Consider the following 72,089-nt stretch of genomic DNA (forward strand, 5'->3'; position numbering starts at 1 on the left):
GAAGCGTACATTCAGGAGGAGAGAACACGGGGTGACACAAACATCATACAATGTCTCCTTAAGGTTGCAGATGGGCATTTCATAGCAGCAGTGAAAGTATTATGTGATGGGTTTTAGCCACAAGAACATCCTATGTGCTCATGCAAACCCTAATGCTTGGATCTAGGTTTCTCTATTGTACATGCAATTCATCCAAGACTTTAAACCCTAGATCTAGCATACAATTAATCGTATTAACTTATGAATGGGGTTTAGATCTTACCTTGATTGTTATGTAGCAATAACAATCTCAAATCCTCCTTGTAATGACTTTAGAAAGCTTAGAGTCACAAATGCCACTCCTCTAATGGTTCACAAACACCAAGAGCAAGAGGATGAAGAATAAGGAGAGGGGAGGCTGCCCAAAACATGTGGAAACCCTAAGGAATAAGTTCACCCCATTTTTGAGTCTCAAGGGTCCTTTAAATAGTGAGGCTATTAGGGTTATCTAACAAGGAAATCCTAATTTGGATGCTTAGGCCCTAAGCAACCCATGGACTCCCTCCTTAGAGGCCTAGGACGATTTCTAATGGGTTTCCCCATAGAATCCGTCCACCCCTCTAATATGGAGTCCATTAGCCCAATATTCAACTATCACACAACTGACAGTTCTAGTCCCTTAAGTTTAATTAATGTCTTTTAGCCACAAACTTAATTCTTATTAATTCTTGACTAATATTAATTAAACAATATGATTTTTCCTTTAATATATTATTCTCATAATATATTAATAAATCATAATTAATCCTCTCTCTCCATAATTCATCCTATCAAGTTGCTTTGGTGAAGGCAACCCAAAAGGACCATGAACCATCGGGTCAAGTACATACCAAAATAGTTATGGACTTAGACACTAATCCAAAAGTCTCCCACTTGGATAAGTCTAATAACTATTATGCGTATGACTTCAGATCCTGATCTGCAATCGTAGCTTTCAAAATCCGCTGTCAACAGACTACAATTGATCACATCAAATTAGTCCCGGCTTGGCCAAGCGCTTAGGTGCCATCACTAAATCATCGAGGGCCCCAAAGATATCGCTTTTATCCCACTTTGGATAAAAGAAACGGATAAACTTTGATTCAATGCTTGCTTGCACTCACTCACCGAATCACACACAACAATATGTTTTATAACACCAAGTTACTGGTGTGTTTACATATTATCAATGTGCAACCGACTCGCAAGATACAACTCACACATCTCGGTTTCAAGAATATAAGATATTATCGTCTCACCAATCATTCGTGATATAATTCATGAAGTGATCCAAGTGATCATGGGTTTAATCCAATGCTCAAATCATATTCATAAGCACTCATGAACGTTGCAGCAAACATTTGCTTATGTCTAATACACTTCAGACAATCCACACACCAATTCATGACAGTCTTCATTCATACCTACTTCCAACATATGAACAACTGTGGCCCGTTCGAATAATTTGACTGTTCTGAACCAATTAAATTATTCAGGAAGTCAAAACATGCAAAGTGAAACACAAGACTAATACTAATCCCATATGGCCTCAAACCTTTGAGTATAAATAAAACACCTTTTATTTATCACCATATTGATTACTCATTATTTGTTGTTTCGGGTAATCAAATTCTTACTTGAATTATTACTACACTTGTCCCATGCTCTCAGCATGCCCACATTGTGTACCTACGGTCCTTACTTTGTGAAATAGATCAAATGAACAGATTTCCAATCTTACTCATTTAACAACTCCCAATCCTTATCATAAGTATAAGAATATCAAATTCTTGCCACTTATAGAATATGCTAGATTCTAACATTTTATGCAATGATCCTTTTGTAATGTCACTGCACTAAAGTCACAATGACTATTGCCGATGAAATTACAAAGTCCTTTATTGGAGATTGTTACAAGACAATTCCATAGACGTGATGTCTCTCACTCAAAGTACATTCCTTTGAACATCCTTTTGCATAGAATTTTCTAATCTAGATATAGATTGTCAATATCCAACTCCTAATATGGAACCATTTCCATATTTTCCATATGACAACTCATTCTTAATAGAACCTTTTATATTCATAATAATGTCAATATGGTCCATCCAATACTATACTTCCAACTACTCACAAGCGACCAATCCACAGCGTGCATTGGATCGTCCTTTGATAGTTGTTTAATTATCTTAGTCAAAACCGATTCTTGTCCTTCTTCCCTCTAAATGCGCTAGACATTTGGAAAATTTTAGAATGGTCAAATATTATAGCATTTGCAATCGATCCTTTACCCAAAGCGTATGGGACACGATGCATAATGTCTTACATAAAGATACGATACTTTATCAACCTTTTGCCATAATATTTTATGTGTCACGTTCTCACAATTCGAACTATGAAGAGGGATGCCATGATCATAATCGAAATTTGAGAATGCACTATGTATCCTTGACTAAATTTATTAACATTCCACAACCTAAGCCTTTAGATTTGAAATGAAGCATAATATTCTCTCCCTTAATTATAGCAAAACAACCTTTCAACCCTTACGACTTTGTAAGGTATAACTCTTGTTTTCTATAATTAATATTGCTAACTTGAAATACTTACCTTAATAATCATACAAGCACAACATTTATGCTCCCACTATCATGATGATTATTATCATATAAGCACAACACTTATGCTCCCACTAGCTTTGACATGTATTCAGAAATTAGCTTAACTTCCAGAAAAACAATACCTATTGAATTTCTTAAGTTCATATTTGTAATACCTAATACTGTGATAATCCTTTATATAAGCTTCTCAAACTTATACACATTTTCCTTAGATAGCTCAAATGTGTGTCTAAACAATTCATACTAATTGCCAAATCTCACAATTCGAATCATGGAAATGGATAGCGTAACCATAATCGAATTCGAGAATCCAATTTACACAATCACTATCTTCTTAAAAATATCTCTTAGTGAAAGCATTTCCTCACAGCCATTTTCATGAAGGAGGGAATCTTATGACACTTAGATTTTAATGGTGTATGTGTTCCTATCCATGTGAATTTGTCAAAACCAAAGTTTGCGACAAATCCAAACTCATATGGACCAAACTTTGTCAATCTTGATTTCTTGCCTTATGGTAACACCAGTGCCCACCATGTCTTCCAAGTAGTTAACCAGCTCACCCTTTCCCATCAATGTACTTTTCATTGATCAAGGTGCTTGCCTTTTATGCGTTCAAATGAGAACTCATAGAACTCATATACATAATTAACTCGATTGGAATGGCACAGAAACAAGATAGTGTCAACACGATAGGTTGTAAACCTCAAGTCGTGTGCTAGTGATGTTCGATAAGGTTTATTTTGATTTGTTATTGAAACCTTTCAAGACCATTAAGACTCCCACTAACTCCTTGACATATAAGATTCTCTTGTCAATAAACATTTCTTGACAAACAAATATTCAAGAGTTAGTGTAGCTTTTATCAAGACGAAACACTTCACAAATTGGTCCTCGTTGGTCTTTGTCTAATCCAAGACATCACAACTTACCAATTTCAAATGTGCAAGAATAAGAAAACTTTTTTTCCAAATTCTACATTTTATGAATGTTATAAACCTTCTTAAAACTTGTCACTCAATGTCACAATCTTAACTCTAAGACTTGTTTTGGAACGAAGTATGATTGACTTCTTGATTTAACCATTTCTCCGATTCTTGATTCCTCTTCTCATACACATAATTGTACTAAGACTTACTTAGAGGATCAATTGTGATATGGTTCTTAATCATTAAGACCTATCATAAAACATAATAAAAGGTACTCTCCCTTCTTCTTAGAATATAGAAACTTCTATCTTTCTGCCTACTTGATTCTTCTTATTCGTTCTGCTATTGATTTAAACTCTTTCAATCAATTCAGAATTACACTTAATCTTATAAGTATAATCATATTTACTAAAACTTTTAGTAAATCATGACGAATATCTTTGTTACTCTTGTGGTGGACTTGATCAACACACAACTTTGTGTACTAGCTCTCTTAGTCCTTCACTTGACACTTTATCAACGAATTAGTCTAATTTCCAAATATGAAATTTCTCCTTCATCGTGCAACCAAGTTGCATGATTCCAAGAAACTCTCCCTATTTGGTAAACTCTCGACATTTCCACAAATAACATAATTAAAAATCAAAAGCATTATTTCTAATAATAGAAACTTTCAAACATTAATTTTTCATGCATGCCATTGTAAGGATAAATAAATAATATAAAACAAAATTTTATTTTATTGCAGAAAATTTGTCCTTACAATGCAACTCATCGAAAAACAATGTTAATACATATTTCTTAGCAATCTTTTCTAACTCTAAGTAGTAGCTCAAGAATCCAATCTTCAAGCAATGCGATCGAAGTCCATTTCTTCACGATTAGATTCCGCTCACTTCTTCCCTTAAGCTTCCTCTCTTTTCTTTGATCCTACAAAACATCAATTGTAATCTTATCACATCATGTGTTAAGGATCTAGAATAGGAACTTAAAAGAGTTAGTTAATGGATTTTACCTAAAGCAGAGCCATACATTTTGACTCTCCCATCTCTTAGATCTCTTAGGTAAATAGTGCAGCTTCGTCTCCAATGCCCCTTCTCTTGGAAATAAAAGCAAATTTGACTCTTTTGGAATAGTACATGGAACTACTTCAGACTTTGCCTTTCTCTTATGATCAAACTTTTCGATCATGGCATGCCTTTCATCGCCATTGCCTATATCCATAGAGGTTTGGAAGGCAGATTCACCAATCAACTTTGCTTTTCCAGTGCGCCAAATCATTGCTGATTCAGCAGCAATAAACATGTAGGTGAGATCTTTAAGGGTCACATCGTGGTTCATCATATAGTACTCTCTTACGAACTCACTATATGAGTTAGGAAGCGACTGAAGAACCCAGTCAACAGCCAGCTCCTCACAGACAACGGATCCCAACATTATTAACCTATCAATGTGTGACTTCATCTCTAGGATGTGTGCACACACCGACTTTTCCTTCTTCATGTTTACTTGCCAAAAGGGCTTGAGTGAGCTTGAACTTTTCAAACCTTTGAACTTGTGGGTTAGGGAGAATAATTAGAGGAGGTGGAGGAAGTGAAGCATGATCTCTTGTTCCTTGATCGAATCGTGGAATATCATCTTCATGTGGAAAGCTTGTTCCACAGGATTTGGGAATACCGTAGTTGTCATAATTTGACATCAACAAAATGGGAGAAAACAAATTCAAGTTAGTTGATTAGAATCCTCGATGTGACACCCAAATGAAACATCGAGGCTAGGATCCAACACAATACACTACAACCTAGAAAAGGGATGTCGTAATCTACTTGCAGAATATTTGAAGGTAGGTAAATGACGATTTACCGATTTCCACCATGAAAAACGAAAAGGACATTTAAGTTTTAAATCTATTGAAAATTCCTAGATCTTTTGAGATTCATTGAACATTTCAATGGCATGTTTAAATCTCGATATGCCCCTCTAGTTTGTGACTGGGATACCGAGGATCACAAAGCGGGTGTGAATAACCATGCAAACTTACATGGTGCCCCCATATGTTACAGTCACCTATTCGATGTGTCGGTTAACCACACAAGCTCCACCGAACTATGACAAACATTGAGTCACCCTTTTGCTACCTTTTCTTAGAACCATTTAGTGTGCCGGTTAACCACACACACTCCACTAATGTCTTCGCAAGGGTACAAAGTGTAATTTCATGGAATTGCATCAATTCACTTTTTCCTAAAGTAACTAAGATTGGGAATTTGTAAAAGCATTTAGTTACTTTTGTACTTCATTATACTTATAATGGAAGGTTTCTGTCCTATCCTACCCGTTCGGCTAACGACCCTCCACTAGTCAAGAGTGCAGTGGGTAAGAGTGGATACTCATTCAATCGCCATTTTATAGGCAATTTCCTTAAACACCCCTTATACACCAGCTTCGTGAATGAGGCCTACTAACGGTAAGACTGACTTTTACTCATACATATATATAATATTAGACTTTTAATGTTTTATATAGTATAGGGTGTATTTTACACTTTTAAAATACTAGGTGGTCAAATTTAATAATTATACTTTTAATTTAATTAAATTGTAAACCAAAACTTTATGGATTTATTAAATCTCTTTTAATTATACACTTTAATTAATTAATAAAACCATAAGGGTGTGATTTGAACTTTTCAAAACAATACTAGGGTTTTAGAATTTAACATTTCTAAATTAACTTTTAATCAACTTTTAACTTCAAAAACTTGAGGGAAAGTTTTGAAACATTTCAAAACATTAGGGTTTCAACTATTTAAATTTCAAAACAAAACCTTTAAGTTCAAATTTAAACCATAAAACTCACATGGGAACAAATGAAACTTTTTCACAACACAAGGATCAAATAAAAAATAATAGAAATTAAACAATTAATTTTTTCATTATCTATATTTGACCTAATTTCGATTTCTTGCAATATAAGTTACCCAATTAATACAAATAATCAATATTTAGTCATATAAGGAAGTTATTATCTAATCAATTGGTAATTATCTTTTGTTTAATCAAGGATATACTCAAATATAAGATAAAATTTGAATATTAAAGACCCAAAACAGTTAAGGCAAGTATCCTCAAGCAAAACAACAAGAAATCCCGAAATATGCTCTAACTGATGCTCGAACTCACCGAGTTCCTCTATGGACTCGCCGAGTTGGAGAAACTCGTCGAGTCCATATTGGAACTCGCTGAGTTCATCAGTCAGGGAGCCAAAAAATCGATTTTGAAGCTTGAACAAATAACCAAGGCATCAATACAATAGAAACCAATCAAGGCTCTGATACCACTGAAGGGTTTTAGCCACAAGAACATCCTATGTGCTCATGCAAACCCTAATGCTTGGATCTAGGTTTCTCTATTGTACATGCAATTCATCCAAGACTTTAAACCATAGATCTAGCATACAATTAATCATATTACCTTGTGAATGGGGTTTAGATCTTACCTTGATTGTTATGTAGCAATAACAATCTCAAATCCTCCTTGTAACGACTTTAGAAAGCTTAGAGTCACAAATGTCACTCCTCTAATGGTTCACAAACACCAAGAGCAAGAGGATGAAGAATAAGGAGAGGGGAGGCTGCCCAAAACGTGTGGAAACTCTAAGGAATAAGTTCACCCTATTTTTTAGTCTTAAGGGTCCTTTATATAGTGAGGCTATTAGGGTTATCTAACAAGGAAACCCTAATTTGGATGCTTAGGCCCTAAGCAACCCATGGACTCCCTCCTTAGAGGCCTAGGACGATTTCTAATAGGTTTGCCCATAGAATTCGTCCACCCCTCAAATATGGAGTCCATTAGCCCAATATTCAACTGTCACACAATTGACAGTTTTAGTCCCTTAAGTTTAATTAATGTCTTTTAGCCACAAACTTAATTCTTATTAATTCTTGACTAATATTAATTAAACAATATGATTTCTCCTTTAATATATTATTCTCATAATATTTTAATAAATCATAATTAATCCTCTCTCTCCATAATTCATCATATCAAGTTGCTTTGGTGAAGGCAACCCAAAAGGACCATGCACCATCGGGTCAAGTACATACCAAAATAGTTATGGACTTAGACACTAATCCAACATTATGTTCCTCAGGGGTTGCTCGATATGATGATCATTCTCTAAAGGAACCTTATGTGGGAGAGATGGGTTGAGAGCTCAACATATTTTAGATGCTATTTATGAAGAAGGTTAAACTATAGCCAAAGACCTCCTACATGATATTATATGTGTGGTTAATCTGTGGATAGGAAGAAGATTCCCTTTGAGTTTGGCAGAATTTGTTGCCTCTACTCCTCTTACAACGCTCTTAAAACCTGACAAGGGAATCTGACATATTGTAGAAGGAACTATACGCAAACATTTGGTTTCCAAGCTGACTATGAAAGGTATTGGTAAGGAAATGGTCAAGTATCTCAATGATTTTCAATTCGGGGTTGGGGTGTTGGTGGTGCTGAAGCCATATTACATAGCGTTAACAGGGTGTTGAATGAGCACCACAATGACGGGTCTCTTTCTATGCTTACCGTGGACTTCTCCAATGACTTTAACCTTGTTGACAGATCTGCATTACTTCATGACGTCAAATTGAGGTGCCCGTCAATATCATTGTGGGTAGAATTCCTATATGGTCAAGCAACAAGGTTGTATCCAGGAGACACGCATACTTGGTCTACTACTGGAGTTCAGCAAGGAGACCCCTCAGGACCACTTCTCTTCGCTCTTGTGTTGCACCCGCTCTTGCATAATATTAGAGACAATTGCAAGCTTCTTTTACAAGCATGGTACCTTGATGATGGCACACTTATTGGAGATTCGGAGGAGGTGGTCAAAGAGTTAGACATCATTAAGGTTATTGGCCCAAAATTGGGCCTTGAGTTAAATATCAAGAAAACCAAGCTCTTTTAACCCTCGTATGATGGTAGGAAGCTGTGTGAGGGGCTATTCCCGATTGGCATCGGGAGGTTGCCATTGGGGGTGAAACTTCTCGGGGGAGGTGTTAGTAGAGATGCTAGTTTCATTAGCATCTTAGACGTAAAGAGAACTAAAAATATTGAGAATTTGATGCACCTTCTACCATAATTGTATGACCCGTAGAGTGAGATCCTTCTACTTTAGTTTTTTATGGGTATTGCTAAAATTTTCTTTGGGCTGGGGATGTTTCAACCCGTTCAAATGGAGTAGGAGGCGTTATTCTTTGACAATGGGTCGTGCGGTGCGATTAAGGACATTGTGGTTTGTGGTGGTCCTTTCTTTGGTGACATACAATGGAGAATTGCTTCCTTACCCATTAGGTTTGGTGGTTTAGGTTTATACTCAGCAGTAGAGGCTACCTCATTTGCTTTTATTCCCTCAAGAGCCCAATCTTGGGCATTGCAAGACCACATCTTACGGGATAGCAACATATATGGTATGGATTCTGATTATGCTTGTGCCTTAGCTTTTCTTCGTAACAAGCTTTCAAACATTGACCTTAGCACTTTTACTACTAAGGACACCCCCCCCCCTAAACCCCAGAATACACGGGCGAGTCCCCTTTTTAGTATAATTGTACAAGATATGGAAGTGCATTTCAACATGACGTCTCGACAGAAAGTAGTTTTCCATTGTTTACGTGCACCACATGCTCAAGATTTTCTTTTAGCTATCCCTATAGATAGGCCAGACCAACATATATCTCCTGTGGAGTATCGTACCATCCTCAAATATCGACTCATGATTCCATTATTCCCAGCTGACGAGATATGTCCGGTGTGGGGCAAGACATGTTTGGACTTTTTTGGAGAGCATGCATTTCATTTCAAAGAACTCTCGGGTTTCAAATACAGGCATAATATGGTTAGATATGTTTTGGTCGACATATTTAAGCATGCCGGGGTTATTTCCAAGAAAGAGGCTCCTATGAATTTCTTGACTGACCCGACAGAAGGAAGGTCAACCCGTAGACCAACTTATGTTTTGATTTTTGTATGGGTTGGAGGGAAATACGCATGTGTAGACCTTACAAGGGTATCCCCTCTCATAGGCTTGAGGTTCGAGGATTTCACGGTGGGACATGCTACATTAAAAGCTGCTACATGCAAGGTCACCAAACATGAGAAATCTTGTATGGAAAATCAACACATGTTCATACAATTTGCATTTGATACTGTGACAATCGTCAATTTCTGGTCAAGTCAAAGTCAAATAAAGTCAACAAGTCAAACCGATCAACTCCGTTAACCCTTGTATATTAGGGTTTTCTTTATGTTTACAGTTGTACAACCCGCTATTTTAATAAGAAGTTATCACTTGGAAAGTTCTTACGTTCGGAAATTCAAAACCCTAATCGGGGTAAGTGATGTAGCAAAACGATAAAACACTATTGCATACCCGGGGTGTGTAAGATCCTTAAACATGGCTTAATGAGGTTTAAAAACCTTGCATTTCGAAGTTAAACACTCACAAAGGTCACAAACTAAGTCTCTCTCGATCTCTCACGCTCTATCCCTCTATATCTTAAATTTCTCCCAAATCTCTTCAAGTATGTGAAATCTCTCTCAAATCTCTCTATGCATGTGAAATCTCTCCAAGTATGTGAAATCTCTCCCAAATCTCTCTTAACTTTTTATAGTCATCCGGGTCATCCCGACCCTTAACTTGGTCAAGAATCACTCAAAACGGGAAGAAATCACGAAAAACAGCCTCTTAGAGCCGAACCCTCTTAGGAGCCGAACTCCCCTGAACTAAGGCTACCTCCTGAGCAGAAGCCGAACATGTCAAAGCTGAACATGTCAGAGCCGAACATGTCAGAGCCGAACATGTCAGAGCCGAGCCTCGCTCTCGCTTCCTTCCTACTCTCGGTCTATTTTGCATGCGAGCCTCGCCTAGTCCGAGCTTCGCCTTCGCCTCCCTTCTCGCCTGCAAGATTTTCCGGATCAAAGCTCCTCTCGGTTCTCATCAGCACCCGAAGCTCCCTCTCAGTTCTAATCATGTTGGGACCGAACTTCGGTCCTGAGTATCAGAACATCGCATATTTCGCCCTTTTTCCCGGTTTGCATCCTTTTAGCGTTTTAAGCCCGTTTTTTGTGATTTTAACGTGGGATTTTCACCAAAAATCATATTTTAACATTTAAGACCCTAAATATTCATAATTTAAACAGAATTTGAGGGAGATCATTATCTAGGAATGAAATCTAGTGGGTGAGATATTTGAGGTGGAGTGTTGACTTTACCTTAGCGTGCAACACAAGCAACCTCCCATACCCACTCCATGACCATCCCCAGTCACTATTCCACCATACCTGGTCATTTCATCGTCCTTTTCCCACCGTTTTTCCAGCCATACTCTTGATCAAAATCTGGAAATCTTTACCTCTTCTTCCACTTCACTCACCCTCCACCAAGAAGCAAAAACTCATTTTCTCTCACTATCCCTCTCTAATCTCGAGATTCAAGGGCCAATTTCAAAGTTCTTCATCTAATTTTGGTAAGTAATATTATCCTTCAAATTTTTATTCCACATCTTTCTACTCAAATCATAGGTTTCTTACACAAACATCATCATATTTATGTTAGATCTTCAAATCTTCAAGCAATCTTCTAAGTGTTCTTGTGTTGAACACTTCTTTTCTTCGACATCCATCCACTGATGTCACACAAGGTGAGTTCATACCCCTATCTTTTCATTTTTTTTCTTAAGTTTTAAGGGGGGGGGAATACAAGTTAAAACACCAAGAACACAACTAAACTCATCCAACCGCTTTCATCAGAAAAGTTTAACTCCATTCACGGACTGTTTTGGTCAACCTAAACATTTTAGTTTTCAAAAGTGTATTAGGTGAAAATATTTCAGTTTCATACCTTTAAAATGATTACTTGCACATCCCCATACGAATTTTCTACAATTTATGGTGATTTTTACAAAACTGCCTATCACTGTAGCTACAAATTCGGACCAGTCTGTGAATATGGACATTTTTACACAAGTTAGAGACTTCTAAAAATCATAATAAAATTTATGAACAAACTAGACATATTTTATAAACTCTCAGAGTTTATGGATCTAGTTTTCGATGTCGTATAAATTTTCTGTGATTTTTCTAAAACAGTGCAGAAATGTTAAAAACAAGTTAACAACTTACAACTTTCATCACACTTTGTAACATGTTGAGTAAAGTGTTAATCTTTAATGATTTCATATTTTACCTATGTTTTCCGTTGTAGTATAATTATATAATAGGAAATACTCACTGTTTTGTAAGAGTCCTTTGACATTACAAATAATACAAGATAAGGCATGATAAACATAATTATGTTTTTGCTATACATTCGACTCACAAAAATGGGGTTCATTTGCATTACAAACGTATTGGTTAAACTATAATAGGTATAGTTTATGTCTCAATTACATTATAACCTCATTACCAAAGGTTTTCAGTTCATATAAACGGGGTGCGAATACAAAGTACCGGGTTATACAAAAAGAGGCTTTCAGTTCAATTCACATAAATCTGTTAATGAATAAATTTGTGAGACATTCGTTTCACGTTACTTCCAAAGTAACAAAGTCAAAAGTCCTGTAAATTGTAACTAGAGTCTCTTGTAGGGAGAATGTGATAGTTGTGTATAGATCTATATTGGGTCTAACAAACCCACACCTGAGCTGCATGCAATAGCTAGACTGGCAGGTCTGAGGTGACAAGTGTCATTTAACTTGCGACACCTGAAGAACGTCATATTACGAGGTCGTATGAGTCATAGTATGGTTATAATAACTCACATGGGGTATTAAAAAAACATAAGATTTACGGGTTTTACTTCTAAATTTAACGAGTTTATGTTGATTTAAACTTGTATAAATTTCTTTAAGTATGGTCAAATACATATACATTTCGGTCTTGACTTTTAAGGCTACAACACATTTCATAAGGAAAATATTGGATTTTTCTCGAACAAACGTCACTTTTACAAGAAAAGGATTTTAGCATCACTTTCAAAAGCTTATGAAGTCACCAACTTTAGTTATTGACATTTTTTTTAAAATTACTTGTATTCTCAGGAAATCAATAAACAGGTAATCAGCCGCTTTTGAGGATGGAACGCTAAGGCGTCAAATATTTCATTTTTGTCAACATAATGTAATTGATTCAGAAACATGTAAACATATACTATGATGTAACTTTTTCAATTATATTTATGTTGGTTGTCTATACTTTGAGCACTATTATATTTGTTGTTATGATACTATACATGAAGTCCTCCACCCCCGGACGTTTCCGCCATCCTTGGTTTGGGGGTGTGACAAATACGTTTGATTTCCTTGTGCCGGATGCGGATGAGCTTCTTTATAGAGTACAACGGATCACACATAGCAATGTTATATCCTATTGATCTATGAATATAGTTTTCAAAAGAATTGACTTTACTATACAAAAAGGCTTAACGACGCAACTTGTTGCCCGTTTGTCTTCTCATTATTTGTACGTTGATAACTAAGTTTTAATAATATATACAGTGAAAAAGAATATTTTTTTTGAGATTGTGTTCTTTCTTCTTGAAGTTGCATGTGATAGAGAACCAAATTAAAGTGAGGTGCCACGTTACATTGGTATTGGAAATGTTTCCGCACTCAAAACTTATACACACCTCATAATTGTATGTTAGTCGAAGTTATTCTTGAAAAACTTACAAACCTAGATGTAGATATCAAAGAATTATTTATGAAGTTGCTTTATCATGCATTGACTATCATAGGTATTATAACATCCCAAAATTTAAGATCAAAATTTTCATTTTTAATTTAATAATTCATAAAACAGATTACTGAAAACATCATAAAGTTATCTCATATCATAAAACTCATACGTCATATGTCTCGAAACATGTCATGATATAATAATGTCAAAGTACAAAATCCCAAGAACATCATAGTGTGGAAAATCGTGGTATGATGCGTTGCTATCGTGTCGGCTCCTTTCCCTTCGAAGAAGAAGGACTTAAAACAAAAATTGAAAACCGTAAGCACAAAGTTTAGTTGTCACACCTCCGAACCAGACGGCGGAAACGTCCGGGGGCTTGCGCGTGACTTCATCTTGAAATATCATTACAGTGAATATAATTGAAACATAACATCATCATCACACATGTAATATAACAACATTCATTGTTTACATCGAGTATTGTATTTGAATATTACATGCCAAATAGTAAGAGTATGATGAAACAAAATATAACACAATATCCATTAGTTTGTTTCGTTCACCCTGCTTCCACGGTTTCCTGAGAATACAAGTTATTTTGAAAACGGTCAACATAAAAATGTTGGTGAGTTCATAAGCATGTTTGTGAAAATGATTTGTATAACTTTTAAAACCACCAAAAAATCCGATATTTTCTGAAAACTGTTTAGTGTGTTTGTGTTAGATCTTGTATTAATGCATGTATGTTATTGTTTATTTGAATAAAAAGGTAAAGAGAATGTAGAGAGAATGTAAGAGCATGTAAAGAGAATGTTCCCAGACAACCCGATGTTACCTAAAAAAAAGGTCTTCCGTAAACTTCATAACGTTAATTCCTCTAAGCGAGTCGTCATAACCATACTAAATAATGACAATTTCGCCTGTCTTGGCGTCATTGTACGCCGGTTTTGACTTTGATTATAAGGTTTTCGTCACCCTAGACTGAGTTAGTCTAACTATAGTGAACAACTGAGGTGTGGGGTGTCAACCCCGTATAGATCTATACACAAATCCCCGTTCTCCCTCCAAGAGACTCTGGTTATAACTACAGGCTACGATCGTACACTTAATATGTGCCGACCGACAAAAACTCACTAGATCCTTAATCGAATTTACACGAAGAAAAAGGTATAAACTCATTCCAGGCCCAATGATCCATGCAAGTGAACCACTAAGGCATCGCTAAACATGTAAATCATTTCAAGACCCAATTGGAATGAGATTATATAACATGGGCCCGAAATATATATGAAAGGACAACTAAGGCTGATTTCACATGTAAGGTATTTATAGGCCCAAATAGCACACGAATAGTATCCAAGGTCCGTCGCACATGTTAATGGGTCAATGAGGCCCAATTAGCATATAAATAGTATACAGGACCTATCACGCATAAAAATGGGCCACTAAGACCCAATAACCTAGAAAATGATCAAATTAAATCTGTTGGTTGGTTTATCATTGGTTTTGACTCAAGTATTCACTAGAATAGCATAAAAAGAAGAACACATATAAAACCCATTCCTAGGCCCAATAAACATATAAGTGGACCACTAAGGCCCACTATACGTGTCTATTATTTCTAGGCTCAAAAGGAATATGAATGTCTATCCTGAGCCCAATATACATGTAAAAGGACACTAAGGCGCACTAAACATGTATATTATTTCCAGGCTCAATAAGGATATGAATATCATTTTTAACCCATTTGCTATTGTTCTGTTTATTTTAGCTTGATTATTTACAAAGTTGATATAAAAAGAGCCCCTTTTTGTAAAAATGACGTTCTTGGCCCAATAAGTCAAAAATTTGCGATTAAAGCCAAATTTTGTAAGAATAACACGTTAGTCTCCATTGTTGTTCAAAACTTGTGTTGATGACTAGTTTGTGGTAAAAATAACATTTATAAACTCATTTTTGTCAAAAATATCATTTTGGCTTGATTTTTGTGAAAATGTACATTTTTCTGGTTTTGGGCTTTTCCAACCTAGTTTTTGGAAAATTTGTAGAAAAATCATCGTACGTCAAAATTTGGATCCGTAAACTCCGGAAGTTTGGAAAACTTGTCTACTTTGCTCACAATTTTTCTTAAAATTTTTAATGGCCTCAAACTAATGTGAAATTGCTCACCTTCACAGGTTGGTCCGAAAGTATTTCAAATTTGATAGGCAGTTTTGTAAAATTCACCAAAAATTGTAGAAAAATCATATGAAAACATGAGAGTAGTCATTTTAAAGGTATAAATCTGAAATTTATCCATGTAAAACAGTTTTGAAAAATACTTCCATTAAGAGGTTCAAAACAGTCCGAGATTGGACCAAAACTTTCCTGTCAAGGGCTGTTTTGTGAGTTTAGTTTATAGATCTTTGAACACAACACTCATTTTTGCTATATCAAGTATACAAATCCCAGATCTACAAGTTTACATGTATTATATGTGATAAAAAAATACTTTTCTCATGATTCGTATGAAGATCCTAGTGATACACTTCAAGTTTCTTAACATATTTTTAGATTAGTGAAGTAATCAACACATAATCACCAAATGTTTCTAGAACACACAGATAATCATGCATATATACATAGATCTACACATAAGACTTGTATTCTCCCCCCAAAAGCAAGTAAAAACAGAAAACAAGGGGGTATGAACTCACCTTGGGGTTTGGATTTCGGTTTTGATGAAGATAAGAAGAAGGTGGTGTAAGTTATGACTCTAGTTAGCTTCTTGAAGTGATCTTCGAATCTTGATGAGTTCTAGGGAGCATAGTCACGAATTTGAGGTGGTAAGAGGAGATTTTTGAAGAGGTTAAGAAGTTAAATCATAGATCTAAGTGAGAACTTACCAAAGATGATGATCTAGGTGGTAAACCTTCTTGAAATTGCTCTAAATCTCGAAAATCTTAGAAGTAAGTAGAGATGTTCTTGAGAGATTTGGAGATGTTTGAGAGAAGATGTGTGTGTGTGTGGTTCTTGGCCGAGATATCAAGAGGAGAAGGAAGAGAGTGTGCATGGTTATATGGAACTTGTATATATGTATGTGAGGTATTTAGCTTGGTTGTCCATCAAATAAAAATGAGGTGTCATCACCAAAGTCAACCCTCATTTTCCCCCTTTTTTGTTTAAATAGATAATGGGCCGAGAATTGGGCTAAAGAGAGGGGAGGTAGATTAGCTTGGTCCATTTCTAGTCTTGGTTCGAATTTATGAGGCCCATTAATGACTTTTCGGCCCATTGGGCCTTTAGGGAAATTCACGGCCCAAAATGGCATAAAAGAATGCATTTACGGCTTATTAGGGTTAATTGGATTAGTTATGGCCCAATAAGGCCCATTAGAAATAAGATGGATCATTTTAGGCCCGAATGGCCCAAAATGTTATAGATTGATGAATTGATAATTTATTGGTCCCTTAGGCCCAATAAGAGAATCCTAGTCCATAATGAACTTGAGTCGGGATTTCTAGGGTTTCCAACCCTTAGTTGAACATATGAGATGTATTTGAACGAGAATAGAGTATAGGCTTTTACAATGGATGATGCTTACATGGGAATAGAATTTCCTAGCAAAATGCCAGTTGTGACATTAGTGAGTTCCCCCATCATACCACATACCATAAAATAAACATATTGTCTAACATATTCGGGTACTGGACTACCCCTTCGGTCTCTTTCAATCGGTAACTGCCTAACATATCAGGGTGCTGGCCTACCCCTTCGGTCTCTTTCAATCGGTAACTGCCTAGCATATCAGGGTGATGGCCTACCCCTTCGGTCTCTTTCAACTGGTAACATGCCTAGCATATCAGGGTGTTGACCTACCCCTTCGGTCCTTTCGACCGGTACCTTGCCTAGCATATCAGGTTGCTGGCCTACCCCTTTCGGTCCTTTTGACCGGTACCGGGGACTATGTCACCCCTACTTCTACCATATACCATCCTATTACATAAACACATAAGTCATATATTGCCTAGCTTATCAAGGTGCTGACCTACCTCTTCTGTCCTTTCGACCGGTACCGAGGCCTATACTACCCCTCCTACCACCATCATATAATATCATAGCATACTACCACATACAACATAATAGATAGTGGCATACCAGATAATTGTCACAAAGACAATCATCTCTACTATAATACTTACTAGTGGGTCGACCCACTTCTACTAGAAGGTAACTCACCTTGATAACTGGGATATAGCTGCAAAGGCTCCTGCTCCGAAATCAATCCTTCTCTGTCTCCTACACATAAGCATTTCCTTTAATTACTCTTTTCATACTCATAACCCTTCTAAGGGTCAACTTTGGTCAATGGTCAAAGTCAAAGTCAACATCCTAGTCAAAGTCAATATCCTGGTCAAAGTCAACATCCTGGTTGACTCAACTCGCCGAGTTGGTCCATCAACTCGTTGAGTTCCATGATCCATAAAACCCTGGAAATCTCGATCTAACTCGTCAAGTTCGTTTAGGAACTCGTTGAGTTCTTCTTCATAACAGAGTCATGACATTTCGCTCATAACTCACTAAGTTCCTCCTTGAACTCGTCGAGTTCTTCAATCTTCAAAACCCAAAAACCATGTCCAACTTGTTGAGTCATCTCCTAGACTCGACGAGTTTGCCCAGTAGCAGAAAAGGTTGGGGGACCACGACCCAACTCGCCAAGTTGAATGAATAACTCTTCGAGTCCCCCTTTAGTCTAAATCCATTTAGTCACTTCCAGAGGAGTTTAATGCTTCCAAACCATAGATCTGGTCCCCCAGGACTAAGTTACCACGTAAAGTTGCTAACTTTACATTCATGCATGGGTTCATGAAGCTAAAAACACCAAAACTAAGCTATATAAGAGATCTAGGGCATGGGGAAGGGCCAAGGCTGGATAAAGCTGGAAACTTTAAACTTTATAAGCTCACAAGTGCCTAGATCTGAAGTCACAACTTCATGATACACTCAAATCCTGCAAATGACTTCAAAATGGCCCAAAAGTGACAATATACAACCCTAAATGAAGATCTAAGCAATAGAAAGCCAATGTATAAACTTTATACCTCCAATGAGTCAGAAATGCAGCTCAGCCTCCGGATCTATTGGCTCCTCTTGAATCCTCAAGCTTCTCCTTCCTTCTCAAGCTTCTCAATCACAAAGAACACACAACAATGGCTCAAAAACACTTAAAGGTGGATTAGGGTTTCGTGGCTAGGGTTTAAGGTGATGGAGGCTGCAAATGAGGCCAACCTTTGGAGGTTAAGGTGTTTAAATATGGTGCAAAACGTTAAAATTAGGGTTTCACTTTGGCAGCCTTACTCGTCGAGTTGAGGCTCTCAACTCGTCGAGTAGACTTCAAGTCACGTGTCCAAATTTCATTCCTACTCGACGAGTTTGGGGCCTCCAACTCGTCGAGTCCCTTTGCAAAAATGAATAATTTGGTTTAAAATATATACCAGGATTCGGGCGTTACAGTACTTATATGTGGCATACATGATGACGTGATGGTTACAAAATACATACAACGAATCATGTAGTGGAAACAAATTTTTGCATTGAAGAAACCGCATCATCAACTTTACTTAAAGCAGTTTGTTTCCATTATAAGTTACATTTCAAATTACAATAGCTCAAATCCAAACACTAATAAATAATGATCGTAACCCTTAAGCGTGTAATAATGAATCAAAAAGATATAATTGATTTGATAAGGACAAAATGTAAAAACAAATAAAGAGGACGATCGAGCTAAACGAGGAAGATATCATATAAGATGAATTTCTTGCTAGGACCATACCTAGAAATGATGATTGATCTCAATTATAACGATAGAGTAAAAACCAAAATGACGAAAATGCCCTCACGTGAGGAGCACAACTCACTCATCAACATGACAAATCTAATGTCATATGGACCATGATTGCAAGGGTTTTCATATATTGGGAATCTATGCAACAAAATCTTCATAAGGACAAAACTATCACTTTTTCTAAACATATGGACCATTTATATAATTTTGTCTAATTAATTAATATCCGTTTAAACCTTTAAAAAGTGATCTATTTTTTCAATAATAAATCAAAGGTTTAGCCCACATGGTCACATATTGCGAAAATTATTCAAACCACTCCCAGATTCACTTTGCATTCTACCTTCCATGTAAAATCAACCTCACAAAAAAATGGGTTGCTGTTTAACCACCACTGCCGCCACCGCCGCCGCCGCTGCCGCACACGACTCCAAAACCAGCTCAAAACGCCGTGATGCTCCTCCATCGTTGCCATTTGAAGAAGAAACAGTGAAAGAAGTCCTCTCAGAAATTCCAGTCGCCTCCAAAAAACCATCGCCGTTGATCAGTTCCTCCCCAACAAAAATCACCGCCGACTACCAACAGATTCCTCATCCCGAACACGATTTTAAGTCTAAAAACGCTGTCGTTCAGTTGACCAAGAACCCAATTGAAGAAAATGCTTCTGAGATCTCGTCGGAGATGTATACTTACAGTGCGAGCTTTTCCGCTGCAACGACGACGACGACGATCGGAACCGGAACAATCGATGAAGATGGAGAAGTTACCCAGAAAGTAAAAAAGCTTCCACCTGCCAAGATGGTGTCGAGAAGACAGCCGACGAACTATTCCGGCGAACGCGCCACTAGGAAAGAAAGAGCCATTAGGCCTCCGGCTAGAAGATCAGCCGTTCCATCCACGGATAAAAAACCCCACTTTCCGTCCAGAAATGTAACCACTGCACAACGCCACGGAAACGTGGTACCATCCAGTGTCATCCGACGTGAACCTCCAGCTCGGAGATCGAGATCGCCGGCGTTGCGGGGGGAAGCAGGAAAACTTACGAAAGTTAGGGAGAGAAGTCCTGTTCAGAAGTCCGGCAACCGGGTACCGGTGACCATGACTGAGAATAATGGAAATGTTAAGTTAAAGAAGATTACAGGCGGTGGCGATGGCGGTGGCGTGCCGGAGCCGGAGGAGCCGGGGACATGTGAATCGCTGGAGAATCCCCGTGTTTCGTTGGAGTGCTTCATATTTCTGTAGCACGGGATGAAATATCTCCCTGAAACGACACCGTTTAATATGATGATGACGTCGTTTTCGTTCCGTTTGACTTGGAGAATTTTTTGTAGAGAAAAAAAATGATGTGACGTGAAAATGTATTTATTTTTAGGAATTTAGTTTTTTATTTTCTAAATTCTGTAATGTGTAAGTAGCAATGTTAAAATTCTGATCTTATTTATTGAAATATTCTGTCAAAACCGACTCTTAATTACAAACATTCGTGTTTAGTCTTGGTTAGGATTCCTAAATTGCTAATTATTTAATTATGATTGATTAAAATCAATAATATTTTTTAATAAATATCTATACACTACATTCTAACAATATTAACAAGTAGCTCATTTGTCTGAAAAGAAATTACAATACTTTTCTATTTACTTGAAAAAAGATAAATACAATCTTCATCTTTCGTAAAATTAATTAGCCCTAATTTCTATATATTTACAAAACGCAAGCTTTACAAGATACCTATACAACACGCGTATCTAACATAAAATCACTTTTAGCTGATACGTATCTCTCCAGTCTGTGCATCTTTAATCCGCATGACACTAGGGATACATAAGTCATTTCACAAAGGTTGTCCTGAGCAAAACAAATAGAAAAAGACTAGACATGTCAGGAGAAAAAGGAGAGTGCAACAACCAAATTTTGACATGATAGAAAAAAGAAGGGTAAGCTAATCTGATCAGATAATGTCTTTGACTGTAAAGTTTGGAACAATGTCAGGGGTAAATTAGTCATTTTGCATGAAAAACTTGAAAACCATAAAGCCCCATTTGTTACATAAGACAAACGGTAAAACAAGTTATCTTGTGTTTGGTCTGTGGTAGATAGGGACCATGACTGTGAAACTGATGTAAATAAAACAAAAATAACAATTCTTTCAAATGTGCAAAAGACATATATGCCCTCCTCACACTCATCATTCAGAATAGCATAAAAGACTTCCCTACTATAGCATTGTAGTTTAAATTTTCTTTTTTTTTTCTTATTAGGATATTGTACTTTGAAAAATGTACTCCATTAAAGCAATGAAATTGTTTTGTATTTTAATTAAATTGCTATACTTGGGTAGAATTTTCAAAGTACAATATTGTAATAAAATGACACGGAAGTAGGATGCTATAATAAACAAATATATGAAAGTAAATTGCTATTTTTGCATTTATCCCTAAAGCCTATTTGAAAAACTTTCGGGCCCACTTAAAGAAATGAAAGAAAAAAAAATGTATGCAAAATTTGCGACTTAATGGAAAACCCCATTCCCTTGACTTTCTCGCTTAAGTCGTTATTTCTGTGTTAAGTAAAAAGAAACACTCAAATACAACTTAGTAGATTTCTTTTTTCCCATGTATGGATAAAGTACTCGATGGATAAATGATATTTGTCAAATGCAAGTGTTTACATAAACAAAGACTATTTCCTTTTTTTTCGTTTGAATGAGTAAAAGTAAATGACCGTTTTACCCTTTTTTGAGTAAAAAATAAACAACACCTCACTTGTCAACAAGCATCTTAAACTTCACACGCCTCTTAATCGTACCCATCCTCTCATACCCAATCCCAATCTTACTACGCATCAACTTCATCGCCATGTCAGCATTCCCAACTTTTCTCAACGCATTAATCAAAACCGTACGAACCCTCCCGGGTATCTCTCTCCCTCTATCCACAATCCCATCCGCTAATTTACACGCTTGGTCAACTCTACCCGCTTTGACCAAAACATTAATCATATCTTCACAACTCGTTTCCACAACCACCCCCATCGGTGCCAACTCATCCAAAATCCTACACGCCCGGCCCACTTTACCCGATAAACAAAGCCCGGTCAAAAGAACCCGAACCGAACCCGAACTCGGTGTTATTCCATTATCAATCATCAAATCCCAAATCTTCAAAGCTTCCTCATTTCTATGTTTTTTAAATAATCCATCCATTACAATTGTGTACGTGTACACCGTTCGATCACAACCGTCGATTTCCATCTTTTCAAAAACCGACAATCCCTCATCGATCTTCCCGTTCTTCATATACGCATCAAGAATCGCATTATAGCAATACGAATCGCAAGTAATTTTATTGGCAACCATTTCTTCGAATAACTTTTCGGCTTCTAATAATCTCCCGGATTTTCCAAATCCGTCGATTAAACTCGAATAAAACATCGAATTAATCGCGATTTTATTCTCGCGACATAAATTAAAATATTCTAACGCCTCGGATAATCGTCCGGTTTTACATAAAACGTTCACGATTACACCGTAAGTGACCTCGTCGGGGGTAAAACCGTCATTATTTAGCCTCTTGAAAATTCGTATCACCTCGTTTACGTGTCCGGCTTTCGCATATCCGTCCATTAAAGCGGTGTAAATTGCAAGATTACCTTTACGCCCTTTTTGGATCATGTTTTCAAAAACCATATACCCTTCCATTGGTTTCCCGGCTTTACAAAGACCTCCAATTACTAAACTATAAGCGTGTGGTGGGATTTCTAGTTCTTTTTCTTCCATTTCGTTGTAAAGTTTCAAACAAGAATCATAATCGTTGTCTGAATAATAAGCTTGGATTAAAGTTAAATAAGTGATCTTATCGTGTTCTATGTTCTTTTCCTCCATTTTCATAAATTTCTCCATGGCTTTCTTTGTGTTTCCGGATTTACAATACCCTTTGATCATTGTGTTATATGTTACAGTATCGGGTTTAATGGCCCCGGTTTCCATAACTTCAAAAACTTGTTCGGCTGATTCGATGAACATTGAATTAACCAAACCGTTTATCAAGAAATTGAAAGTAAACAAACTGGGTTCGATGCCGTTTTCTTTCATTTGTTTCCATACCCATAATAATTCTTCAACCATTCCGAGATTCCCAAATGATTTGATCAATAAATTTGCAGACTTTATGTTCATCAAGAAACCCTTTTGTTTAAGCTCAATGAACACAGATTTAACCCTATGTAAATCTTTAGAAACAGATAGAACATCAATCAAGAAAGCATAAGATTCAAGATTATGAGAGTAAGTGTATCCACCACCCTTTTGCTTACCTGCCCATTTGAAGAACCGATGGCACAATTCGGGCTGGTTTTTGACCCGACTAGAACTAAGAATGTAGGAAACGAAATTGGGTGATAATCTGATGAGCCATTTGCGACAAAAATCATCCAATTTGGGTTCCATTTGGGATGAATCGTCGTTTAAAAGATTGAGGATCTGGTCAACCCATGGTGAAGGTTTGGGGTGTGATGTGATGAGATCGGAGGTGTCGTTGATGGGTTGAACCCATTCCGGTGGTGGGGGTGCGGTTGTGGTGAAAACCCATCTGGAGTTTGAGATGGGAGGTGGATTCGGGTCGGGTTTTGATGAATTGTGAAGTGGGTGATTAATCTTTCTTCCGCCATTGATGGACGAAGAGTGATGTCTGTTGGTTGCGATGGGGTAGAGGGATTTCAGTAGGGTTTTTCTCATTGCGTTAGAATTGAATTTGTAGTTTGAAATTGCATCGATATTGCTCTGAATTGAAGTTTCGAAACCTGTAATCAGGGTTTTATGAGGGTTTCGAAATATACTTTTCAAATTAAATATGTATTGTGGATCTTTGAAGTCATCAATTGGTCCTATGGTCTAGTGGTTAGGACATTGGACTCTGAATCCAGTAACCCGAGTTCAAATCTCGGTAGGACCTTATTTTTGAACCACGTAAAATTCTTTCTTGATTAACCACCTATTTTTCTACATGTTAACCTCTTTATGAATCCTCATATACCATCTTATCTAACTACTATATAAACATACTCAAATCATAACATTATTTTACACCAAAGCTCACACTAATTCATTCATCTGCCTATCTTTTTGTTATAAAAAATATCTATGAAGAAAATAAAGAAATAAAATTAGTTGCAACATCATTGGATAACAATAAAGTTGGTTATAGAAAGGCAATGTTTCATTCTTAACATATCTACTATGTTGTCCCAATCCACCATGTTAACCAAACTTCAATCATGATGGACCATTTTCATATAAGACGTCTAATTATATTTTTGAAGCTATGAAGGGCGTTAAAGATGACCAAAAGATGGACTCGGTAATGTGTCTGATAATTATTGCACGTAGCGCTCTCGTAGCAGAAATCCAAAAAAATGAATAAAAGAGTTGCCGATATTAAGAAAGAAATAAAAGTTGAAGAAAAAATAGATTTATAATGGGGATTACGACCCAAATAGACATATTTTGGGGGTGCTTTCCAAAATATAGACATAAAAAAGGTTGTTTCCACATACAAACATGAATTCCGCTGAGTTACCTCTGAGGGCTCTGCGGAATGAACCTATTCTTCGATTATATTTTTGAAGCTATAAAGGGCGTTAAAGATGACCAAAAGATGGACTCGGTAATATGTCTGATAATTATTGCACGTAGAGCTCTCATAGTAGAAATCCAAAAAAATGAATAAAAGAATTGGCGATATTAAGAAAGAAATAAAAGTTGTAGAAAAAATGGATTTATAATGTGGATTACAACTCAGATAGACATATTTTGGGGGTGCTTTCCAAAATATAGACATAAAAAAAAGTTGTTTCCACATACAAACATGAATTCCGCTGAGTTACCTCTAAGGGCTCCGTGGAATGAACCTATTCTCCGAGAAATCAATGTGGCAAAAAAAACACACACAAAAAAATTGAAGAACAAATCCATTGAACTAAATGAGCAATCCACGGAGGGTGCTTCGAGGATTTGTTCTTCAACAGAGGGTGCTCCGAGAAACTGTTCTTCAACTCTTTTTTTTGTTTTTTTTGTTTTTTTGCCACATCAATTTCTCGAAGCATAAATTCATTCCAGAGCCCTCGGAGGTAGGTGCTACAAATCCATGTCTACAGGTGGAAACAACCTTTTTTATGTCTTATATTTTAAAAAACACCCCTATAATACGTCTATTATGGCAACATGGACAATTCTAGACTTATACAAGAGTTAAACCATCTTGAAGAGCTAATTAGAAATCTAATGAGAGTACATTGTTATTAAAAGTAAAATTTTAAATACCTTGCTATTAACGGAAAGAAAATGTAAATAGTTTGTTATAATTTTAAACTACGTTACTGATATAGAGAATTTTGACATAATTTGTTATTATTTTTTTAAAATAATTATCTGTATTAAAACATGAGCAATTATCAAAAGCACGAATTTGAAAACTCTTTTATATGATAAAATAATCCACATCCCACGCAATGCCAACAACCCTAGAGAAAATATTATACATTTTCCAACTTCCCAAAAAACACAAAATCAAATTATAACTAACATTAAGAAAGAAATATTTTTTTAAGTCCTTGATTGCTCCTCTGAAAATCTCGGAAGTTGAACAAGCGAGTTGACTCGCGTGACCCCTTCCAAACCCGACCAGTTCTGATCTTCAACCACACCCGTTTCAGTTTCCCCATTCCCTTCCAAAACAACGTCGTTTTGGTCTTTTCTACTCTCTTCCGCTGATCTCACTGTGAAATTTCTTTGCAAAACGGGTTCAGGATTCTGACCATCGTCTGATTCACCAGCAATACTTTGGAGGGTAGCGGAAGAGAAACCGTGTTCTTCATTATCGGATTCTGAATCCATTTTTCCATCTAAGAACAAACATACAACCGCACAATCGTCCATTTTGGATGTCGGGTATTTGGATTTCCATTCACGGGCAGCTGAGTCAACCAGCATCCGGGCAGCTGTTGACCGAGTTGGAGATGTGGATACGATTTCAATCACTTGTTCGTTGCTCAAAACATCCCAAATCTACAATAGACGTAACGTCAGCAACGTGGCACAAGTTCAATCATCAAAAGGGTAGAACAAAACAAAAACAAATTGTACTGCATTTGGCATGCATTTAACATGAGATTGTGACTCATGTCAACAGAATAAATATCATATTTTTTGTCCTACACAAAAAGGTGAACCAATGCCGGATAAAGACTCCATCTTGATATCTTGTCTGTGTAAAAAGACGTGAATGCCCTCGGCATTCGCCTCATCGAAAATAGCCTTAGAAAGTTTGTCCAATCCATCCTGTATAATGTAACAAACGCAGCCTTGCTGCGTTTGTCACATGGTACAAGACTTACCTGACAAACTTTCTAGGGCTATTTTTAATGATGCGAATGAGGAGGACATTCACGTCTTTTTTACACACACAAGATATCAAGATTTGAGTCTTTGTCCCGCACTGTTTCACCTTTTTGTGTAGGACAAAAAATGTGATATTTATTATATTGACATGAGTCAGAGTCTCAGTTCAATGCACGCCAAATGCAGTACAAGACAAAAGTTGTTTATGTTTAAGAGAAAAAAAGGAAGCAATCAATTCGATTAAAAAAAATGTTTATGTACCCCATCGGAGGCAAGAACAATGAACTTATCACTTTCTGTAAGAATCCTATGAGAGACTTCAGGAATTGATATGACTCCATATTCCTTCAAACAAAAATCTCCAAAAGCTCGTGCCATTGCTAGCCCCGGTGCATCATCAAATGGTAACCAAACTCTCGGGACCTCCGGTTCATCTTGTAATGCAAAAACTCTCCCTTTACATTTTTTAATCCTTTCGGCCTCTCCTATAACATGAAAATCAAGTTAGTATAGTAAAAAATTTGACTAAATAAAGATTTAAAAAGATTTGTTTTGTTTTTTTTGTCATACTTGGAAGATCGGGCTTTAGGTCAATGGTCAACTGAATTGCTACGAGTGAATCGTTGGTATCTTTAGATGCCATGATGGCACGTGAATCTCCGATGCTTCCCATAAAAAGATTCGATCCCTTAAATTCAAAATGTTCAAAAAACTCTATTAAGACCTATCCAATAAATAAATAAAAAAACATTAATTTTGTAGAAAAAAAACGATACCTGTTTAACGATTGTCACGGCGGTGCTTCCACTACAAAAACAATCCAAATTGGGATGAGACTTTAACTCTTTATCCATTGCTTTATAAGATTTTAAAAAAGCTTCTCTCCATAATAACTCCGGTTTTTCCTCCTCACAATCATCCCCCTCTAATCCATGATTTTCCCCACTGCAACAAATAGAAGTAGTAGACCCTTTTTTCTTTGATTCATAAGAATCAAGAAATGAAAACAACTTTACGGGTAACGTATCACGAACTTTACGCGCAACAAGATGTCCGTGGGGCCCATGCCCATCAAATACCCCACAAAATGTCACATCCTCCGCCATAAAATCCTACAAAAAGATTCCAAACCATAAAATATAAACAATATGCCTTACAGGGTTCGAGTCTCGGCAGCTATAAACAGGGAGTTTCAATTCCAATATGGATTGAGCTATCTCACATATTTATGTCAATCATCTAGTGGGCCACGTATACCTTATTAATTGACATATTAGTGGGCCACAGTATACCTTATTAATTGACATATTATGTCAGTGAGTCATCTAGTGGGCCACAGTGTACCTTATTGATTTAAATCTGACATGATGTTTTTGGGACAGAGTGTGTCAGCTCAAGGGTTATTGGAAAAATAACAGAACAATCAAAAAAGATAAATTTACCTCCCACACGATCATTGCATCTTGGTTTATTCCCTTACGACCTTGTTGAGTAAAAATACAAGAACTTCGGCTCTTCCCATTTGCGAAAATCCTATTGGGTACAGAAGAAGTGTGGTGAAAGGCACTCACATGATCGGAAAATGTTCTTCTTGTTCTCTTTTTTCCACCACTACCCCTACTACCCGTTGAGGCACAACACCCCATTTTCAATCTCTCAAAATCCAGTCAACAAAAGAAGGAAAAACTTGTTGTGAATTTAGATAAAGATTCGGAAAACTTGGTCAAAAGTCAGAAACTTCTGAAAAGACAATCAAGAAAATGGTGTGGGAATCAGTTTGAACTCCAAGTCAAAGATACAAATGACTACTTTATAACAAAATACACATATATATAATGAATAATTGCATGTGAACAAGATTTAGATAGTGCATAGATCATGTGACGATTGAAAAGAATCTTATTATAATATAACAACTGGGAAAATTTTATGGGTATAAATGTTGTCATGTGAAGACGACAAGAAAAGCAAGGAAATAAAGGGAATATGATCAAGAATCATGGAAAATAGTCAATTGACCAACGCATAGGTAAGCAAAGTTGTATTCTTGGTATCTTATTTAATATAAAAAAGAAAAGAACAAAACTTATCCAATAACTGTGTTTAGTTCAAACATATTATGACAAGTGAAAGAATTACTATATAATTGTAATGCAAATAGAAAGAGATAACCAAAACCAAGATTCTTTCTGTTGATTATAGCACATTTTATTTTTATATCCCCTCTAGAATAATCTTGAAAAAGCACAAATAAAAAAGGGTATCAGCAACAATGCTCAATTTTTGGAGCCGAAAAGTTTCAAGATGATATAAAATCCAAGAAGAATATCAAAATTCAATCTTTTCACGTTTCTCCCCTCTTTCAAATGTATTTCCACCATACAAAATCAAGTTTTTTGAGTGCAACGCTTTTGAAAAAAAAAAGAGAGAGAGAATAAACTCAAACAATCGACAGATCTTTCCATTGAACATACAAAAGTTAGCACCAAATCGGGCATAAATTAAAGCATGAATCACTTCATGTAAAAGAAGCTATCGACTTTCCCATTTCTGTACACCTAACACACAGAAAGAAGCTCAATTCATATTTGATCGAAAACCCACTACAATTAAAGCGTAAATTAAGAAACCCAGATCATATACACCGATTAAACTAAAGAAATGGTACAAATTCAGCGAAATAAGAAGACGCTTTTCGCAAAAAGGAAAAGGGGATTTCAAATCAACTTAAACTACGAAAAACAGGTAAGAAAAAGATGAAATTTAGGGAGGAAAGAGGTACCTTTGTGAACGATTACGATCTGGGTGTTGAAAATTGAAGTAGAAGAGGGGAAAGCATTGCTGGTTGATGGACAGTTGCATTAATTGTAAAAGAGAGAGAGAGAGAGAGAGAGAGAGAGAGAGAGAGAGAGAGAGAGGCTAAGCTTTGTTTACAGTTACTAAAGGCTATGGCGATGAATGGATGGATGGGATGGGATATAAATGTCAAGTCCAAGTCTACGTTTAAAGTTTAAAACCAGGCTCATGGTGTTTGATTTGCAGCGTGATTCTTGTTGATTTCGAGGCCACCATGTTCTTTATAATTGTTTAATGGAATGTTTTAAATTATGTTAATGATTTAGAGCATCTAACGATACAGGGGAGCTTTTTCAATATCTTTTATGAAAAAAAAAATCATTCTTTATTTTATAAAATAAAAAGAAAGTTGTTTCAAATAAGAAAATAATCATAATAATTATTTTTAATTTTTTTACTGTAAAATAGCCAAAAATAGAAAATAATCTAAATAGCTATTATTTTTGCAGATAACTATTTGCAAAAATGCGTGTTACTAAGATTGTTTTTAGCAAAGGGATGTAATTTTGCTCAGTTTGCTAGGAAATTTATATAGATTTTCGTAGTTTTGGTTTATGAAAATATAGATTTTTCTTAATTTTAAATCTTTCATACAAATTTCGTTTGGAAAGAATATTTTTTTTTACGGTATTCTATGTAAAAAAATTGTCCATAGACATATCACAATCCAATCTTGGATGTCCGGAAAGCATAATTTTTAGTTTCAAAGTAGAAATAATGATTTAAAAGAGTAATATATTTTTTGATTTGTACACATTTGATCACTGACTTTTTTTCATCCACATTTGAGCATTCAACTTGTTTAACTATACACATTTAGTCCTTATGACTAGTTGGTTCAGGTAAGTCGGAAAAATAACTTAATATGGTAATATATTTTTTACTTTGTACACATTTAGTCCCTAATATATATATATATATATATATATATATATATATATATATATATATATAGAGAGAGAGAGAGGTAGGTTCCGTTGAGATTAAAAATAAAATAGAGATCTCGAAATTCAACCTCAGCCACGTATTTCATATCAGCCGCAATAACCTACCGGCGTACCGGCGCGGCAGGTCTGGTATAATCATAAATGATTACACAGCGCCACCCATTCCTTTATCCTCCGCCACCACCCCCACCACCATAAACACCACCGCCACCACCCCTACCATCAGCTCTGACACCAGCCGACCCCACCACTGTCACATACGTTACTTATACCACCACTATCTCTGTCACCACCACATTTTCTGTCACCAACTGTCATAATCATATATGATTACTCAGTTTGTGAACAGACATATATGTATAATCATTTATGATTATGCATATATGTATAAACATGCATAGTCATATATGATTATACCTCTCTGTCATATAATCATTTATGATTAGGCATAGTCCGCTGCTGCCGGTACGCTGGAGTGTTAGAGCGGCAAGTAAGAATACATGGCTGAGGTTGAATCTCAAGATCTGTAATTTTTTTTAATCTCAAGGGAACTGTCCCCTATATATATATATATATATATATATATATATATATATATATATATATATATATATATATATATTCCCTCCGTCCCAAAATTATAGTCCATCTTTCCTTTTTGGTTTGTCCCAAAATAATAGTCCACTTCTAAAAATAAATAACATTTTTACCAAAATACCCCTTTATTATTACTTAACCAACTAAACATTTAATAGAACATTAAACGCAAAGTAAGGATAAAACTGTCATTTTATTAAATAAAGTTAGTGGTAATTAATGTTTTTCTTAATCTGTGTGTTTTTTGTTTGTGGAAAATAATATTGGGACGGAGGTGTAACATCCCGAGTTCAGGAGTGCAATTTCAGGGTTCAAAGTGTGAATGTGAAAGGGCAACTCGGCGAGTCCATGGGTGGACTCGGCGAGTAGAGTCGCGATTCTGGTCGTGTGTTAAGTGGCCAACTCGGCGAGTCGGTGACTGGACTCGGCGAGTTGGTGCTGTGTGGAGAAAACCCTAATTTCGGAGGATGAGCCCTATATAAAGGACATTATACCCTCTCCCCAGCCTCTTTACCCTCTCTTGAAATCTAGAAAACCCTAATGCGCGTTTGTGAGTGATTTGAGAGCATTTGAACCTTGGAGAAGAGATTTTGGAAGAGATCTTGGAGAGTTAAGAGGCTTGGAGCAAGGGGCTTTGCAAGGATTCAGATTTCTCTTCTGTTGGAGCTTTCTTTTGAGGTATTATTTCGTTGCTTGGGTTGTTTTTCATCTAGATTCATCATTTTGGAGTATTTGGAAAGAATAGCTTGTGGTATTTTGAGTTTGCAGGTTAGATATGAGGTTGTTACCTCAGATCTGGAATGGAGAAGGTCTAGAGTGCATTAAAGTCCCTGTTCTTGAGTGATTGGTGAAGCCATCTTGTCCCAAACCCTAACCCTAGAGTGTTATATGCTTAGATCTATTTGGATTCACGTAAAGTTTGCCACTTTACGTGATGGATGGGTTGTAGAAGGGTGGATCTATGGTTTGGATCATCTGCATGGCCTGGAAAGCTTCTGTATGGATTAAGATCTAGGGGTACTCGGCGAGTCACAATGGTGTACTCGGCGAGTTGCTTGAAGATGGGCAGGAACTCGACGAGTTGGAAGAACAACTCGGCGAGTTGGTTGAAGATAGCCTTGGACTCGGCGAGTCTGTTCTTGGACTCGGCGAGTCTGGTCGTGAGGTCCTAACCTTCTTCTGGTTGAGCCGTGAATCGGTGAGTCAAGGGAGGACTCGGTGAGTTGAGTGCGAGGGGACTCAGAGTTGTGGGACTCAACGAGTCTCGGGGTGACTCGGCGAGTTAAGTCGCGGATTGGGAAAGTTCTGAGCATGAGGACTCGACGAGTCATGGGGTTGACTCGGCGAGTAGAGTCAGTCAGGAGGTTGACTTTGACTTTGACTTTGACCAAGGGTTGACCGGTTGACTTCCAGGGGCATTTTGGTAATTGTTGGCATTTGTTTTGAGTTCAGTGTTTTGGTGTTTGGCTAGTGGTGGAGATCGTGTCAGTGGTCGGAGAAGCTTGGACTTATCTCTTCAGTCAGCAGTTGCAGGTGAGTTATCCTCACTATATCAACAGGGTCTAAGGCACCAAGGCCGGCCCTTTATCGGATTGTAATCCGGGTACCGTTGTTATGTTGTTGCTTTGCTATGTTTGCATCATGGTAGTTAGGATGGTATATGTTAGAGACCTGGTTAAGGTAGGTATCCTGGTATATAGGATGATGCTATGCTAGTGACCGGTTAGGTCGGTATCCTGGTTAGGATGATGTTATGTTATGTGATCTGCTAGATCGGCTTGATTGAATGTGAATTGTTATATGATTGAATGTTTATGTGTACATGGTTGTTGGACTGGGGTTGGGTTGAGGCGGGTCCTGCTTTGTACTATAGGCCAACATACCCAGGGTGGACCGGTTATCCCGAAGGCCCAACGAGCTGTTCGGATAGGCTGTAGGCCCCAAGAGGGCGGACCAGACGTGCCGAGGCTCAGAGAGTGGACCAGGCCGACTGAAGGCCCACTGCGGGCGGACCAGTCATACTATAGACTCAGAGAGTGGACCATGCACTACTAGAAAAACAGCCTTTTACGACGCTCATTGCGCGTCGTAAAAGGCTCAGACGACGCGTAAATGCGCGTCAAGGAAGGCCCTGTCATAAAGAGAGACGACGCGCATTTACGACGCGCAGTTACGACGCGTGCTTACGACACGCAATGCGTATCAAGGAAGGCCCTGTCATAAAGGAAGACGACACGCATTCGCGTGTCGTTACCTTACGACGCGCGTGTTAATGACACGCAATGCGTATCAAGAAAGGCCCTGTCAAGAAAGGCCATGTCATAAATGAAGATGACACACATTTTTGCGTATCATAATTTTAAATGTTTAAAAAAAATATTATTTATAGATTTACTTATTTTCAAATTAAATTTATATTTAATGTTTCATAGTAGAAAATAAAATATCATATACAAAAAATAGAATCCATTGCATAAATTTAATGTCATACAATTCTATTTCTTACAATATATAAATTTGCATCTAATATACTATGTACATCGAATTCCAACTAACTAAAGTTGCATCTTGCCTTTCATAATTCTTTAAGACTAATGCTCCAAGCAGCTGATTATATGACTTAGCAAAATTCAACTCCAAGTCTTTACTGCATCTTGCTGATAATGCTGCAAGATTTAAATAAAATTCAACTCCAAGTCTTTACTCAATAATCAAAATCCCAAGAGCAACATCCATTGTAGAGGCAAGTTCATTTTCAAAACAAAACATAGTATTTATAATGATAAGGATGTGGAGGGTACACTGTAAAAACTCAGACATGGCTATAATGGAGATAACAGGGATATATATATACCTTAAACAAATTAGCTTCCAGATCAGATTGAGAGCTGCAAAAAAACTAATATATGTTAAGGTAGTATTTGGAGGATGTAATATGATGACATACATGTCCAGAAGGCTATTATCTATGAGCTTGACCAACACCAAGGGCATTATTGGTAGAAATAATGTTACTATTTGTAGGGTTGATAGGGATAATGTCTCCTCACTTTGTTCATGTACTGAAGCTCCCTGTTGAATATATTATGTTTTTCATATGAATTCCTTCTACATAGGGCAATTAAGCCAACTAACTTGACTAAGTTGACATGGTTTCTAATTGAAACTAGTTTCTAGATGATGAATGGAATATAAATTCAAGTAGGGTTTTGAAGTTTGAACAACAGATATGTTGTTACCTTAACGAGGCCAGGTGGAATTACTAACCATCAACACCAATAGGCCAATGCGGAGCCTTAGCTGCAACATCGAGGCATTGCAAAATTGTTTACTCTGCCTTAATTATAGATATTGAAAACGCTACACCACAGCACAACACAAAGATATTAGCCACTTTTTTTGCATCAGAAAACAAAATGAACTTAACAAACCTCCCATATCGGTTATGGTTCATATGAGGTGAGATATCGCTTAATCGCTTAACCCGCAAAAAATCCATGTCACAAAATATAAAAAATAATAATAATAAAGAAAAAAATAGCAGGATATTTTCCCTAAAACAACCAATTCTGCAAATATCCAATAACAATGGTAGAACCAATGGTGATTTTCATCTTGAGACTGAAACATTTAACAAATCATGAAATTTGATTTAATTAAAACTAAAACATTAAACAAAAATTCATACCTTGTTTAATGGGTGAGAAATCAATTGTTGTTCAAGTTTCTCAATCTGATTTACCAGGTCCACAAACTGAGGTTCTTATATGCCCATATCTTGTCAACATAAGTCATGTATTTTTGAATTATTTATGAAAAATAAAAGGTCAGTAAAACGCAAATAAAGTTACCTTGACAGGATTAAATTTTGGAAGACCTTGAGGAAAATGTTTTTGAAGCTCAGGATTCAAAATTTGAAAAACCTTACCAGTCTTGATATTGCAAATAATGGTATTTCAGATACTATTCCTCTCGAGTTTTGGGGCTCGTGGCCTTCCCGGTTAACATTCCTGAATCTTTCTTCCAACAACATAAAGTGGGAAAGTACCAGATCTGTCATCAATATTTCACAACAATTCAGTGATAGATTTAAGCTCCAACAGCTTTGATGGTCTAATAACTAATGTCTCTTCCACTGTGGCATTACTAAATCTTTCCAGAAACAAATTTTCTGGAGGAATCTCCTTTTTATGTGAGGTTATCCATGGCTTTTTAGTTATACTTGACCTCTCTCATAACTATCTAAGCGGACAAATTCCAGACTGTTTGTGGCATTTCAAAGAACTAAAAGTTCTTAATTTAGAACACAATAATCTATCTGGAAGGCTTCCTGCTTTTGTTGGATCTATGATTAAGCTCGAGGCATTGGATTTATACAAGAATGATTTCTCCGAATCTGTCCCAGCTTCTGGAAGGCCCGACTTTTTCACCACATTTACAACCACCCCCACCCCCAATTTGTCCTAGCTTCTCGAACCTTAACCTGAAACAAAAAAAATAGACGAATATAACCTTATCATTTTCTCAAGTATTTGACACTGCCCCAAGTACAATCTCAATTTTATGAATAAGTTGATGAACAAACACTTCACTGAGCTCAAACGGTTCTTCATGATCATGGGATCCATGATGACCTCCCTCCACTAATGACTCATCTGTCCCTTCAAGTGCCACATAGGAATCACCTTTGTGTGCCTGGAACATTAAATAAAATATATAATATGGTCTTTAAATATTAATCAAAAAATATAAACATGATTAAAACAATAAAAAGAACATGACATACTCTGTTATGATGTGCCTTTAAACTGAAAGGCTTGGGTAGCAGCATCCATGGGACAACAATTAAGGATAGAAGTAGTAGCATAAGTTGTCATTGCCATTGCCAATCAGATCATTTCTATTAGTTGTCACCTTCAATAAACTTTAGATGAATACAGTTTATTTTTATAAAAAAATAACATTTTTTCTTTATTCATTAACTTAATTTACTTAGTTTTCTAGTTATACCTGACTGTCTTTCAGCGGAGATGAGTGATGACCTAAACTCTTTGCTATTCAGTGTTTTCATTTTTTATATTACTTTCAAGTTATGATATGTAATTACTTTTGCACCAGACTTAGTATATACTCATATGCACTCGTCATTAGCCCAACATTGCAACATGCATCTCATGATTTCTTTTATGTTGGATCACATTGAAAAGAACAGAAATAAATATTCTTAGCTAAAGATTACTTTATAATAAAATCCAATAACACAAGTGAAGGAATGTAGTGGTAAACAAAGAAGTATGAGTTGAAAGTTTGGAAATGGAAGTTAACCTCTACTGTTCTTTTAGCTAAATCAAATTCATTTTTCAAATTCTCAACATTTGTACGCTTGACAGTTATCATCTTAATCACACATCTAGTATTATAGATAGAAAATCGTTATTAAAAGATGGATATGATAAATAAAATATTAGAAAGAGGTTAAAAGCTATCTCCATATTAGGTGAACATGAAAGGTATGTTCAAGCACATTTGGCAGCCATCTACCAAATGAGTAAGCATTAACATTAAAAAAGAAGAAAAACCTCAACTGTGAAAAGGAGACAGACCCATGAAAACTCTAAGATTCTTTTGAGCATTTATACAAACACATTGTGTGCATATCCATGTTCCACATAATCTTATAAAAAGTTTACACTAACATCGGTCCATGTGGTTAGAAATTAATGAATTACAATCCACATACAAAAAATTAATTTTGCCATTTCAGTTGATGGATGAATCTCACTGACACTCAAAAATTGCTTTGATAACAAAATTTATGAAAACATGAACCTGTAAAAAGATGTATCGATGAAAGAGATGAGAATAACACCTCAAAATTTGGTACAGTTCACACAAGTCAGCCAGCAAGTGATTATAAAAATTGATTTTAGGGATGCCATTCATCAAAATACTTGCTCTATAAATGAAAAAACCCTAATATCAGAGAGAGAGAGAGAGAGAGAGAGAGAGAGAGATCACGAAGAATCAAAACAAGACCTGAATGTTCAAGTTGTTAGCTCAACCCGTCTTTTTCCATCCTCGTCCCAGTTTAGAGAGATGTGCTTGAAATTTCACAAGAATATAGGGTTAGAAAACCTTGGACGGCCTAATTCGATTGTGGATTTGATTTTTTTTTTCTAATAGAATCGCACAATAGGGATGTGAATGAGTATCTGGTGGAAGCTCTCCAATCTTCGTTCCCTTAATTTTATCGTCATCTTTGTGTGCGTGAAGAGCCGAAAAAAGAAAAGTAGAAAGAAGGAGAACAAGGCGGGGTTTTCGAATTTTCGGGGATTTCGTTTCCATCTTAGCTATTAAAGGTCGGAAAACGCATGTTTCATCGATTTTTGCATCTGGGTTAGAACGAAGAAGGAAGTGTGGGGAGAAAAAAACCCTAAAAAAAGGGGGTGAACGAATTAACTGGAGATCGATTAACATCTAGAAAGAGATCATTAGCTAATAAAACCAACGAAGCCTTGTTATACGATGAACTTGGAATGATTGAAATAGAAGAGGGTAGTGATGCATAAAAGAAAATCCCCAAATTTAATAGTAAATAGAAGAGGGTAGTGATGCATAAAAGAAAATAGAAGAGGGTAGTGATGCATCCAATCGGACAAACTGATACATTATCGGAATCATCTCTATCTCTCTCTCTCTCCCATTTGTTGTGGTTAATGGGAGAGAGAGAGAGAGAGATTTGTTATAGATAGGGCGGAGGTGGTGAATGAGATGTTTGGTGATACTGATAAGAAGGAGATCGAGTAGAGATCCGATGAACGAGATGTTTGATGATACTGAAGATGAAGATGAAGGACCTAGGGATTTTTCTTGCTAAGTAGAAGAGGCGAGGGGATTAATTTTGGGATTCAATAGGCGGAGTAATTTTCGTCGATTTCATTTCCCGCCTAAAACGCGTGTTTCACTTAAAATTATAAAGCGACACATTCACATGACGCACATTTTATGAAAGGTGCCCTCCGCATTTATTTTTTTTCTTTTCTGACACTAATTTTAGGGCATGCAAAAATGCGTGCCCTCTATCCTTCAAATTTTGCAAAATTGACATTATCTTTTAGGGCACTTACAAATGCGCGTCGTCTATCAGCGAGTGTCATTGTTTGCGCGTCATTAAAGGGCTATTTTCTTGTAGTGATATGGATTGAAGGCCCGGTGCGGGCGGACCAATCACACTATAGAATCGATGTATATGGCTAGACTCGGAGGGTGGACCAGGTGGACTGTTGGCCGGTGCGGCGGACCAGTCACACAGTAGACCCGAAGTGCATGGCTGTTCTGTATCGGTTATATGATATGGTTATGTTTATATGTGGTTGGTATTTTGGGGGTATCTCACTAAGCTTTCGGGCTTATAGTTGTGGTTTAATGTTTTTCAGGTTCTTCAGGAGACCGTGGCAAGGCAAAGGCGTGATCGTACCGCTCCTCATGATTATGTATTATGATGTGGTTCTGGGAAGACTCTGATAATAATTGTATTGAAAACCTTTTTGTAATAACTTTATGAAACTGGGTTGTTTTTGAAAAGTTTAAATTGGTTGAAATTTTAGAGTGTTACAAGTTGGTATCAGAGCCTTGGTTTGAGTGCATTGGAGGAACATTCGTGTGAATCCAGTCTCAAATCAAGGAGAGTTTTCAAAAGAAAATTTAAAATGGTTTTCAAAATGAGTAAAGGAGGACGCGGAGGTACGATCAGCCAGAGCCAGTAAGAAACCCCAAAATACCATACATGATATTTGTTTTGAGCTATGATAGAACAACATGCTAGTATTAGGCTAGGAATCTTCAGGATTTCATGATAATGCTGCCTGATTTATGATGCCTGCTAGCCTAGGGTTTCTTCTGTGGGAGATTTCCAGGGTTCCTCTAGGAGTGAGGGTTGAGTGTTTGTTATGTATGTTCTTCACTAGGGTGTTGTGGTGATAATTGATATAAATATGGGTAGGTGTGGAAGGTAGTATGGGCCCGTACTACTAAAAGCACAGGACCCATACGCATATCAAAGAAACCACAACCTCTAGGGTTGGGTTGGGGGTTGGTTCCCGGGTTAGTGGGAAGTATCTGAGATCTTGCGGTGTTTTTCAGTATGGTTGTTACGAGGCATGCTGGGAGCGGATCCGGGTCAGGATCGGGAGCAGGAGAGGGCTGTCAGGGTGGGTCAGTACCGCCCGAGGTTATTGGTCAGATGAGCACAGGCGAGTTGGACGCTAGGATTCGTGAGATCCTGCATGATGAGGTTGCTGCGTTGTTCCGGGCCGAGTTGCCGAAACTGTTTGGGTCGATCAAGACCGCCATGGTCGAGTATTTTGATGAGCGTTATGCAGCTCTTACAGAGATGGCTGCCGCGGCAGCTACAACGGCTGTAGCAGCGGCAGGGGGAGGAGCCGGTAGAGGTTTTCAGTATCGGGACTTCGATAATACGAAGCCCCCTACCTTCGATGGAGTTCAGGACCCGATTGTTTCTATGAGATGGTTGTTAGACGTGGAGGGGTGTTTCTTCACGTGTTCATGCACTGCTGATCAGAGGGTGAGGTGTGCTCTGAACCTTTTGAGGCTCGGGGCGAAGGATTGGTGGAGGTTGACCACGGGATTGTATTCTGATGCGCAGCGAGCTGCGGTTTCTTGGGATTAGTTCAGAGAGATGTTCAGTACTCACTATGTTCCGCGAGTTAAGAGGGAAATATTAGCTCAGGAGTTCCTGGAGCTGAAGCAGGATTCGGAGTCGGTGACGGAGATCACTAGGATGTTCACTGAGTGGGCGATGTTTTGCCCGGAGTTTGCTTCGAAGCAGGCTCAGATGTCCCGATATCTGAGTATGCTCAAGAGGGATATCAGGTAGTTTGTGTCTACGCAGAGGTGCGAGACCTTGTTAGAGTTGCAGGAGGCCGCCAGGCGGCGTGAGTTGGAGATTGAGTTGCAGTTGAGAGAGCAAAGGCAATCACCGGCACAGTCGCAGCCGGCGCCGAAACGGTCCAAGATCGTTGATTCTAGATTGGGAGATCAAAGCAGCCGCACTTGTGGAAAGTGTGGGAAGGGTCACACCGGAGTTTGTAGGTCCGGTGGAGCATGCCGCAAGTGCGGAAAGGAGGGGCACTATGCGAGGGATTGTCGGCAGACAACCCCAATTCGGGATTTGAGGATTTGTTATCATTGCCATCAGGTTGGACACTTGAGGGTCAACTGTCCACAACTTGCTGCAGGATCGGTGCAGGCTCCAGCACCGGCCACTTTGAAGATTTCGGGTGGAGGTCAGGGTGGAGCGGAGCCCCCGAGGGCTCAGGGTCGTGTTTTTCAGCTTACAACAGAGGAGGTCAGGGCAGTGCCGAATGCAGCTGCGGGTATGTTTCTTTCTTGATATCTTGTTATCTTGCGATTATTATGGAGTATTATTTATCTGCTAGTCTCGTTGTGTGATTTTCAGTATGGTTAAGGGTTTTGGTATTGGGAATTTCGTTGGTTATCATTCATAAGGATTATTAGTGGGAAATCCGTCTTTTGGTCTGAATGTCGGGTAACATCTTCAGTCTGAGGAGTGGTTTGCTGAATGTCGGGTTTCTTTCGATGTCCGAGATGATCTGTGTTGATATGTGATTTTGTGAAGGTTGCTCGTTCTAGTGGGAATCAGTTCGCGTGTAAGGGATGGTGTTGTGTAGGGTTGTTAAGGGAGGTCGGTGATGGCGACCGGTGGTTGGTAGTCAGTGCTCTAAGTGGGGGAGAATTGGAAATTCTCTGGAAGATCGATAAGCATGAGTAGTCGATTAGCTGTTGGGGATTCAGTAGCGGTTCGGTCAGCCAAGAGCGTAGGCTGGTATGAGCAAGTGACAGGCAGACGGGGCGGGATACAGACCAAGGGTTTTGGTGAGAAGGGTGATTGATTGTGGAAGGCCTTGGGTCAGGCCGGGTTTGAGTATGTAGGATGGAGTCAGAGTTCGGAGCCCCTAGAGGGCTAGAATAGTATGCATGGGAGAGTTTTCCTGGATGGATAATTCGAGATGTTGGATGTTAGTTGAGCGGTCCGGATAGACTGAAGGCCGATGGGCATACCAGTCAAGCCGATGGCTCGGAGAACGGTCCAGACATACTGAAGGCCCTGATGGGCGATCTAGACCTGCTGAAGGTTCTGAGAGTGGTCTAGATTGGCTGAAGTCCTGGTAAGGCGGTCCGGTCATGCTGAAGACTTTGCATGTGTTGATAGATATGTATGAGGAAATGGAATGAGTATGTCGCGATGTGATAGCATCAGAAGGTCTGGCCCCGGGTATTGATCATGATTAGTGGAAGGTAGTGCATGGACTCGAGAGTCCTTGCGAGTAGATTCAGAGCTTGTGTGGTGCATGGGATAGCGGTTATGCTATAAGGGAGTGGTGTAGCGTTGGGCAAGCACCGTGGCACTTGTCGTAGTGACACGGCGGCCAGGTGGATTTCCTTGGTAAGGAAAGGGAAATGAATGTAGCTCCGAGAGGGAGTGTAAGTTCACGGAAGTGAAAGCAGTAGTGCGGAGTTATGATTGGGTTGTTCCAATTATGGTTCTTGAGCAGTGTGTTGCGGCGGTGGTATGGAATCACATCCGGGTTGGATGTCTGCTGAGGCAACGGAAGGGATTCCGAGGGAGTAGAGCCAAGAGGCTCGGAAGGGATGTAGGGATGGAGTCTTGGATTCCCAGTTTGTTTTGGCCAAGGAGTTATGTATGTAGTGGTAATTCATCCTGGGGGATGTTTGGAGGTGTCGTCAGTGTGTCGGGTTTTCCCAACCTGAGGGTGCTAGAGCTAGTTCAGCATGTGCATGTGATTGCAAGAGGAGAACTCATGGGAGTTGCTCTAAAGCTGAAGGACGTGTCATTCTGACAGCATGGAAGGGATAAAGTTGGAATAAGAAAGGGAGCAGGTTAAGTCTCAGCAGCGAATTCAGTGAAGAATGTGTCTGACGAGGAAAATGATAGTAGTGCGGTACTGGGTCGGGATCCCGGTGGTTCAAGGTTATATCTAGCTCATCAGATTCAAATGATTGTTGTGATCTGGAACGAGAAAAGTACCATGGAGTGGTACTCGGTTGATAAGTGTAGTATCTGATAAGTGTGGTTATCAGAGGGTGAAGCATGTAGCCGGCTTGAGGAGTTGGTTTGGTTAATGCCAGGTGGTGCATTGCGGGAGTAGTTCTGGAGTTGTGTTGCCGCAGGCTTCGAGGATGAAGCCTAATTTAAGTGGGGGAGAATTGTAACATCCCGAGTTCAGGAGTGCAATTTCAAGGTTCAAAGTGTGAATGTGAAAGGGCAACTCGGCGAGTCCATGGGTGGACTCGGCGAGTAGAGTCGCAATTCTGGTCGCGTGTTAAGGGGCCAATTCGGCGAGTCGGCGGCTGGACTCGGCGAGTTGGTGCTGTGTGGAGAAAACCCTAATTTCGGAGGATGAGCCCTATATAAAGGACATTATACCCTCTCCCCAGCCTCTTTACCCTCTCTTGAAGTCCAGAAAACCCTAATGCGCGTTTGTGAGTGATTTGAGAGCATTTGAACCTTGGAGAAGAGATTTTGGAAGAGATCTTGGAGAGTTAAGAGGCTTGGAGCAAGGGGCTTTGCAAGGATTCAGATTTCTCTTCTGTTGGAGCTTTCTTTTGAGGTATTATTTTGTTGCTTGGGCTGTTTTTCATCTAGATTCATCATTTTGGAGTATTTGGAAAGAATAGCTTGTGGTATTTTGAGTTTGGAGGTTAGATCTGAGGTTGCTACCTCAGATCTGGAATGGAGAAGGTCTAAAGTGCATTAAAGTCCCTGTTTCTGAGTGATTGGTGAAGCCATCTTGTCCCAAATCCTAACCCTAGAGTGTTATATGCTTAGATCTCTTTGGATTCATGTAAAGTTTGCCACTTTACGTGATGGATGGGTTGTAGAAGGGTAGATCTATGGTTTGGATCATCTGCATGGCCTGGAAAGCTTCTGTATGGATTAAGATCTAGGGGTACTCGGCAAGTCACAAGGGTGTACTCGGCGAGTTGCTTGAAGATGGGCAGGAACTCAACGAGTTGGAAAAACAACTCGGCGAGTTGGTTGAAGATAGCCTTGGACTCGGCGAGTCTGTTCTTGGACTCGGCGAGTTTGGTCGTGAGGTCCTAACCTTCTTCTGGTTGAGCCGTGAATCGGTGAGTCAAGGGAGGACTCGGTGAGTTGAGTGCGAGGGGACTCAGAGTTGTGGGACTCAGCGAGTCTCGGGGTGACTCGGCGAGTTAAGTCGCGGATTGGGAAAGTTCTGAGCATGAGGACTCGACGAGTCATGGGGTTGACTCGGCGAGTAGAGTCAGTCAGGAGGTTGACTTTGACTTTGACTTTGACCAAGGGTTGACCGGTTGACTTCCAGGGGCATTTTAGTAATTATTGGCATTTGTTTTGAGTTCAGTGTTTTGGTGTTTGGCTACTGGTGGAGATCGTGTCGGTGGTCGGAGAAGCTTGGACTTATCTCTTCAGTCAGCAGTTGCAGGTGAGTTATCCTCACTATATCAACAGGGTCTAAGGCACCAAGGCCGACCCTTTATCGGATTGTAATCCAGATACCGTTGTTATGTTGTTGTTTTGCTATGTTTGCATCCTGGTAGTTAGGATGGTATATGTTAGAGACCTGGTTAAGGTCGGTATCCTGGTATATAGGATGATGCTATGCTAGTGACCGGTTAGGTCGGTATCCTGGTTAGGATGATGTTATGTTATGTGATCTGCTAGATCGGCTTGATTGAATGTGAATTGTTATATGATTGAATGTTTATGTGCACATGGTTGTTGGACTGGGGTTGGGTTGAGGTGGGTCTTGCCTTGTGCTGTAGGCCAACATACCCAGGGTGGACCGGTTATCCCGAAGGCCCAGCGAGCGGTCCAGATAGGCTGCAGGCCCCTAGAGGGCGGACCAGACGTGCCGAGGCTCAGAGAGTGGACCAGACCGACTGAAAGCCCACTGCGGGCGGACCAGTCATACTGTAGACTCAGAGAGTGGACCAGGTGGATTGAAGGCCCGGTGCGGGCGGACCAATCACACTGTAGAATCGATGTATATGGCTAGACTCGGAGGGTGGACCAGGTGGACTGTTGGCCGGTGCGGCGGACCAGTCACACAGTAGACCTGAAGTGCATGGCTGTTCTGTATCGGTTTTATGATATGGTTATGTTTATATGTGGTTGGTATTTTGAGGGTATCTCACTAAGCTTTCGGGCTTACAGTTGTGGCTTAATGTTTTTCAGGTTCTTCAGGAGACCGTGGCAAGGCAAAGGCATGATCGTACCGCTCGTCATGATTATGTTTTATGATGTGGTTCTGGGAAGACTCTGATAATAATTGTATTGAAAAACTTTTTGTAATAAGTTTATGAAACTGGGTTGTTTTTGAAAAGTTTAAATTGGTTGAAATTTTAGAGTGTTAGATGAGGGAGCATATATATATATATATATATATATATATATATATATATATATATTGCAAAATAAGTCGTTTTTGTACACATTCACTACTTATGAACAACTTTTTAAGGTTTCTTACGATATCCTACATGGGACACTCGTTAATGAGGAGTTCGAGGTTATTCAAGTTTATGGCCACGTCGACCTCAATTGCTTGGTGCTTAGGTATTGTCTTCTAAACGTTGTAGTTTCTTCGTATGTTCTCGGACTTTAACGATCCGTAGATCCACGGGTTCATATTTCAATCTACTATAATTTGTTTAGATGACACCCGTTAAAAAATAATATACTTTTACTTACGTTCTTTATATACATGTGTTCTTTATGAATATATACATGAACGTTTTTTTTTTAAATCATAAGTAAAAATATATATTTTTTAAAGGGAATAATCTAAGTTGTTTGGTTGCTTAAGTCTTGTGTTCTAAACATCGTAATTCTTCATACGATCTCAGATTTTAATGATATTTATATCCACATGTTCGTATTTGAGTTTACTACAATTTTTGTTTAGATTACTCACGTTAAAAAGTAGTATATTTTTACTTATGATCTTTATCTACATGCATTCTTTATGAATGAATGTATGAACATTTTTTTTCTCTAAAATCGCAAGTAAAAATATATTATTTTTTTAACGGGAGTAATCCAAACGAAAATTTTAGTAGACTCAAATACGAAGGCGTGGATATATCTTTAAGATACGAAATTGTATAAAGAAGTTACAACGTTCGGAAGACAAGACCGAATCACCAAACAATCGAGGTGTTACACCGTGAATTTCAAAATAATTTTTTGCATAATATAAAAAACATTTTCATTTAATTTTAAACAAAACATCCAGTTTAAAACTCCAATCCATATCATACAAAATCCCAAGATCACATATCATAAAAATCCCATGTGTGTGTACAGATCAAGCCGACGCCTTCCCACGGTCATCACTAGCACCTGAAACAACAACACTAACACTGTAATCACAAAGCTTAGTGAGTTCCCCAATATACCACACATAACACATATTAGCCACTCGAGGCTATAACTCTGTGGGTCCGTAGACCCTACTCTGAGAACCCACTGGTTCTAACTCTGGGAACTTTCTGGTTCCAACTCTATAAGCATGCACAACATAAATCACATAGAAATGATGCAGTACAACACATAACATACATATAGCATACAAATACTCTGTCACATAACTCTGATTACCTACTCAAGGTAAAGTATAGTGAAAAGACTCACCTCGTATATCTTGATAACTCGCGAATCCTGGAAATCACTCGTGCTCGATCCTCCGAGCTATAATCCTCCTATAACATCATATATCTCTAATTAACACTTTTACCACTAAGGTTGACTACCCCTATCAATTCAACACTGGTCAACTCTGGTCAACAGTCAACGGTCAACTTTGACCGGACTCGGTGAGTGCACTATGGCGACTCGGCGAGTCTATACGTGTTCACTGACTCCCTAGGATCCTCTCCTGACACGTCGAGTACACCCCCAACTCGACGAGTCCCACCTGGCATGAATCACGGGGCCACCACGACTCAACTCGTCGAGTCTCAAGAACAACTCGGCGAGTTCCAGTTCGACTCAGTCCACCTGTCAACCCTCTCTAACTCTCCCTGACTCACTGAGTCAACCCTTAACTCGGCAAGACCACTCGCTGAGTGGTTTAGGACAATCTTCATGCTACTCGCCGAGTCTGTTCTTCGGACTTGGCGAGTCCATGCCATGCATCAACTCAATCTCGCTTTTGAAGAAATGACCTCTAAGATGGCAACCCTAGTCTCCAACCCAAAAGGGAAGACATAAAGCATGGCATTTGGGACTCTCTGGACCTAATAAGGTCCAGATCTAGGTACCATATCCCCATGGGACCTCTCACACTCCAATTACAAAGCAAACAAGGCATGAAGAAACCCTAGATTTGGCCATAACAACAAAACACGAGAATAAGCTCCGAATGATGCCTCAAGAAGCTTCCTCTGACGAAATGGAAGTAGATCCAAGCTTCCCAACTCTTCTAGCTTGCCTTTCCCCTTCCTTTCTTGCAAACACACACAAAATTGGTGAATAATGGCCTCTTATCTCACTCACAAGAACTCTCAGCCGTTTTGGTGCTCTCAAGGTCAAGGTAGCCGCAATGAAGGGCCATAAGGTCCTTTAAATAGGGCTTAGGACCGGGAAATTAGGGTTTCATTAAAAAGCGCGGACTCGCCGAGTCCATCCCTTGGACTCGTTGAGTCCAGGCGCGAACCCGCGTCCAGAACCGCGATCCTACTCGGCGAGTTTGAGCTCCAACTCGCTGAGTCCCCTCACAAAACACCAAAAATACATGAATAAAAGATACCTGGAAATCCGGGCTGTTACAATTCTCCCCCACTAGAACTAGACTTCGCCCTCGAAGTCTCTCTCTGAAAATAGCTCCGGATGCTGCTCACGCATCTCACGCTCCGGCTCCCAGGTCATCTCTGACCCCTTCCGATGCTGCCACTGAACCAACACCAGGGGTACCTCCTTGTTCCTCAGAACCTTGACTTTCCGATCTCTGATGGCCACTGGTCTCTCAGCATAATTCAGGCTCGCATCCACCTGAATATCCTCTAATGGAACCACCGCCGACTCGTCGGCTATACACTTCCTCAGCTGCGACACATGAAAAGTGTCGTGAATCTGCCCCAACTCTACTGGCAATTCCAAATGATAGGCTACCCGGCCTACTCTTGCGATCACACAGAAAGGACCAATATATCGGGGCCCCAACTTGCCCCTCTTCCTGAATCGAATCACTCCTTTCCAAGGAGAGACCTTCAGGAGTACAAGGTCGCCGACCTGGAACTCAAGCTCGGACCGGCGCCTGTCTGCGTAACTCTTCTGTCGGCTCTGAGCGGTCAACAACCTCTGTCTGACCTGCTGGATCTGCTCTGACGTCTGAAGCACGATCTCTGTACTGCCCATCACCCGCTGTCCAACCTCTCCCCAAGAAATGGGGGTCCGACACCTCCTCCCATACAACAGCTCAAAGGGTGGCATACCAATGCTCGAATGATGGCTGTTGTTGTAGGAAAACTCTGCCAAGGGAAAATATGCATCCCAACTACCCCCGAAATCCAACACACATGCCCGGAGCATGTCCTCGAGCGTCTGAATCGTCCGCTCACTCTGACCGTTTGTCTGGGGATGATATGCAGTACTAAAATGCAGTCTAGTACCCAACTCCTCATGAAACTTCTTCCAGAATCTGGAAGTGAAGCGCACATCACGGTCTGAAACAATCGAGATCGGCACCCCATGCCGAGATACCACTTCCCTCACATACACCTCCGCCAATTTCTCTGCTGAAGAACTCTCACTGATAGCAAGGAAGTGAGCGCTCTTCGTCAATCTGTCCACAATCACCCAAATTGCATCAACTCCTCGGACAGTCCTTGGCAATTTGGTGATGAAATCCATAGTGATCTGTTCCCACTTCCATTCGGGAACCTCCAATGGCTGCAACTTACCATGCGGCCTCTGGTGCTCGGCCTTAACCCTACGGTAGGTCAAGCACCTCTCAACAAACCATGCGACATCCCTCTTCATACAAGGCCACCAATACCCCTTTCTCAGATCCAAATACATCTTAGTGGCCCCTGGATGGATCAAAAATTTCGACCGATGCGCCTCCTCCATCAAAATGGTATGCGATCCTCCCACAAACGGTACCCAGATACGCCCCTGAAATGTCATAAGCCCCCGACCATCGGTAACGAACTCTGAAACCAAACCAACAACCCGTTCCCTCTTCTGCATCTCAGGTTGCACAGCCTCGGCCTATGCCCCACGAATGGCGTCCAACACTGGAGCTATCACAGTCAATCTCAAACATACATCCCGCAGCGGGGTGCTCTCCGCCCTGCGGCTTAATGCATCGGCTACCACGTTAGCCTTGCCTGGGTGGTACAGGATCTCACAATCATAATCGTTGACCACATCCAACCACCTTCTCTGACGCATATTCAGGTTAGGCTGATCCATCAAATACTTCAAGCTCTTATGGTCCGTGTATATCGTACACCGAACCCCATACAAGTAGTGACGCCAAATCTTGAGGGTGAACACCACTGCCCCCAACTCTAGATCATGGGTGGGATATTTCATCTCATGAGACTTCAGCTGCCTCGATGCATATGTTATCACATGCCCTCTCTGCATCAGCACCGCTCCCAACCCCAAAATCGATGCATCACAGTATACCACAAAGTCCTCCATCCCTTCCGGGAGGGCTAACACCGGGGCTTCGCACAACCTTTGGCGAAGTGTCTCAAAGGAGGCCTGTTGCTCGGGGCCCCAAGAAAAAGCAACACCCTTCCGGGTCAATCTGGTGAGTGGCACTGCGATCTTAGAGAAATCCTTGATAAACCTCCGATAATACCCTGCCAACCCTAGGAAACTCCTGATCTCGGAGGGTGACCTCGGCACCTCCCAACTCATCACCACCTCAACCTTGGCCGGATCGACCAATATCCCTTCCTGGTTAACGAGATGTCCTAAGAACTGGACCTCCCGCAACCAGAAATCACACTTGGAGAATTTGGCATAAAGCCTCTCCGATCTCAGAACTCCGAGAACCTCTCTCAAATGCTCCTCATGCTGCTCTCTAGATCTCGAATATACTAGAATGTCGTTAATAAATACAATCACCGACCGATCCAGCATCGGCCTACACACTCGGTTCATGAGATCCATGAACACTGCCGGGGCATTGGTGAGCCTGAAAGGCATCACCACAAACTCATAATGCCCATAACGCGTCCTGAATGCTGTTTTCTGGACGTCCTCATCCCGCACCCTCACCTGATGATATCCATACCTCAAGTCAATCTTGGAGAACCAAGATGCTCCCTGCAACTGATCAAACAAATCGTCGATCCTCAGCAACGGGTAACGGTTCTTGACCGTCAGCTTGTTCAACTCCCGGTAATCAATGCACATCCGGTGTGAACCATCCTTCTTCTTGACGAACAGGATAGGCGCTCCCCACGGCGAGCTGCTCGGCCGAATAAACCCCTTTCCCAGCAGCTCCTGAAGCTGCGAGGATAACTCTTGCATCTCTAGAGGTGCAAGACGATAAGGCACCATAGCGATAGGCGCGGCCCCCAGAACCAAATCGATACTGAACTCCACTTGCCTCACAGGAGGCACACTCGAAAACTCCTCGGGAAATACATCCGAGAACTCACGCACCACCGGAACCTCCTCAACCGAACTCGGCCTCTCGGAATCCACCCGCGTATCCATCACATACGCCACAAAACCCTTACAGCCCTGCTGTAGACACTGCCTCGCCCTAGTGGCCGAACAAAACGCTGATCCTGAACGTGTACCCTCTCCGTACACCGAAAGAACTCCCCCACTAGGGTCTCGTATGGTCACCAGCTGTCGCTCGCAGTCAATAACCGCACCGAATGTGCTCAACCAGTCCATGCCCACAATGACACAGACATCACCCATCACAATAGGAACCAGATCAATCGGGAACTCAACACCGAAAATCTCGACTACGCACCCTCAGAGAACCTCCATGGCATATATCACCCTCTCATCAGCTATGGACACTCTCAGAGGCCGACTCAACGCCTCACGACTAACACTGATATGCTGACTAAAGGCCAAAGATACAAAAGACCGACTCGCACCCGAGTCAAATAACACCAAGGCAGGTACAGAATTCACAAGAAAAGTACCTACGCACAACATAATATAAGCACAATATCTCAACATCAAAATAAATATACGAAAGAATACATACCAGCCACGACATCGGGCGCTGCGCGGACCTCCTCCGCGGTCAGCTGAAAAGCTCTCCCTCGTGCCCTCGGCGCTTCGACCTTCACTCGCCGACTCTCTGTAGCTCTGATGGTGGCAGGGGCAGATCCCTGAGGTGCTCCCTGAGATGATCCTTGCAACTGCGGACACTCTGCCTTCCGGTGTCCGGTCTGATTGCAGTGAAAACACACCGCAAACCCCTTGGGGCAGTCCTTGGCCATGTGCCCCTCCTTGCCACACTTGTAGCAAGATCCCGCTCTACAAACTCCGTCATGACCCTTGCCACACTTCCCACAAGTGCGGCCCTTTTGGCTCCCTGGTTTGGGATCAGCGGGCTTGGCCCGCTTGGCTACCGGCTGAGACTGTGCCGGTCGCCGATCCCTCCCCTGAGACTCCGCCTCCTCCCTGGCCTGAGTCTCTAGCTCAATCTCCCTCTTCCGGGCATTTTCCTGAAGCTCAGCAAATGTCCGGTACGAGGAGTTCGCCGTGAACTCCCGAATGTCTCGCCTTAAGATACTCAGATATCGGCTCATACGTGCCTGCTCAGTGGACACGTGCTCAGGACAGAACATCGCCCTCTCATGGAACATCCTGGTGATCGCTGTAACCGACTCAATACCCTGCTTGAGGGTCAGAAACTCCTGAGCCAAACGCTCCCTCTCCACCTGGGGAACGTACTCATATCGGAACATGGCGGTGAACCTCTCCCAGGTCACTGCCGCAAGCTCAGCAGGCGTAAAGTGCGCCGTCACAAACTTCCACCAGTCCTTCGCTCCCAAGCGAAGCTGGTTCAGCGCGAACCGAACCTTCAAATTCTCAGGAGATGAGCAAGTGAAGAAACACCCCTCTATATCAGAAATCCACCTCATAGCTGCCACCGGGTCCTGGGTCCCATCAAACTCTGGTGGTTTTGTGTTGCTGAACTCCCGGAACAGCAACGCATCACCACCTTGCGGCCTAGCGGCAGCAATAGCTGCGGTGGCCGCTACAACAGTAGCCTCGGAAAGAGCGGCATAACGCTCGTCAAAGGTCTCAATCAGCGTGGTCTTGATAGACCCGAACATCTCTGGTATATCTGCCCTGATGGCTGTAGCCACCTCCTCGTGGATGATCCGGCGGATCTCCTCATCACTGGTATCACTGCTCTCAGGCATCAAACGTGTCCTCACCAGGATGTATCTATGAAATACAACATACGATAAATTAGATTCCATTCGAGCATACTCACACTCGACAACTCATCCCTCCTTGATTCTTGGCATTCCAAAGATTCTTACTTGGGCTGTACACCGCTTCGGTGCTTTCAGTAGTACGGGCCCAATACTACTGTCCACACCGTATCAGAATACACCCCAAGTCCTCCTCTTCGGAGCCCAAATTCCAAGTACTCTATCATGCACAGGCCACTCTCTAATAGATCTCTCATAAGCCCCTCGGTGCTACCTACTCACTCTCAAGCATCTCATAGCAGCTCACCTCTTCCTAGGCTAAGGCATCATAATCAGGCCACTCTAGTCCTAATAGGAATACTTAGCCTACTCTAGCATGCAAATACATCATATCAATGTCAATAGCACATAACATAACATGAGGTATTTTGGGAAATCACCGTTCGGGCGCGGACCGATCGTACACACACTCTGCTCTGCGTTTTTCCAAAATCTTTTACTCTTTTTGAAAATACTTCTCAAATCCTCAGTTTGAGTTCAAATACGCCCGAAGGTGTACTCGAATCCCTCAAACCAAGGCTCTGATACCAAATTGTTACACCGTGAATTTCAAAATAATTTTTCGCATAATATAAAAAACATTTTCATTTAATTTTAAACAAAACATCCAGTTTAAAACTCCAATCCATATCATACAAAATCCCAAGATCACATATCATAAAAATCCCATGCGTGTGTACAGATCAAGCCGGCGCCTTCCCACGGTCATCACTAGCACCTTAAACAACAACACTAACACTGTAAGCACAAAGCTTAGTGAGTTACCCAATATACCACACATAACACATATTAGCCACTCGAGGCTATAAACTCTGTGGGTCCGTAGACCCTACTCTGAGAACCCACTGGTTCTGGGAACTTTCCGGTTCCAACTCTATAAGCATGCACAACATAAATCACATAGAAATGATGCAGTACAACACATAACATACATATAGCATACAAATACTCTGTCACATAACTCTGATTACCTACTCAAGGTAAAGTATAGTGAAAAGACTCACCTCGTATATCTCGATAACTCGTGAATCCTGGAAATCACTCGTGCTCAATCCTTCGAGCTATAATCCTCCTATAACATCATATATCTCTAATTAACACTTTTACCACTAAGGTTGACTACCCCTATCAAGTCAACACTGGTCAACTCTGGTCAACAGTCAACGGTCAACTTTGACCGGACTCGGCGAGTGCACTATGGCGACTCGGCGAGTCTATATGTGGCAACCCGATATTTCAACTCCTTGTAAGGACCAGAATGGGTCAAGTATTGTAACCGCTTCTAAGTAATAAAATTTACTTTCATAATAAAACGTACAAATAGTTCTATTTAATTTCCTTCTATGATTAAATGTCTTTGAACCATGATCGTATGTGAAAAGAACGCCCAAATCCGACTTCATATAGCGAAGATGTGATTTTTCCAAGTTCGGCTTAGCAACAGACCGCTAAAAACTCGAATCGGAGATCGAGCGACTTTTGGCCGGAATGACCTAAACGAGAATCGAAGGTCTCGACAATGGTATTCCAGCGGTAAAAAGTCTGGCAAAAACCGACATCAGATAAAGAAGTTATGAATTTTCTAAGAAATTCCTTAAACACGATGGATTTTTAATAAATAATAAAAATATAATTTTGGAATTTGCCGACGGTGTCTAAACGAAAGTTGTAGAGCGTAGTCTCACCTACGCAAGGATATAAAGACCATCGAAAACGGAGTTCGTATGAAGAAGATATGGATTTTTGAAGTTTATTAAATATATTATTTATTTATTTAATTCAAAATTCGGATATTATCCGAAGGGGAGTCAGCATCCTCCTCCGAAGTACGCGCTGCGTACTCCTGTACGCCCCGCGTAACCGAGAGGATTGGCCTCGGATCGTCCACGTCGCCATATCCGAGGAATCCGATCCATCCGACCCGTCCGACCCGTCCGACCCGACGTCCCATCCGACCCGGCGTCCCATCCGACCCACCTCCCCAGCAACCCGTCCCATCCGACCCGAGAACCCAACAACCCGTCCCATCCGAACCGAGGCAGTCGAGGCTTCGGTCATGCATGACGTACGCGTACGCAGCGCGTACGAGCGTACGCCCCGCGTACCGAGGCAGACCAGCCTTCCTATAAATAGAATGCGAGGGTTTCCAAAGAAAGGGTTCATTTCTCTTCTCTCTCTCCCAACTTTGCCTCGTTTTCCGTGTCCGTTCAAACCCGAAACTCTGGTCTTTTTGGCTCAAGTCCCGAAGGTCGATTTTACTTCCGAGATTCCCGAGAATCCCGAGGAAAATCCGTTTCCCGAGACGAAACTCTGCCCGGTTTTCCATCTCGCTATCTTCAAACTTTCAAGTGAGTTTCATACCCCTAAATCAACCTTTTTAATTAGTCTAAATACTTTTATATGCTTTCAAAGGGGGGGATTACAAGTAAAACACACGAGTATTATCGTGCGTTACATAAAGAAATTCTTTTATATACTGTTATATATTCAAATCACATGCGATTTATAAACATTTAAAGGAACTTATATATATATGTATATATGTATATATATAACATATGTCACAATAGCATTTTCCCTTTTAAAAATATAATGTTGTTGTAATGCATGTATAAACTAATCTGTTCTGAGATTTTTCTTGTCTATCCTAGACTCTACACCCAAAAATCTATACTTTCATAAACAAGCGATTCCTTTTCTCAATGTTTCTAAACAAACAAGACACGCTTTTTGGAAACTATAATAGGTATGGTTTTACGAAACAAATTTCTAACTCTTATGTAGTAGAATCACATATTTCAAGAAGTTCACTTTCGTGTACAAGAACAAACGTAACATTTTAACAAGTAGATCTGTTTTTATACCACGGATTTGTGAGACACTAACTTCATGTACGTTCGAGTACATATTTCAAGTCCTGTATTATATACCAGAATCCCTTGGAGGGGGAGCATGGTGTTTGTGTATAGATCTATACGGGCTTGACAAACCCGCACCCTGACTGTTAGCTGCAGTCCACCGTTTGGGGTGACAAACGTCATAACATTTCAACGCCTGAAGAACGTTGTGTATAGGCATTCAGAGTCAATAGTATGGTTATAAAACTCACAAGGGGTATTAAAATGCATTGATTTACAAGGTTTTCAAATTCATTGGTTCTTTTACATTTACATACATTTTAGAAACAAACATTGGTCTTGAGTGAAGGCTACTTTTATACTAGTAGAAAATATTGGATTTTCTAACCACAAACAAACGAAGATAAAACATTTCAGTTCATTCAAACATTGTCACTTCAATACTTATGAAATTCACCAGCTTAAATGCTGATCTACTCTTTCAAAATTACTTGTATGTCCCAGGAAATCAGTAATTTCAGGTATTCATTTCGCTTTTGATGAAGGGATGCTGCGGCGCCAGTTTAATCTCGTATTTTGACATCATATTGTAATTGAGTTTTGAACATGTAACTTTTGGACAAATGTAAACTTTCAATTATATATATGATGGTTGTATTGCTTTCTTTACTATGTATTCATTTGTTACGTTACCACATGAAGTCATCCGCCCCCGAACGTTTCCGCCGTTCAGGTTTGGGGGTGTGACACTATACGTGTTCACTGACTCCCTAGGATCCTCTCCTGACACGTCGAGTACACCCCCAACTCGACGAGTCCCACCTGGCATGAATCACGGGGCCACCACGACTCAACTCGCCGAGTCTCAAGAACAACTCGGCGAGTTCCAGCTCGACTCAGTCCACCTGTCAACCCTTTCTAACTCTCCCTGACCCACTGAGTCAACCCTTAACTCGGCAAGACCACTCGTTGAGTGGTTTAGGACAATCTTCATGCTACTCGCCGAGTCTGTTCTTCGGACTCGGCGAGTCCATGCCATGCATCAACTCAATCTCGCTTCTGAGGTCAGATCCGCTCCATCAATTCATAGATTTGGCCCTCCCAAGCTCATTCATCACGTAAAGTCACAGTCTTGACTACCATGCAACACCTACAAGGCTCCTTTTGAAGAAATGACCTCTAAGATGACAACCCTAGTCTCCAACCCAAAAGGGAAGACATAAAGCATGGAATTTGGGACTCTCTGGACCTAATAAGGTCCAGATCTAGGTACCATATCCCCATGGGACCTCTTACACTCCAATTACAAAGCAAACAAGGCATGAAGAAACCCTAGATTTGGCCATAACAACAAAACACGAGAATAAGCTCCGAATGATACCTCAAGAAGCTTCCTCTGACGAAATGGAAGTAGATCCAAGCTTCCCAACTCTTCTAGCTTGCCTTTCCCCTTCCTTTCTTGCAAACACACACAAAATTGGTGAATAATGGCCTCTTATCTCACTCACAAGAACTCTCAGCCGTTTTGGTGCTCTCAAGGTCAATGTAGCGCAATGAAGGGCCATAAGGTCCTTTAAATAGGGCTTACGATCGGGAAATTAGGGTTTCATTAAAAAGCGCGGACTCGCCGAGTCCAGGTGCGAACCCGCGTCCAGAACCGCGATCCTACTTGGCGAGTTTGAGCTCCAACTCGCCGAGTCCCCTCAGAAAACACAAAAAATACATGAATAAAAGATACCTGGAAATCCGGGCTGTTACACGAGGCCATAAGCATAAACAACCCTAAACATCTTATTAATGATTGTCATAAGTAAGATGTCGTGAGATAAACCTAAAGAAACCGTTTATAAGTACTGAATGTGTACAAAAACAACAATGACTTATTTTGCAAAAAAAATATTAATGATTAAATATGTACAAAAATATTAAGGACTAAATGTGTACAAAGTGACAAATATGTTACCCTATCAAGTCATTTTTTTCCAAATTACCTAGAGTAGTTGGTCGTAAGAACATAATGTGTACATTTAAACAAGTTGAAGGGGCAAATATGGACGAAAAAACTCAGTGACCAACTATGTACAAATCGAAAAGTATATTACCCTTTTAAGTCATTATCTATTTCAAAGTAGGCTCCTCAGTAAAAAATATGAAATAATACCAACTTTAAACCTTTATAACTCTTTCATACAAAGTCCATTTGAGGTGATTTTTTTATTGTGTTCTATGTAACAAATGTTATCTATGCATATATCACATTTTACATGTGGATGTCGGGAATATATACTTTTTATGTCCAAAGTAGTCAAATTAACATGACAACTCCGTGTTGAAAGTCAGGTCACTGGTGAAATGACAATTTTTATTAAATATCTAAATTTTATAATCAAAGTGTATTTTGTAGTCAAACTGATACTAATTTTTTTTATCGCTTGTAAATAAGAATTAAGAGTTATTCAATTATACAACTCGAAATGGCAGCAAATAAACCCCTTCTATGGACTTTAGAAGAGGAGATCGCACCCGTTCGGACTTCAATTATCATTAAGGATGATATTATTGTTACCAATCTCCTACATTTGATGTATGAATCACTTTGGGTCCGTTTGACAAATATATTTCGCTACGAATTAAGTCTAGAGCATATCAAACAAAATAAGAAGTGAAGACTAACTTTAAGGATTTAACAATGAAGGTAAATATCTTCAACAAAAATTATCACAATATCAACAATGAATTGTCGAATGAAGATGAATATTTAATTTTGGAGGCGTCTATGGAGTAAGGCCCCATTTGATAGACAGGTCCAAACAGATATTTTTGGCTGAATGGATCGAAAAGCTTGTTTGATATACATAGAAAAATGTGTCTTTCCAGGTAAGATATGTCTTTCCCAAAAAGCTTCAAAATCATATATTTCTGGCTGAATAGGCTGGAAAGACAATTGTGTCCCAAACTTTGTCTCTTTCTTTCTTGCATTATTAATTTCTTTTAAATAATTTTTTTAATTTCTTTTTTATTGAATTATTATATATTAATAAATATTATTTTTAGTATATAATATTTATGTATTAATTAATATTATTTTATTGGATTATTAACTTTTGTTAAATAATTCTTTTTTTATTATTTCTTTTTAGTGGATTAATTATTTTTATTGGATTATTAAATATTAAAAATATTATTTATAAATATATAATACTTATATATTAATAAATATTACTTTATTGGATTATTAATTTCTTTTAGTTAATTTTTTTAATTCATTTTTATTGGATTATTTTTTTTTTGGACAACATTACCATAATCCTAATATATCTTGAAAAAAAATTCATCCATACCACCACTATTAGACATAAGCTTGGTCAAAAATCACATGTTGAGTTATAAAAAAATTTAAAATTGCTAGAAAGAATAACGACGTAACATTAAATTGAAAAAAAATTAAAAACAACTTAATCGACATTCTATTTGGATTTTTAAATGATTATTGTGTAATTTATATTTTGTATGACAATTTGTATGTTTTTATAATTATTCAGCAACTTCATATATCACAATATAGAACAACATGGTAATATTGTCATTTTTCATCATTCAACACAGTCAATAAGATATACAATCAAACAACATGATATCTTTCCCAGTCAGAAAACTTTCTCATACAACACTTTCCCGGTCATAAACTATCAAATGGGGCCTAATACATAATCCAAAGTGTCAGGGCTGACTTTGCACACAGACACAGGGAATATTTTAAAAGATGTTTCATATTTCTAATTTATGTTTTTTTTTTTATTTGTGGTATTTAATAAGAAGTAACGATAATAATTGTCTCTCATAATTCCAAGTCCAAACATAATTGATTTCGATCAAACATAAAATATTCGATTACCTAGGGGTTAAAACGATCATCATTGGGTCTGGTATTTCACATTCAAAAGAAGTGATAGAGGATGCATAATTGTTATGTGGTATGCAACTTGATATACATTAGACCTCTAATCCAGCTGAAACCTATGGTAAAAGTTTGTGTTGGAAAAAAAAGTGTTGCCGCCAGAGCATGACCGTACACTATACCACGACTGTGTTACTTCCCACATGTACACATTCAAAGTTGAAGATCTACAACATAAGTGTTCCTAAAAATTGTTACTTGAAACATGTTGGAAGGCATCTCGGATGACATCTTTCTTGTATGCCACTAGACAGACTTGTACATCTTACTTTGAAACACCAGCTCTACATACAAGGTGAGTACACTAGTAAACCCCCTGAAAAAGAAACATTTTGATTTGTCATTTTTGAAAATACACAATATTTTGCTATTTACATTATAATTTACCTCCTAAGTCATTATGTTAAATAAACATCCATTGAGTATATTTACGGACAACCTCAATTAGAATTGTTATTGGTAAATTGTGTTTATTCATTGATAATATGTGGATGGATTATGGCCTCTAAAGAGTTGTTCTACCATATTAATAGAACTTTCAAGATGTGTTTAAAGTGTTTTTCGAGCTTGAATGACCGACATACCCTTTAATCAAGATTTATATGATTCAGTAGCATTACATGTGTCGTGTTTTCCAAAACATGGTCACGTTTTTTGGTAAAGCATACCTGAAAATAGCATTTTACTTGATTTATTCATGCTTTGAACACTTAGACACCAATACATGGTTGCATTTTGGATTACATAGTTGTGTTTTGCCTCAAGATGCACATTTAGGCAATGTACTCTCATTAACATAATGAGAGTATGCTTTAGCCAATTACTTAGATCACACATTATATGTTGTCATGGATTCATTTATATATTAAAATTTAATAATTTTGATTCTATTAAATCCTGCTTTCATATCCCCAAACATAGGCTATCAGACAACAAGATTACCAACACTATCATTTTTTTGGTAAAAAATTAATCAATTATAAATCAAGCAAATTGTATGAAAGGTTGTGATGTGGTAATCGAAACAAGTGAGCAAATCAATAGTAGGTGACACAGGTGGTTTACAAGGAAAAACCTTGATCATTACTAGGATATTTGGTACAAAACCTTGGGAGGTGATAATGATCACCTGCCTTGTTAATCTGTATTAATTGAAAGATGAGTTACATATGAAATGATGAATATAAAAGTACAAGTATGGCAGTAAGTCTAGGTGTCTAAGGTGTCAGCTAATTGTGTCTGTTGTGTGAGTTTTACAAGTGTATTTATAGTCTAGGTTATGTAACTAAAAGTCTGATATTCTTGGGATCCTCTCGAATAAAAATGAACATGTTGGTTTGACTTGGTATTCCCAAATCTTTTTCTTGATTTAAGTGCTTCTTCGTTGAGAATGAGTCTTATGTTGACTAATTTTATACATATGAGAAAAAGACCAGAAATATATTTGTTAGAAATGTTAGGAAATAATAATAATAATAATAATGGTCAGGATCCTGAGATATGTTCAGGATCCTAAAAGTTCTTAAAGATCCTTGATCCTTAATAGGGTTGAGGATCTTGGTCCTAACAATTCTCCCCAAATTATACCTGTGAATATCTAAGTTTATTTCAAATATTTAAAGGTAAAATTTTAAAATAAAATAAAAAAGTAAAGTAAAGATTTTGAATTTTTAACAAATAGGGTAATTTGAATCCTAATAGGTAGATTTATAGCCATTGAAATAGGCATAGTAATATGCCAAATCACCCTTCTACCCTTCCACGATTCTCACATAAATAGGGTGTTCAGTCTCTTGGTTTTGCCTTATTCTTTAGCTCCCTTCCATACATTTATTAAATATCTTTGAAGGTACTTTCCTTGTTTCTTTTCTCCTTAACTTTCTTCATATTTAATCATGGGCAAAAAAGCAACTCGCTCTTGCACAAGCGTCGTCGCTGTTCTTAATGATGATTTATTAGATCAAAAGGCCTTGTCTTACGAGAAAACTTTGTAAGTCCCCAAAATTGCTTGTGTATCAATCAGATCCAATTGATGGTGAGGAATCCCAATCAATTGGATGATGTAAGATCAAAATAGAAGAGAAGGAGAAGAAGAATAAATTGAATCTAATGTATTGATGATATGATTGATGCTCCTTACAATAGATTCTCTCTCACACACACTTCTTCTCTCTAACTTTCTCTCTCTTCTCTAGCCTCTTCTTTTTCCGTACACTCCCACATTCACTCCTCTATTTATATGGACCTCCATCCATACACATGTGTACAACCGTACATACAAACCGCAAACACATACAATATTACATAAAAATATATTTTCCTAGAAAAGCAAAGTATAAACCATATTTTTGACCCAACAATCTCCACCTAGGTTTATAGCTTTCTTTTATAAATGACCCAACAAGCTCCCCCTAAAAAATAGCTGGCTTTTCTTGTCAATCTTTAATGGGAGCTTTGGCTTCAGCTTTAATCTTTGATTTCTTCACAGCTTCAAGATGAACTTGATGAATCTTCATGAATGACTTCATCTCGAGCGGTTGGGCTTTTCTTCAAGATTTGACTCTGAACGCACATTGGGTGAGGAGGCTTGATGAAAAGATTCTTGAAAGATAGCACTTTCAACTTGAGAATCTTCAGAGAGAACAACGAAGAGAAATAATCTACTGGATCACTTCAGTAGGTACAAGATAGCAACAAACTGATTGAGGAGGCTTCAATGCAATCCGTCGCATAATCTTCAAGAACAGCTTCACCTTGCTTCTGAGGTTGAAAGATTGAATGATGGAAGAATAGTCTTCATTTCTTGCTCCTTCGAATGAAAATTCTTCGATGATCACGGGTGAAGCTTTGGCTCAAAAATCTCGATACAGTCTCCACGAGTCTCATCTACGCCTGAAATCACTTTTCAAGACAAAACAAAACTTAAAGAAAAATTAGTACACAAAAAAATATTTTTGGATTTTTTTTAATATTTTCTGGAAAAATAAAAACAGAAACAAAAATATTTTTGGATTTTCTGATTTTTCTGAACAAGAAATAACACTATTTTTGGATTTTTAATTTTCTGATTTTTGTTTGATTTTTGAATTATTTTTAATTCTCCTCCTAAAATTTGTGCATAGAGGAAAACTATGAACAAATTTAATAAAAATAAAATGATATCTAACTTTAAGAATGATTTGGGATCAAAGTTTTTAGACAGCCTTTATCCGTTTGTCGGTACCTTCTATCTTTACGTCTTTGTCTGGTCGATCGCCAATATTGTTGTCCACTTAAACACGAAAAATTATGACAAAATTAGGATATACTATAAGTGACAAGACAATGTGATCCTAAGTTCCTAGATATTATATCTGATCCTAAGTTTCTAGATACTATATCTTAAGGACCATTCAGCTGACGACGACCAGTGATATTGTTGTCCACCTAAATTGAGCAGCGAGATCTATAGACAATCTTTGAGTGTTCAATTTTAATTGTACTGGAACATGTTTCCCGCTTCCAGATATGCCCCAGTAATCAAGGACTTCCAGAGTACTCCTTACATCGGGTGAGCAGACAATCATTAAGAGAGAAGATAGATTTAGATTATTATCACTTATAGTTTTAGAGGGATTGAGAAGTAGAAGGTTGCATATGCTGTGTACCAGGTCAGATTGTTAATCACACAAAAGAGACAACATATGGCTAACAGATAAGAAGAATTTCCTAGATATAATATGCAGAGAAATAGATTTGCATATGTTGCAGTCCAGGTCGGATCTCTTCCAATCATGTAGAGGAGGTAACATATGACTAACAGTAAGAAAGAAAGAAAATAATTTTCTATAGACCTAATTCATCGGAATTTACCAGTCGCCCCATCAATATCGGAATTAAGGACAGAATCAGCACATCGAGGAAAAGTTAAACAACGGTTCAAGATACGGGTTCATTTAATGTGATGAGTAGATTCCCATATATATCTCTCTGCTCAACCTATCCAAGCGTCGTATTGTCAGGCTAAACGGAACTATCTAGGTCAGGATTTGTCAAGTCTATAGATTTCCTAAGTTCAACTCTGCCTAGTCATGTCCATTTAGAATCTTTCGTGCCTACCGACGCATCAAACCAGAGCATAGACCCTTCAACTTTGGGTACGTTACGCAGACTTAGATTGCCTGTTATCACTTGATAATATCACTTCCCAAAACATCTCCCTCAAGCACATTTCATGACCAACATATTTTTTTTTTGATTTTCAAATTTTCTAATGTTTTTTTTTATTTTTTAAAATTTTCTAATTTTTGTTTTGTTTTTATTTCTCCCCCTAAATTTGTGCATAGGAGAGAAACGAAAGTAAATGCGCAAATTTAAACTATCCTAAAACAAAAATTTGTCTTTAAAGCGAATCGGCTTAAGAAAAACTCAGGAGTATAGAGAAGAAAACTCAAATCGTAAGTCACCGATTGAATTTGCATCCAGAAGGTCAGAGAACAGCACAAGTAATCTCAGAACAGATCCGAAATTCTTCACATCGTTAAGCACAATCCCCAAGAGTGACCCCTTCCTTTCTTCCCTTCTCACAAAGGACACATACTCTCAAACAATGTTCTGAGTGTTGCATAGTTGAGAGATGTCTCCTATTTTGTACCTGGAACAACCACTACCAACAAACCAAAGTCTGATGATATGCCTCCATAGCTGCTCCGACACATAGCAGGATCAGTTGGTCTTTGGAAATCAGTCCATTTTGAAACTGGGTCGACCTTTGTCATCTTTGCACGATACTCTCTCCCATGACATGTCCTGCTTATCACGAACAGAAGATGTAAAAATATTAGAAGCGTTAGAAGATTTGGGAGAGTGAGCCTTTGGAACCCATTTGTAGTTGGGTTTAACCCATTTCTTTTTCGATCTGATGGGTGGCTCAATACTTGCTTTGGAACTTGAAGCCGATCTTCGAGATGACTTTGATTTGGACTTCACGGGATCATCTCTTTGATTTGGCTTCTTGGCCGACATTCCCTTCTTTCCCTTGGGATTCGGATTCTTGGCCTTCTGCGTGTTCCAGTCACCATGGTCTGAACGTGACCTGGAAGGGTTTCTTTTGAAGTATCTCCCTATTGGTGTTTTCTGCCAGCCATGTGCATAGTAGGGAACATATGCGCGATTAGGACAATTTCTGGCAATGTGTCCAGGTGTTCCACAGTGAAAACAAGTCTTTTTCTTCACTGTGGAGTTGTTTCTTCCTGCCCCTGGTGGTGTATCCATGCCTTGTCTCTTGTTGTTCCCACATGCACACTTGCAACAAGAACTCTGTTGCGTTGGAATTGGTGGCCTGTATTTCTCAACGGTAGGTTGATCAGAAGCAGTTGAGTTCGAAGCAACAGATTCAGAGTTCAAGGAGATGTTGGTTTGTTTAATGGTGTTCTCCTTGTTCTCATCCTCTGCTACTTTACCTGCACATAAAGTAGAAGCATTAGTATCTTCAACTTGAATACCTCCTGACACAAATCCAGCTGGTTTTCCATATCGAAGATGTGCCTCCCTGTCAATTTCGTCCCGTGTCATAGGGATGGATGTGTAGTTATGAGTGAAAGGTGGAGGAACACTATCATACCCTAGACCCTTGTTTTGATTTTCTTTGAATTTTAATTGGGTTTCATATAAGGACTCGACTGTCTTTCTTGACGTAGTGTAATTTTTGAAACTAACATCTGTTTTTCCACACTTTATTTTCAAAGCGTCAAGTTCTTCAGTTACAGCAGCAAGTTTGCGTTTAATGTGATCATAATTTTCACACTTGTTGCTGACTCTTCCCGAAGCTTCCTAAAGTCTTTGGTTTTTGCTTCTAGTTGTGCTTTTAACGGTTTCTGACCTTTCCTTAGAGTATAGCCTTCATATTTAAGGTCCTCATTTTCCCTTTTTAGCAAATCAATTTATTCACGAAGAAATTTAATCGTAGCTTTACAAGATGGAGTACATGAAACTTCATTTACCGGAATTGATGTGGAACTCATTTTTTTTTTTTTTTTTAATTTTCAAATTTTTTTATATATTTAATTGCCCTTTGACTTAAAAACTGAGAAAGTCAACCTTAAAAGTCAAATTTAAAAAGTCAAACTCAAAAGTTAAACTTAAAAAATTAAAAGTCAAACGAGAAAGTCAAAATTTAAAGTCAAATGTCAACTTTTAAAAGTGAAAGTCAAAATTTTAAGTAAAAAGTCAAAAATAAAATTTAAAATTTAAAAACTAAAATTTTTGGGTTGAAAAAGGATTTTAAAAATAAAATTTTGAATTTTTGGGGTTGAAAATGTCAATTTGCGAAATTATATGCGAAAAGTATGAGTTATATTCTAAATTTCGGATGAATGAAGCAAAGAGCCTCCTAGATGAGTTGGTTAAAGCGCTGTGTTGGTGATCATATGTTCCGGGTTCGATTCCCGGCACCTTCAATTCCTTTCCGAATCCTTTTTATAAAGGCGCTGCTGTGCGAGGTTGCTGCTTGCGAAGCGAGGGTGCAGATGCGAGACCAAAGCGAAGATGATGGACCGTACACGAGACCGCACACCGAGACCGCACACGTCCGCACCGCCCACGTCCGAGCCGCACACCGAGGCTGCTGAGCCGCACACACCGAGCTGCACACACTCAAGTGGCCGCACACCTTCAACAGATTCTCGAAAAAAACGACGTTTTCACCCTTTTTTGCTCCAAAACTCGATCAAAAACTCGTTTTTATGAAAAATGCAAAGAAGAAACCCCCCGTATTTTTGCGAGATCCATCCAAACACGCTATTAACTTTTCAAAATCAGATCAAATAAGCTCCAGATCTGACAAAATTGACTGATACAACCAAGCTCTAATACCAATTGTAAGTCCCAAAATTGCTTGTGTATCAATCAGATTCAATTGATGGTGCGGAATCCCAATCAACTGGATGATGTCAGATCAAAATAGAAGAGAAGGAGAAGAAGAATAACTTGAATCTAATGTATTGATGATATGATTGATGCTCCTTACAATAGATTCTCTCATTGTAAGTCCCCAAAATTGCTTGTGTATCAATCAGATCCAATTGATGGTGCGGAATCCCAATCAACTGGATGATGTCAGATCAAAATAGAAGAGAAGGAGAAGAAGAATAACTTGAATCTAATGTATTGATGATATGATTGATGCTCCTTACAACAGATTCTCTCTTTTCAAAATAAGATCAAATAAGCTCCAGATCTGAAAAAATTAATTGATAAAACCAAGCTCTGATACCAATTGTAAGTCCCCAAAATTGCTTGTGTATCAATCAGATCCAATTGATGGTGCGGAATCCCAATCAATTGGATGATGTCAGATCAAAATAGAAGAGAAGGAGAAGAAGAATAACTTGAATATAATGTATTGATGATATGATTGATGCTCCTTACAATAGATTCTCTCTCACACACACTTCTTCTCTCTAATTTTCTCTCTCTTCTCTAGCCTCTTCTTTTTCCGTACACTCCCACATGCACTCCTCTATTTATATGGACCTCCAGCCATACACATGTGTACAGCCGCACACCCTGTGTACGACCGTACACACGACGTGCTGCCGTACACACGTGTACGACCGTACACACAAACCGCAAACACATACAATATTACATAAAAATATATTTTCCTAGAAAAGCAAAGTATAAACCATATTTTTGACCCAACAAACTTGCTCTTTTGATGAAAACGACATTGAAGCTCTGAAATCGGTTGGGACTTCTCCTGCTAACACCATATTTAGACTTTTCGATGTTAAGATCTAGCCAGACTTTGTTTCTTCCTCTTGGGTCTGTTTTACCAAATATCCTTTCACCCTAGGTCTTTCTTATCCTTTTCCTGGGATCATTTTTTTAGTTCTTTAAGATTACCAAAATTTTGTATATTCAAGCCATTCCAATGGTTTGGAGGATCCTTTAATGGACCGATCGAATGAACCGCTCCATGGGTCTTCATATTGTTTTGAACGAGTTAGCTTATGTCTATGATCTTTCGACCTTCAGGAACTCTCGTTTCTTACTAAAGGTCAAAACTAATAAATCACCCCTCGTTCTGAAATCCAAGCATAATGATGGTGCTTGGAAATGAAAATACTTCTTCAGGAACTCTCATTCCTGATGGAGATCTCTTTGTTGGATATAGTGTCTAAGTCCATAACTATATTTGGTATGTACTTGACCCGACCCAGCATGGTCCATTTGGGTTGCACTTCACCCGAACAATTTATGGATAATCTTTTAAGAATAGTATAAGTTATGATTTATTAATATATTATATGTTCTAATATATTAATATAAAATCATATTATTTAATTAGTATTGATCTATAATTAATCTAGGATTAATTTAGAGATCAAAAGTATTACTAATTAAATATGGGCTCCTATATTTATATAGTGTGGGCTAGTGCTTATTTGGAATGGGCTAGGCTTGCTTGGAAAGTCCATGGATACTCCATGGAGCTTTAACCCATGGATCTCATGGAAATGAAGAGACATGGGTATTAGGGTTTACATGGATGTAACCCTAATCCACCACACTATATAAAGGAGGCTTTGGTTCTTGAAATCACACTAGTTATGGTGAGTAAAGTAAGAGGGCCGATTTCAAGAAGGTAATTACTATTCTCTCAAAGTTCCAAGTTTGTGGTGATTTGTGATTTCCATTTGAGGCATCCACACTATTGGTGGTAGGCTCTAAAACTCAAAGAAATCAACTAAAACTACAAGGTAAGTAATTCTACTAGCTTTATTTGATTAAAGTTCCCCATGCCATGCTAGATAGGATAAGAACCTTGGAAAAATAATTATTTGCATGTATCCTAGTCAAACATAGATCCAATGTTTCTAGGGTTGCATGTACACCATAGGAGTGTTAGAATGCTCAAAACCCATCAGTGGTATCAGAGCCTAGTCTTGTTTGTTTGATACTTGATGCAAAATAGTGAAAAAAGTCGATTTTCTTGCTGTCTGCATGATGAAATCGCCGAGTCCATGGAGGGGCTCGCCGAGTTGATGACTAAATTCATCCTACTCGTCGAGTAGGTTCATGCACTCAACGAGTAGAAGCATCGGAATGCAGATTTTCGACTTTTGCTGCTGGAAATGGACTACCCTAAACTGTTTTGGTGTTATAAAACTTGTTTTAGATGGTGTAATGTTTATGCTTATCCATTTACAATGGCTATAATAAAAAATTACAAGTTTTATGAGTAATTTATGATTCTTGAAATGTTCATATTCATGTTCTTGAACTTATGAAGATTAAATGATCATAGGAATTGTTTGTAACCTACTTGGTAGTTTAATTCTTGATCATAATGTGTTTTAATGGACTCCATAACTTGTCCTCAAGCTATGGAAAACCAAGCGTAACACTTGAATTAAAACCATTAAAAGAAAACAAGAGTTAGAAAAATGAAATGTCTTCATTTTAATACTCAATTAAATTCATAAGTTATAAGAAATGAAAAGTTTTGAAAGTTTACAAAACTTGCCCTCAAGTTTTGGAACAAGTAAAGTCATGATTAAAACTTTAGTTCCAACCTTTAGAATTTTAAAAGTTAAAATTCAACCCTTATACTTTATAATATTATAAGTTAATAATATATATATATATATATATATATATATATATATATATATATATATATATATATATATATATCAGATCAAGTCTTCTTACCGCTAGTACGCCTCATTCACGAAGCCGGTCTATAAGGGGGGTATAAGGTTGTTGCCTATAAAATGGCAACTTAATGGGTGTCCACTCTCACCCACCGCTTCCTTGATCGGTGGAGGGTCGTTAGCCGAACGGGTAGGACAAGGACTTATAAATTCTCATTAAAAGTATAATGATAATACCAAAGTAACTAAACTTTATTGAATTCCCGATCTTAGTTATTTTAGGAAAATGTGAATAAGGTGCTAATCCCACTTTGTTTAAGTCGTTAGTGGAGCGTGTGTGGTTAACCGACACACTAACTTGAACTTAACAAGGTAGGTAAAGGGTGAGTTAATGTTTATCATAGTATCGATGGAGCGTGTGTGGTTAACTGGCGCACCTTGTTTTGTGATCCTCGGCATCCCAATCACAAAACTTGAAGGGCACACTCGAGATTGAAACATGCCATTGAAGAAAGTTCAATGAATCTCAAAGAATCTAGGAGTTTCTAAACCAACTAAAACCTAATTAAATATTTCGTTTTTATGGTGGAAATTGGTGAATCGTCATTCACCTACCTTCAAATATCTTACAGCTTAGATTATGGCATCCCTCTTCTAAGTTATAAAATATTGTGTTAGGTGCTAGCCTTAATATTACATTTGGGTGTTTTTATTAAGGACTATCTCTAAATCTAATCTAATCTATTCCCTCTTCTTTTCAGATGTCTTCCAATAACAATGCTTCTGGCTCAAACCCTACTAGCTCCTTCTCTCTCATGAATCTTTGTGGGAGAGTCATCTTTGATGGATCCAACTTTACTGATTGGATCAGAAACATCAGGATGGTCACTCGGTATGAGAACAAAGAATATGTACCCGAGCCAACTGCTACTCCTGAAGAGCTTGCTGAATATGAGGTACATGAAAGAGATGCTACAAAAGTGGCATGCATCATGATAGCCACCATGACAGCCGAGCTCCAAAAGTCCTATGAGGACTATTATCCTTTTGAGATGCACCAGGACTTGATGGACCACTACCATCAAAGTGCTCGTCAAGAGCGATATGAAATAATCTCCTCCATGATAACAACCCGAATGAAGGATGGTGAACCCATCACGGGCCACATGTAGAAAATGCAAAGGTATGTGGACCGTTTACTGAAGCTGAATGTGAACTTCCCCGAGGAGTTAGCAATAGACATCATTTTGCACTCCTTACCATCGTGTTATGATCAATTCCGCATGACATATCACATGAATAAGGAAGAGGTCACCCTCAGCAAACTTGAAGGACTCTTGAAGACCGCCGAAAGTGGTCTAAAGGGTAAGTCGGTTGTTACTACTCCTACTCCTACTCCAACTGCGGCCAATGTCTTTGCAATCGGGCATGGCAAAGGGAAGAAGAGAAAGAACCCTTCTAAGGGTACCAAGGGTAAGACACTTGAAGGTTCCTTTTCAAGCAAAACCAAGAAAGGTTTTGTCACTCCTTCTGCTAACCCTAATGAGGCTGAATGCTTCTATTGTCATGAAAAGTTGCACTGGAAGCGAAACTGCCCAAAGTACCAGCAAGATTTGAAGGATGAGAAAGTAAAACCCAACCATGCAGGTATATACACTATATTGTCTAATAACTTACCTCATTCTAAGTCTTGGGTCCTTGATACAGGTTGTGGTATTCACATATGTTGTGATTTGCAGGGACTAAGAAGAAGTGAGAATGTGGAGCAGAGAAAGATAAACTTGATCATGGGAAACAGGAAAGCTTCACCTGTCACCAAGATAGGAGTTTATTCCTTAGTGCTAAATAGTGGGTTTACATTAGATTTGAATAAGTGTTATTATTCGCCAAAAATGGCAAGAAATGTTATTTCCTCTCATGCATTATATAAACAAGGTTTCACCTTTTATTTTGATAATAATAATGGGAACATTGATGCTTTTTTTAATAATGTTATTTATTTTAAAGCATTACCTTGTGATGGCGTGTATGAAACTGTATCTGTTGTAGATAATCTAGGAAATGATGTATTGTGTATCGACTCTTCCACTAGCTTAGATAAAGCATCTTTATGGCATTGTCATCTTGGACATGTAAGCAAGAAACACATAGGCCAACTCCAAAAGGATGGAGTCTTGGAGTCCTTTGACCTAAAGTCAGATGATAATTGTGAATCTTGTTTGCTTGGTAAAATGACAAAGTCACCTTTTACCGGTACTTGTGCTAGGGGTGAAGGTTTGTTGGACCTCATACACATGGATGTGTGTGGACCCTTCAGAACCGCCACAAGAGATGCTAATCGGTTCTATGTGACTTTTACTGATGATTTTAGTAGATATGGGTATGTCTACCTAATCAAGCATAAGTCAGAAACCTTTGAGAAATTCAAAGAGTTTAAGCAAGAAGTGGAGAATCAGTTGGGCAGGAACATTAAGATGCTTCGATCCGATCGTGGTGGTGAGTATCTTAGTACTGAGTTCCTTGACTGTCTTAAGGAATGTGGGATTGTGTCACAATTGACACCTCCTAGGACACCATAGTTGAATGGTGTATCTGAGAGGCGCAATCGGACCTTGTTGGACATGGTTCGTTCCATGATGAGTCGAGCTTCGCTACCAATCTCATTTTGGGGGTATGCCTTAGAGACTGCCACCCAGATCCTTAATCTAGTCCCTACAAAGAAGGTTGCCAAAACATCTCACGAGGTGTGGATTGGAAAAGTTCCCAATCTAGACCACATCAAGATTTGGGGTTGCGAGGCTTTCATGAGACGCGAGACTCATGATAAGCTCGAACCCCGAAGCGAAAGGTGTATTTTCATTGGCTACCCACATAAATCCTTTGGCTACATCTTCTACAGACCTAGTGATAATGTGGTCTTTGTAGAAAGAAAAGGATTCTTCTGAGAGAGAGAATTCATGAGCCAAGGAGACAGTGGGAGGCAAATTGACCTTGAGGAAATTCAAGATTCAACTGGTGAAGGAACCTCAAGCCCTAGCTCTCAACCTAAGGAGGAAACTCCTGTTGAGCCGACTGAAGAATCTATACCTCTGAGGCGTTCCACCAGAGTTAGGAATGCACCTGAGCATTATTATGGTTTTCATATTACTGCAGAAGGTGAGACATTTATCAGTGATAACACACTGGTAAATCTGGATGAGCCTAACAGCTACATGGAAGCCATGGCAGGCCCTGAGGCTGCTAAATGGAAAGAGGCTATGGATAGCGAGATACAGTCCATCTATGACAATCAAGTTTGGAACTTGGTTGATAATGTACCTGATCGTAAGATAGTTGGGTGCAAATGGATCTTCAAGAAGAAGACCGACATGGACGGTAATGTACACACTTATAAGGCACGAGTGGTTGCAAAGGGTTATTCTCAAACTCCGGGAGTTGATTATGATGAGACCTTTTCACCAGTGGCCAATATTAATTCTATTAGGGTTCTGTTAGCCATTGCTGCATTTCATGACTATGAAATATGGCAAATGGATGTCAAAACCGCTTTCCTTAATGGAAAGTTGGCTGAAGATGTTTACATGGTTCAGCCAGAGGGTTTTGTCAGTACAGAGTACCCCAATAGAGCGTGTAAGCTCGAGAAATCCATTTATGGATTGAAACAGGCACCTCGCAGATGGAATCTTAGCTTTGATGAGAAAGTCAAAGAATTTGGCTTTTCAAGGAGTGAAGATGAATCATGTGTCTATATCAAGGCTAGTGTGAGTATAGTAAGCTTTTTGGTACTGTATGTGGATGACATACTACTCATAGGAAATGACATCCCAACCATGCAGGAAGTAAAGTCCTAGCTTGGGAAGTATTTCACTATGAAGGACCTTGGTGAAGCTGCCTATATCCTAGGGATAAGGATTTTGAGAAACATGAGTAAAAGACTAATTGGACTTAGTCAAAGCACCTATGTGGACAAAGTGTTGAAAAGGTTCAACATGCATAACTCCAAGAAAGGTGAGTTACCCATCCAGAGTAACGCAAGATTGAGTAAGACACAAAGCCCTAGTACTGAGGCTGAGATAGCAGAAATGAGTCGAATACCTTATGCTTCAGCTGTAGGATCGATCATGTATGCTATAGCGTGTACTCGAACTGATGTAGCCTTTGCTTTG

General features: G+C 38.9%; 2 protein-coding genes, 1 long non-coding RNA gene and 1 other non-coding gene across 5 annotated transcripts; 1 reads left to right on the forward strand and 3 right to left on the reverse strand.

The window, feature by feature from the left end:
• Window positions 1-20,741: 20,741 nt before the first annotated feature.
• Window positions 20,742-23,929, reverse strand: LOC145069500 (Pentatricopeptide repeat (PPR-like) superfamily protein). 2 transcript variants are annotated; one of them, XM_079016434.1, is made up of 2 exons: window positions 21,893-23,929; window positions 20,742-20,980 (listed from the first exon to the last, which is right to left on the reverse strand). In XM_079016434.1, exon 1 carries the CDS (start codon window positions 23,865-23,867, stop codon window positions 21,894-21,896), a length of 1,974 nt encoding a protein of 657 aa, XP_078872560.1. In that variant the 5' UTR covers window positions 23,868-23,929; the 3' UTR covers window positions 20,742-20,980; window position 21,893. The 2 variants fall into 2 exon arrangements, with proteins under 2 accessions (XP_078872560.1, XP_078872559.1); XM_079016433.1 differs by having other exon boundaries at window positions 21,865-23,929.
• An 83-nt stretch (window positions 23,930-24,012) lies between these two features.
• TRNAQ-CUG (transfer RNA glutamine (anticodon CUG)) lies at window positions 24,013-24,084 on the forward strand. Its single transcript has one exon. It is a non-coding gene; the product is annotated as a tRNA-Gln (tRNA).
• A 1,495-nt stretch (window positions 24,085-25,579) lies between these two features.
• LOC145065785 (putative protein phosphatase 2C 52) lies at window positions 25,580-29,476 on the reverse strand. Its single transcript, XM_079012862.1, has 6 exons — window positions 29,311-29,476; window positions 27,971-28,268; window positions 27,305-27,640; window positions 27,099-27,216; window positions 26,790-27,013; window positions 25,580-26,195 (listed from the first exon to the last, which is right to left on the reverse strand). Exons 2-6 carry the CDS (start codon window positions 28,172-28,174, stop codon window positions 25,734-25,736), a joined length of 1,344 nt encoding a protein of 447 aa, XP_078868988.1. The 5' UTR covers window positions 28,175-28,268; window positions 29,311-29,476; the 3' UTR covers window positions 25,580-25,733.
• A 3,986-nt stretch (window positions 29,477-33,462) lies between these two features.
• On the reverse strand, window positions 33,463-34,258 carry LOC145065625 (uncharacterized). Its single transcript, XR_013688498.1, has 3 exons — window positions 34,168-34,258; window positions 33,783-33,816; window positions 33,463-33,594 (listed from the first exon to the last, which is right to left on the reverse strand). It is a non-coding gene; the product is annotated as an uncharacterized LOC145065625 (long non-coding RNA).
• Window positions 34,259-72,089: the final 37,831 nt, after the last annotated feature.

Source organism: Lactuca serriola, chromosome 8 (genome assembly GCF_051521515.1).
Source record: "Lactuca serriola cultivar US96UC23 chromosome 8, Lser_US96UC23_V15, whole genome shotgun sequence".
Lineage (NCBI taxonomy): Eukaryota > Viridiplantae > Streptophyta > Magnoliopsida > Asterales > Asteraceae > Lactuca > Lactuca serriola.

What these genes read in the sequence shown, in the direction of transcription:
- LOC145069500 (XM_079016434.1), bottom strand. Translation starts at nt 23,867, where the DNA reads ATGAGAAAAACCCTACTGAAATCCCTCTACCCCATCGCAACCAACAGA.
- LOC145065785 (XM_079012862.1), bottom strand. Translation starts at nt 28,174, where the DNA reads ATGGGGTGTTGTGCCTCAACGGGTAGTAGGGGTAGTGGTGGAAAAAAG. An exon ending in ATGCAATGATCGTGTGGGAG is followed by an intron (nt 27,641 to 27,970) that starts GTAAATTTATCT and finishes ATCTTTTTGTAG; the next exon opens with GATTTTATGGCGGAGGATGT. An exon ending in CCGTGACAATCGTTAAACAG is followed by an intron (nt 27,217 to 27,304) that starts GTATCGTTTTTT and finishes TTTGAATTTAAG; the next exon opens with GGATCGAATCTTTTTATGGG.